The sequence below is a fragment of the Panulirus ornatus genome, chromosome 22 (genome assembly GCF_036320965.1).
Source record: "Panulirus ornatus isolate Po-2019 chromosome 22, ASM3632096v1, whole genome shotgun sequence".
In the NCBI taxonomy this organism is placed as follows: Eukaryota; Metazoa; Arthropoda; class Malacostraca; order Decapoda; family Palinuridae; genus Panulirus; species Panulirus ornatus.
Window position 1 is genome coordinate 7385303 of NC_092245.1, and position 66115 is coordinate 7451417.

Sequence of the window (66115 nt, forward strand, 5' to 3'; positions counted from 1 at the left end):
GCTGATGCATTAGGGGAAGCTGATTAGGAACTCTAGTTATTATGTTCTGGTAATAATGCTGTGGACATATGGAGAACTATGATAATCAGGAAAAATGTAAGATGAAAATTAGAAAAAACGATGTAACATATCAAGAGAACGTATGAAATGTGACCCATGTTCCCCAAACAACCTAAATTCACCATACCTTTTTATGTTCTTTAAAAAGTATGTGAAATATTGCTGTGTGTGCATTAATTCACTTCAGCTGTGTTCACGTACTCTGTGTTTGCTGTTCCCTGAGTACGCATGTAGCCTTCCTCTCATATAGGTCAACTGATATGGTGGAAAGAATTTTGAATGAATTTTTTGGTATAATTTGAATATGATATTCATAAGGTAAATCTCAGCCTTTTGATGGAGTAAAGTAATGTTTCATAGGTTTTGATGATTTCTAGTTGCTACTGCTTCACTTACTTTTGCCTTGCTTTTTCTTTGAGGACCTTTCCTGAACTCCTAATACCAGGAAATGTTAGCAGATACCACATAGAAATGAATGTGAAAATCAGAATCTTTCTCATGCAGTTTGATAAGATCATTTAAGAAAAGTAAAGAGCGAAGAAGCAAGCAATATAATGTGGCCTCAGCTTACCATGTAAGAAATAAAAAAGGTTCCCATGAGAGCAGTGTGCTAAGGTAGTGCACATTGCTAAGCTAAGCACCAAACTGTCGTGTGTTGACCTTTTTATGCCTATGTACTAAAGTTGAATGAATAACCAAAAATAGGCTATCAGTCAGTCTTAGTATCACTCATTGATAGCTGTGATAATCATGGTAATAATAATAAGGATGGACTGAGATGAGTAATCTTGACAAATTGATATATACATTTTATGATACCAGAATAAATGTAATAATGAAAGTATATGCACATGTTTAGAAGTTTTGAAGACATATGAAACAAGGGTAATTGCATATGAGGCACCAGTAGCGGGTGGAGTTTGTGCTGATGAGGAAAGAACCAAGTAGTGCTGAGCCAGACGTCGCAACTCCAGATATTAGTGCTTAGGGCTAGCTTAATGTGTGCTATGTCAGTATTCTTCCACTGGGAAGTTTATTATTTCTCTCTGGGTAAGTTATGGCCCATAGCTCCTGTTTTGTTGTTCTTACTTTTCGTATATGATATTCTTTTATTTCATAAGATAGAATATTTTGTTCACAGAATTTTCAAGGGGTATTTAGTGGTATTCACTAGTATTGGTGGTATTTGGAATTTAGTGAGACTGTTTCCATGGTGCCAAAAGTCATCCTCATATTTTACTGAATTACTGGTAAGATAAAGATCAATGCTTCAGATCATGCTCCCTTAGTCTGAATTATTTATGATAAGTTTTATGAATTTATTGAAATTTGTCTCAGTTTCTTAACCTCTTTTGCTGCATAATTGAATTTAAGCCTAATTTCTGGTGTCAGTAATCCACAAGAATTAATTTATTGATTTAAGAGTATTAGTGAAAGAGAAGAGAGAGGCATTTGGACGATTTTTGCAGGGAAAAAATGCAATTGAGTGGGAGATGTATAAAAGAAAGAGACAGGAGGTCAAGAGAAAGGTGCAAGAGGTGAAAAAAAGGGCAAATGAGAGTTGGGGTGAGAGAGTATCATTAAATTTTAGGGAGAATAAAAAGATGTTCTGGAAGGAGGTAAATAAAGTGCGTAAGACAAGGGAGCAAATGGGAACTTCAGTGAAGGGCGCAAATGGGGAGGTGATAACAAGTAGGGGTGATGTGAGAAGGAGATGGAGTGAGTATTTTGAAGGTTTGTTGAATGTGTTTGATGATAGAGTGGCAGATATAGGGTGTTTTGGTCGAGGTGGTGTGCAAAGTGAGAGGGTTAGGGAAAATGATTTGGTAAACAGAGAAGAGGTAGTAAAAGCTTTGTGGAAGATGAAAGCGGGCAAGGCAGCAGGTTTGGATGGTATTGCAGTGGAATTTATTAAAAAAGGGGGTGACTGTATTGTTGACTGGTTGGTAAGGTTATTTAATGTATGTATGACTCATGGTGAGGTGCCTGAGGATTGGCGGAATGCGTGCATAGTGCCATTGTACAAAGGCAAAGGGGATAAGAGTGAGTGCTCAAATTACAGAGGTATAAGTTTGTTGAGTATTCCTGGTAAATTATATGGGAGGGTATTGATTGAGAGGGTGAAGGCATGTACAGAGCATCAGATTGGGGAAGAGCAGTGTGGTTTCAGAAGTGGTAGAGGATGTGTGGATCAGGTGTTTGCTTTGAAGAATGTATGTGAGAAATACTTAGAAAAGCAAATGGATTTGTATGTAGCATTTATGGATCTGGAGAAGGCATATGATAGAGTTGATAGAGATGCTCTGTGGAAGGTATTAAGAATATATGGTGTGGGAGGAAAGTTGTTAGAAGCAGTGAAAAGTTTTTATCGAGGATGTAAGGCATGTGTACGTGTAGGAAGAGAGGAAAGTGATTGGTTCTCAGTGAATGTAGGTTTGCGGCAGGGGTGTGTGATGTCTCCATGGTTGTTTAATTTGTTTATGGATGGGGTTGTTAGGGAGGTAAATGCAAGAGTTTTGGAAAGAGGGGCAAGTATGAAGTCTGTTGGGGATGAGAGAGCTTGGGAAGTGAGTCAGTTGTTGTTTGCTGATGATACAGCGCTGGTGGCTGATTCATGTGAGAAACTGCAGAAGCTGGTGACTGAGTTTGGTAAAGTGTGTGGAAGAAGAAAGTTAAGAGTAAATGTGAATAAGAGCAAGGTTATTAGGTACAGTAGGGTTGAGGGTCAAGTCAATTGGGAGGTGAGTTTGAATGGAGAAAAACTGGAGGAAGTGAAGTGTTTTAGATATCTGGGAGTGGATCTGGCAGCGGATGGAACCATGGAAGCGGAAGTGGATCATAGGGTGGGGGAGGGGGCGAAAATTCTGGGGGCCTTGAAGAATGTGTGGAAGTCGAGAACATTATCTCGGAAAGCAAAAATGGGTATGTTTGAAGGAATAGTGGTTCCAACAATGTTGTATGGTTGCGAGGCGTGGGCTATGGATAGAGTTGTGCGCAGGAGGATGGATGTGCTGGAAATGAGATGTTTGAGGACAATGTGTGGTGTGAGGTGGTTTGATCGAGTGAGTAACGTAAGGGTAAGATAGATGTGTGGAAATAAAAAGAGCGTGGTTGAGAGAGCAGAAGAGGGTGTTTTGAAGTGGTTTGGGCACATGGAGAGAATGAGTGAGGAAAGATTGACCAAGAGGATATATGTGTCGGAGGTGGAGGGAACGAGGAGAAGAGGGAGACCAAATTGGAGGTGGAAAGATGGAGTGAAAAAGATTTTGTGTGATCGGGGCCTGAACATGCAGGAGGGTGAAAGGAGGGCAAGGAATAGAGTGAATTGGAGCGATGTGGTATACCGGGGTTGACGTGCTGTCAGTGGATTGAATCAAGGCATGTGAAGCGTCTGAGGTAAACCATGGAAAGCTGTGTAGGTATGTATATTTGCGTGTGTGGACGTATGTATATACATGTGTATGGGGGGGGGTTGGGCCATTTCTTTCGTCTGTTTCCTTGCGCTACCTCGCAAATGCGGGAGACAGCGACAAAGTATAAAAAAAAAAAAAAAAATTCTATTTTTATTTCATAGTGACTAGCATGGCATGGACAAAACTTGCCCCAATCAAGGCCATCTCAGGTCAGTGTAAAAAGTATAAGAAAAGGAAAGTTATTAGGGCTCTGCAGGTGTTGTAGTTCTGCCTCTTAAAGGAAGAAATGTTATAGGAAAAGGGAAGGACAAAAGAAAAAAAAGAGTATTAGACAGATTAGCTGTTCAAGGGAAGGAGGCATCATAACTGTCTGTCTGTGAGTGGCCAATCTCCACAATTGTGGAAAACGGTATCCAGATGCATGCTTTAGGCCCAGACTTTGTGAATGAGGACACATGCAGACATAGAGGATAATTAACAAGATGAAAGGCTTTTGAATCCACCCCAGTTAAGAGAGAAGTAAAGTATGAGCCACCCCAGATTTGTGAGCGGTGACAGACAAGTTATAGATATTAATGAATGAGACAAATATAGGTCATAGTTACATCTTAATACACTATTAAACTAAGATAAATCTTACATAGATGTGTTACAAACATTCAAACATCTGTCTGTGATCATTCATTATAAAGCTCATTAACTGATGCCAAGTACATGTTTAACGGCTGCATACAGAATGGGCTTACACATAACATAGATAATCACTGAACTTACCCCAAAGAGATAAGAGCCACACATCCTCTCTTTCCAGGCTAACCCCTTAGGTAGACAAATGGCGTGTTCGGGAGCTCCTTTTATTTATACATTTACAAAATGGATAAGTTGGGTGGATTGAAAAGAATAGGAAAGGAGGATGAGAATAATGGAGAGGAAGGATAGTAAGAAAGGAAAAGGGTTAAATGAACCAGGCTCCACTGTTCTCTGGGTGCAGGCCTAAGAAGGAATATTTACATGGGCTGTCCACAGAAGCCAGAGTTAATGGGAAGACACATAACGCTGACCCAACATCTTATCACTTCGTTTAAGTAGGAGAGAGAGAGAGAGAGAGAGAGAGAGAGAGAGAGAGAGAGAGAGAGAGAGAGAGATGAAGGGAGGGGAGGAACAGAGATGGGAAGATAATGGTCTTCCACCTAGAGGATCATAACACACTTCCCCTGTATGGATATAGAAACTTAGAGTTAAATCTTGGTAATGTATTAAACTAATATAAATTAGTTACAAATATTCAAATATCTAACACTGATCATTAACTTCAAAGCTATGTAACAAATACTGAGTACATACAAGTGTACAAGGTGACAAACAACACAGATGATCAATGATCTTATTCATAAGATCTTGCCAAGAATTGCGCAACCACCATTTCCTGGCTTACCCTGCTTGTAGACTAAAGGCATGGCTAACAGGTCCTTTGTTTATACTACCACAAAACAGATAGAGAGCCAGGGAGGATAGTAAAGATTAAGGAACAAGAATGAGAATTACAGAGAGGAAGGATAGAGGAGAGAAAGAAAGCTAAATGATCATGGCACCATTGTTCACTTGGTATGGACCTAAGAAGGAAAGTTTTACATGGTTCACCACAGAGGTCAAAGTAAATGGGAGGTCACACTATTTCTTCATTTAAGGAGGAGGAAGAGAGTTAGAGAGAGTGAGAGATGAAGGGAGGGAAGGAACAGAGAAATGCTAAGAGGGTCATAACAGGGGAAAAAGATTTAGAAGATAGGATGTTGGACTCCATCTTAGTGAAGATAACCTCTGCTTTGCATTCAGCACAACTTGAAGAATTCCACACCAGAAGAGCATTACTTACCCAGGGAAACTAAAATGTAAAGCTTTACAGGGTTAATCTTTTGAGTTCTTTCAGTGTCAAAGTTGAAGTTTTGAGAAGAGGGATAGACGATGGTTGTGCCAAATTAGAGTTAACAGCATAAGGTTGTGATCAGAGGACCTTCAAGGGGCAGAAACAGTTTATCAATACTTAGAAGGATTAGTGGTAAAAAAAGAGGTCAAGTGTTTTAGAAGAGTGGTTATGGCAATTGGGTGTTTAATTAATTTGTGTCAGATCATTAGGGAAAAGAAAAGACCTTGTGTCCATCAGGATCATCCATGTCAGTGCCTAAGCCATCCATGTGGTGTACATTGAAATCACCTTCATGGGTGAACTCAGCACTTGGATGTGAATAGAGCAGAGCTTTGTGGCAAGAGGTCAAATTGTGTAAGGGTTGTACATTATTTTTAATTTTTTTTTATTATACTTTGTCGCTGTCTCCCGCGTTTGCGAGGTAGCGCAAGGAAACAGACGAAAGAAATGGCCCAACCCCCCCCCATACACATGTATATACATACGTCCACACACGCAAATATACATACCTACACAGCTTTCCATGGTTTACCCCAGACGCTTCACATGCCTTGATTCAATCCACTGACAGCACGTCAACCCCGGTATACCACATTGCTCCAATTCACTCTATTCCTTGCCCTCCTTTCACCCTCCTGCATGTTCAGGCCCCGATCACACAAAATCTTTTTCACTCCATCTTTCCACCTCCAGTTTGGTCTCCCTCTTCTCCTCATTCCCTCCACCTCCGACACATATATCCTCTTGGTCAATCTTTCCTCACTCATTCTCTCCATGTGCCCAAACCATTTCAAAACACCCTCTTCTGCTCTCTCAACCACGCTCTTTTTATTTCCACACATCTCTCTTACCCTTACGTTACTTACTCGATCAAACCACCTCACACCATACATTGTCCTCAAACATCTCATTTCCAGCACATCCATCCTCCTGTGCACAACTCTATCCATAGCCCACGCCCCGCAACCATACAACATTGTTGGAACCACTATTCCTTCAAACATACCCATTTTTGCTTTCCGAGATAATGTTCTCGACTTCCACACATTCTTCAAGGCCCCCAGAATTTTTGCCCCCTCCCCCACCCTATGATCCACTTCCGCTTCCATGGTTCCATCCGCTGCCAGATCCACTCCCAGATATCTAAAACACTTCACTTCCTCCAGTTTTTCTCCATTCAAACTCACCTCCCAATTGACTTGACCCTCAACCCTACTGTACCTAATAACCTTGCTCTTATTCACATTTACTCTTAACTTTCTTCTTTCACACACTTTACCAAACTCAGTCACCAGCTTCTGCAGTTTCTCACATGAATCAGCCACCAGCGCTGTATCATCAGCGAACAACAACTGACTCACTTCCCAAGCTCTCTCATCCCCAACAGACTTCATACTTGCCCCTCTTTCCAAAACTCTTGCATTTACCTCCCTAACAACCCCATCCATAAACAAATTAAACAACCATGGAGACATCACACACCCCTGCCGCAAACCTACATTCACTGAGAACCAATCACTTTCCTCTCTTCCTACACGTACACATGCCTTACATCCTCGATAAAAACTTTTCACTGCTTCTAACACCTTTCCTCCCACACCATATATTCTTAATACCTTCCACAGAGCATCTCTATCAACTCTATCATATGCCTTCTCCAGATCCATAAATGCTACATACAAATCCATTTGCTTTTCTAAGTATTTCTCACATACATTCTTCAAAGCAAACACCTGATCCACACATCCTCTACCACTTCTGAAACCACACTGCTCTTCCCCAATCTGATGCTCTGTACATGCCTTCACCCTCTCAATCAATACCCTCCCATATAATTTACCAGGAATACTCAACAAACTTATACCTCTGTAATTTGAGCACTCACTCTTATCCCCATTGCCTTTGTACAGTGGCACTATGCACGCATTCCGCCAATCCTCAGGCACCTCACCATGAGTCATACATACATTAAATAACCTTACCAACCAGTCAACAATACAGTCACCCCCTTTTTTAATAAATTCCACTGCAATACCATCCAAACCTGCTGCCTTGCCGGCTTTCATCTTCCGCAAAGCTTTCACTACCTCTTCTCTGTTTACCAAATCATTTTCCCTAACCCTCTCACTTTGCACACCACCTCGACCAAAACATCCTATATCTGCCACTCTATCATCAAACACATTCAACAAACCTTCAAAATACTCACTCCATCTCCTTCTCACATCACCCCTACTTGTTATCACCTCCCCATTTGCGCCCTTCACTGAAGTTCCCATTTGCTCCCTTGTCTTACGCACTTTATTTACCTCCTTCCAGAACATCTTTTTATTCTCCCTAAAATTTAATGATACTCTCTCACCCCAACTCTCATTTGCCCTTTTTTTCACCTCTTGCACCTTTCTCTTGACCTCCTGTCTCTTTCTTTTATACATCTCCCACCCACATATTTGGAAAAAAAAACCAGCACATTAATAGAGATTAGAGAGATTTTGAGTCAGGTGGAATCAGAGTAAGAGGACTCAAGATTCATGAGATGAACAGTAGGTGTTCTTTTACTACAGTTGGCACAAACTCCACTCTTGGGGCAGAGATGATGCAAGTGATCTGACAGTGCGAAGGAGAAGCAACCTTGGGTAGCTGGTTTTCAGAGGGAAGAGAAAGATCAGGGGAGAAGGTGAACTATTGGTATTCAGCAGAAGGAAGTTTAGATTTAAGACCAAAAATGTTGCTGAAATGGATAGAAAAAGAGCTGACTCAAGGAGCTACATCTGTGGAAGTGGGGTTGATACTAGTTGCATGATGGCAGTCAAGTGGTCCCTGGGATCCACTTAACCCTTCTTAATTGGTGGTCCCAGTTCGAATCAGTGCTAGAGAATTAATAGGTGGTTGTACTGTCAGAGATATTGAAAAATGTATAATGCACCGAAACCACAGCTCCCTTTCCACATCCAGGCCCCACAAAACTTGGAAAGTTTTGTGGGGCCTGGATGTGGAAAGGGAGCTGTGGTTTCGGTGCATTATTACATGACAGCTAGAGACTGAGTGTGAACGAATGTGGCCTTTGTTGTCTTTTCCTAGCGCTACCTCGCGCACATGTGGGGGGAGGGGGTTGTCATTTCATGTGTGGCAGGGTGGCGACGGAAATGAATAAGGGTAGACAGAGTGAATTATGTACATGTGTATATATGTATATGTCTGTGTGTATATATATATGTATACATCGAGATATATAGGTATGTATATGTGTGTGTGTGGTCTTGTTTGTATATGCTTGTGTATGTGGGTGGGTTGGGCCATTTCTTTCGTCTGTTTCCTTGCGCTACCTTGCTAATGTGGGAGACAGCGACAAAGTACATTAGAAAATAATAAATATTATGTTAGAAAAGAAATAGAAAAATGAAACAATGATAAGTGTGAGTTATATGTTGTCAAGTGTTCTGTATGAGAAAAAGAGAAAAATCCAACTTTTAAACCTCTATTGGCTGTTTGTTGTGCATGTTTATATATTGCAGTAGGTTACAGTGATGTGCGTGATCTAGTATTTGCTGATAACCATGAAGAAATTGGAACAAGATAAGTTCCCAAGTGCGCTTTCATGTAATGATTATGTCATCAGGGTAGATACAAGAATAAGATAGAGGACTTAGAACAGTCAGCTTATATACAAGATAGAGGCAGAGCTAAGATGCCATTGGTACACAAGTGTTTCTGGTTGGTGTTGTTTGGATCTGGCACCATGCCTTTCATTGAATTTTATTATGTAGACAGGACAGGGAACTGTGTACAAATTTTGCCAATGACAGAGCTGTCCAGTTTGTATAGACCTTCTGTTAGTGAATGTCTCTACAAACTGGATAGTTTTGTCATAGACAAAATTTGTAAACAGATCCCTGTCATGTCCACATAATAAGGTTTTATGACAGGCACGGTGCCAGACCTGAACAATACCAATGGGAAACACTTATGTACCAACAGCGTCTTAGCTTTGCCTCTGTTTTATATATAAGCTGACTGTTATGTCTTCTATCTCATTCTTGTATCTTCCCTGACAATACAATCATTACACAAGAGTGCACTTGGGAACCAGTCGTGTTTCATTTTCCATATGATTATCAGCAAATGCGTATGGATGTGTTTGTTATTTATTATACTTTGTTGCTGTCTCCTGCGTTAGCGAGGTAGCACAAGGAAACAAATGAAAGAATGGCCCAACCCACCCACCTACACATGTATATACCTGTATTTGTATATCCATTAATTGATTCATTTTTATATTTGTGTTTGATATAAAAACTCAACTTAAAATATTATGAATGGATCATTCATTATTACTACCTTTATAGGAGATACAGTATGAAAAGAGATGCATGATGTGTTTTATCAAGCGCATTTGAATTTTATGTCATATCATTTTATCAGTATAAAATATATACAGTGTGTCAAGGTTATGGAATAATTGGTTTTATTTCTTAGGGGATTAATTGGTTTTATATCCTAGTGTGACGTTGGTGTGGAAGATTGTGAAGTAAGCCCTCCATCAACTGCCTTGGAAGAGTTATAAGAAAGCTGCACACAGTTATTGACAGTCGCATCATGGAGTGGTTGTGGATACCAGGTATGTTACAATAAGTATTTTCCTTTTGATAATGTTAGAGTATTGGAAAATAAACTCAATGCCTGTGTGGTAAGAGCTTACTGGAGGAGAGAAAAAAATTTTTGATAGGAAACATGTATCACCATTTGCAAGGATTTGCACTAATGGCTCCCATTTGTATTGAATACAGAAGAGCTGAATTTGAGTCTGTTCAAGATTTACCGTGCACTGTATTACCCAAAACTCCTATACTGGGCTAGGATTTGCATTTTTGTGGTTGAACATAACTAACGTGTTTGAAAAGAAGTAAAATCTGTTGTGTACTCTTGTTTTTTTTTTTTTTTTTTTTTTTTTTATACTTTGTCGCTGTCTCCCGCGTTTGCGAGGTAGCGCAAGGAAACAGACGAAAGAAATGGCCCAACCCCCCCCCCCATACACATGTACATACACACGTCCACACACGCAAATATACATACCTACACAGCTTTCCATGGTTTACCCCAGACGCTTCACATGCCTTGCTTCAATCCACTGACAGCACGTCAACCCCTGTATACCACATGACTCCAATTCACTCTATTTCTTGCCCTCCTTTCACCCTCCTGCATGTTCAGGCCCCGATCACACAAAATCTTTTTCACTCCATCTTTCCACCTCCAATTTGGTCTCCCTCTTCTCCTCGTTCCCTCCACCTCCGACACGTATATCCTCTTGGTCAATCTCTCCTCACTCATTCTCTCCATGTGCCCAAACCATTTCAAAACACCCTCTTCTGCTCTCTCAACCACGCTCTTTTTATTTCCACACATCTCTCTTACCCTTACGTTACTTACTCGATCAAACCACCTCACACCACACATTGTCCTCAAACATCTCATTTCCAGCACATCCATCCTCCTGCGCACATCTCTATCCATAGCCCACGCCTCGCAACCATACAGCATTGTTGGAACCACTATTCCCTCAAACATACCCATTTTTGCTTTCCGAGATAATGTTCTCGACTTCCACACATTTTTCAAGGCTCCCAAAATTTTCGCCCCCTCCCCCACCCTATGATCCACTTCCGCTTCCATGGTTCCATCCGCTGACAGATCCACTCCCAGATATCTAAAACACTTCACTTCCTCCAGTTTTTCTCCATTCAAACTCACCTCCCAATTGACTTGACCCTCACCCCTACTGTACCTAATAACCTTGCTCTTATTCACATTTACTCTCAACTTTCTTCTTCCACACACTTTACCAAACTCAGTCACCAGCTTCTGCAGTTTCTCACATGAATCAGCCACCAGCGCTGTATCATCAGCGAACAACAATTGACTCACTTCCCAAGCTCTCTCATCCCCAACAGACTTCATACTTGCCCCTCTTTCCAGGACTCTTGCATTTACCTCCCTTACAACCCCATCCATAAACAAATTAAAACAACCATGGAGACATCACACACCCCTGCCGCAAACCTACATTCACTGAGAACCAATCACTTTCCTCTCTTCCTACACGTACACATGCCTTACATCCTCGATAAAAACTTTTCACTGCTTCTAACAACTTGCCTCCCACACCATATATTCTTAATACCTTCCACAGAGCATCTCTATCAACTCTATCATATGCCTTCTCCAGATCCATAAATGCTACATACAAATCCATTTGCTTTTCTAAGTATTTCTCACATACATTCTTCAAAGCAAACACCTGATCCACACATCCTCTACCACTTCTGAAACCGCACTGCTCTTCCCCAATCTGATGCTCTGTACATGCCTTCACCCTCTCAATCAATACCCTCCCATATAATTTACCAGGAATACTCAACAAACTTATACCTCTGTAATTTGAGCACTCACTCTTATCCCCTTTGCCTTTGTACAATGGCACTATGCACGCATTCCGCCAATCCTCAGGCACCTCACCATGAGTCATACATACATTAAATAACCTTACCAACCAGTCAACAGTACAGTCACCCCCTTTCTTAATAAATTCCACTGCAATACCATCCAAACCTGCTGCCTTGCCGGCTTTCATCTTCCGCAAAGCTTTTACTACCTCTTCTCTGTTTACCAAATCATTTTCCCTAACCCTCTCACTTTGCACACCACCTCGACCAAAACACCCTATATCTGCCACTCTGTCATCAGACACATTCAACAAACCTTCAAAATACTCATTCCATCTCCTTCTCACATCACCGCTACTTGTTATCACCTCCCCATTTACGCCCTTCACTGAAGTTCCCATTTGCTCCCTTGTCTTACGCACCCTATTTACCTCCTTCCAGAACATCTTTTTATTCTCCCTAAAATTTACTGATAGTCTCTTGTATCACCAGAAATTGAAAAGAAGTAATGTTTGTTTTGTATTGTACTCTTGTATCACTAGAAATAGAAAATAATGAACATGGTAAATAATGAGATACTAAATAAGATTGTAAAAAATTCTCCTTGCTGCTATGGCAGTGAATCATTAGAAGTGCAGCCTATGAGCCATTACCATGTAGTGTTTTGCTGACAGCCCCCGAAGGTAAGCAACATTAATTCTTGAAAAATAGTTGAAAATTGACATAATGATTTATTTTTTTTTTTTTTTTTTTTATACTTTGTCGCTGTCTCCCGCGTTTGCGAGGTAGCGCAAGGAAACAGACGAAAGAAATGGCCCAACCCCCCCCCCCATACACATGTACATACACACATCCACACACGCAAATATACATACCTACACAGCTTTCCATGGTTTACCCCAGACGCTTCACATGCCTTGCTTCAATCCACTGACAGCACGTCAACCCCTGTATACCACATGACTCCAATTCACTCTATTTCTTGCCCTCCTTTCACCCTCCTGCATGTTCAGGCCCCGATCACAAAATCTTTTTCACTCCATCTTTCCACCTCCAATTTGGTCTCCCTCTTCTCCTCGTTCCCTCCACCTCCGACACATATATCCTCTTGGTCAATCTCTCCTCACTCATTCTCTCCATGTGCCCAAACCATTTCAAAACACCCTCTTCTGCTCTCTCAACCACGCTCTTTTTACTTCCACACATCTCTCTTACCCTTACGTTACTTACTCGATCAAACCACCTCACACCACACATTGTCCTCAAACATCTCATTTCCAGCACATCCATCCTCCTGCGCACATCTCTATCCATAGCCCACGCCTCGCAACCATACAACATTGTTGGAACCACTATTCCCTCAAACATACCCATTTTTGCTTTCCGAGATAATGTTCTCGACTTCCACACATTTTTCAAGGCTCCCAAAATTTTCGCCCCCTCCCCCACCCTATGATCCACTTCCGCTTCCATGGTTCCATCCGCTGACAGATCCACTCCCAGATATCTAAAACACTTCACTTCCTCCAGTTTTTCTCCATTCAAACTCACCTCCCAATTGACGTGACCCTCACCCCTACTGTACCTAATAACCTTGCTCTTATTCACATTTACTCTCAACTTTCTTCTTCCACACACTTTACCAAACTCAGTCACCAGCTTCTGCAGTTTCTCACATGAATCAGCCACCAGCGCTGTATCATCAGCGAACAACAACTGACTCACTTCCCAAGCTCTCTCATCCCCAACAGACTTCATACTTGCCCCTCTTTCCAGGACTCTTGCATTTACCTCCCTTACAACCCCATCCATAAACAAATTAAACAACCATGGAGACATCACACACCCCTGCCGCAAACCTACATTCACTGAGAACCAATCACTTTCCTCTCTTCCTACACGTACACATGCCTTACATCCTCGATAAAAACTTTTCACTGCTTCTAACAACTTGCCTCCCACACCATATATTCTTAATACCTTCCACAGAGCATCTCTATCAACTCTATCATATGCCTTCTCCAGATCCATAAATGCTACATACAAATCCATTTTCTTTTCTAAGTATTTCTCACATACATTCTTCAAAGCAAACACCTGATCCACACATCCTCTACCACTTCTGAAACCGCACTGCTCTTCCCCAATCTGATGCTCTGTACATGCCTTCACCCTCTCAATCAAGAGAAGAGGTAGTAAAAGCTTTGCGGAAGATGAAAGCCGGCAAGGCAGCAGGTTTGGATGGTATTGCAGTGGAATTTATTAAGAAAGGGGGTGACTGTATTGTTGACTGGTTGGTAAGGTTATTTAATGTATGTATGACTCATGGTGAGGTGCCTGAGGATTGGCGGAATGCGTGCGTAGTGCCATTGTACAAAGGCAAAGGGGATAAGAGTGAGTGCTCAAATTACAGAGGTATAAGTTTGTTGAGTATTCCTGGTAAATTATAATGATTTATAAAAATTGTAAAAGATATGATAGAAATAAAATATGTATGAAGTAATAACAGTTGAATCTAAAGTAGTGAAAAACGTAAAACATTGAAGTAGACCCCAAGTTATGAAGTTTTGTTTGAGGAATTTTTTTTTTTTTTTTTTTTTTTTTTTTTTTTTTTTTTTTTTTGTCGCCGTCTCCCGCGTTTGCGAGGTAGCACAAGGAAACAGACGAAAGAAATGGCCCAACCCACCCCCACACACATGTATATACATACGTCCACACACGCAAATACACATACCTACACAGCTTTCCATGGTTTACCCCAGACGCTTCACATGCCTTGATTCAATCCACTGACAGCACGTCAACCCCGGTATACCACATCGCTCCAGTTCACTCTATTCCTTGCCCTCCTTTCACCCTCCTGCATGTTCAGGCCCCGATCACACAAAATCTTTTTCACGCCATCTTTCCACCTCCAATTTGGTCTCCCTCTTCTCCTCGTTCCCTCCACCTTCGACACATATATTCTCTTGGTCAATCTTTCCTCACTCATTCTCTCCATGTGCCCGAACCATTTCAAAACACCCTCTTCTGCTCTCTCAACCACGCTCTTTTTATTTCCACACATCTCTCTTACCCTTACGTTACTTACTCAATCAAACCACCTCACACCACACATTGACCTCAAACATCTCATTTCCAGCACATCTATCCTCCTGCGCACAACGCTATCCATAGCCCACGCCTCGCAACCATACAACATTGTTGGAACCACCATTCCTTCAAACATACCCATTTTTGCTTTCTGAGATAATGTTCTTGACTTCCACACATTCTTCAAGGCTCCCAGAATTTTCGCCCCCTCCCCCACCCTATGATCCACTTCCGCTTCCATGGTTCCATCCGCTGCCAGATCCACTCCCAGATATCTAAAACACTTCACTTCCTCCAGTTTTTCTCCATTCAAACTCACCTCCCAATTGACTTGACCCTCAACCCTACTGTACCTAATAACCTTGCTCTTATTCACATTTACTCTTAACTTTCTTCTTTCACACACTTTACCAAACTCAGTCACCAGCTTCTGCAGTTTCTCACATGAATCAGCCACCAGCGCTGTATCATCAGTGAACAACAACTGACTCACTTCCCAAGCTCTCTCATCCCCAACAGACTTCATACTTGCCCCTCTTTCCAAAACTCTTGCATTCACCTCCCAAACCACCCCATCCATTAACAAATTAAACAACCATGGAGACATCACACACCCCTGCCGCAAACCTACATTCACTGAGAACCAATCACTTTCCTCTCTTCCTACACGTACACATGCCTTACATCCTCGATTAAAACTTTTCACTGCTTCTAACAACTTGCCTCCCACACCATATATTCTTAATGCCTTCCACAGAGCATCTCTATCAACTCTATCATATGCCTTCTCCAGATCCATAAATGCTCCATACAAATCCATTTGCTTTTCTAAGTATTTCTCACATACATTCTTCAAAGCAAACACCTGATCCACACATCCTCTACCACTTCTGAAACTACACTGCTCTTCCCCAATCTGATGCTCTGTACATGCAGTGGAATTTATTAAAAAAGGGGGTGACTGTATTGTTGACTGGTTGGTAAGGTTATTTAATGTATGTATGACTCATGGTGAGGTGCCTGAGGATTGGCGGAATGCATGCATAGTGCCATTGTACAAAGGCAAAGGGGATAAGAGTGAGTGCTCAGATTACAGAGGTATAAGTTTGTTGAGTATTCCTGGTAAATTATATGGGAGGATATTGATTGAGAGGGTGAAGGCATGTACAGAGCATCAGATTGAGGAATTTTCAAAGTTATGAAAAAAATGCACAGCACTGTAATTTATGAATGAAAACCATGATGTTATAAAAAAAAGCATTTGTCAAAAAAAAAAAACAGTGGCAGTATCATAACCAATGAGGTTTGAAGGTGCTGTTACTGTGAATGAGCTCAATTTGGGGAAAATTTTTAAGTTTCAGTACCTCAAGGGGATACTTTACTTTTCTAGAATAGTTAAGTCTCACACTGCCTCCTTGTAATAACCTCGTTAATACACTCCTTAGGGGTAGAACTTGGAAGGGGGCATTGCTCAACTCCATCAGAGCAGTCAGTTTGAATACATACACCTGAGGTGTGCTGGGAATATTTAGTTTTTTGACAATTTTCGAGCCTTGCTACCTTAGGAAACACTGCACTGGAGTTGCACCTCTGCCATTGGCCTGTCAAGGGTGAGGCACAAAAGGCCAAGAAGCAGTATTGGAGTCTACCAGCTATGCCAAGGAGTAAAAAGAGACAAGCAATTGAAAGTGATGGTTCTGCATGTGATGGAGATGACTGTTGAGAGTAAAAGGTGGGATTTTATAGATAAGTTTGAAAGTTGTATTTTGAATGCACTGGGGATTTGGGAAACCCATATTCTTGGGCAGGGAGTGTGGGGTAATATGGAAATGATTAATGCAAGTTATGGGAGGGCATGGAGGTAAGAGTCTAATGGATGGGAATGAATGAAAATGATTGGGAAGAGGGAAATTTGGATGTGCAGTTCTGCTATCAGCGAGAGTGTTGGAGGGTGTTATAGAGAAATGATGGAATGGATCAAGAATAGTGTGGGTTAAGAAAAAGATTGGAATTGTGAAATATGGATGTGTGTGTATGTGCACCTCTGAATATGAAGACTGTTCAAGGTTAGGATGAAATAAAGTGTTTCTGGAGAAATTTGAATGACTATGTAAACAGCTTTAAGAATGAGAGAAATATGGTTGTTACATGCTTGGGTAGGGAGGATGGAAGTGCAAGGGCCCACCCATAGCAATAATGAGGCTGAAGGTAGGAAATGCACCTAGAGTGGATGAGATTATGGCTGAAATGCTGAAGTATGGAGGAGAAAGTGTGGTAGAGTGGATGCGTCTGATATGTAATTTAGCATGGAAACAGAAGGCTGTGCCTGAGGATAAAGTGAAAGGTAATTTTGTTCATCGATTCAAAGGAAAAGGTGTGAAGGAAGTATGTAGCAATTGTAGGGGAATAAGTCTGTTAAGTTTATTAGGAAAAGTGTATGCAAGAATGTTGATTGATAGACTGATGGAAGTGACTGAATGCAGAATAATTGAGAAGCAAAAGGGTTTTTAGGAATGATAGGGTATGTGTGGATCAGATTTTTGAAGTGAAAATGAGCATGGAAAAATATCTATCAAAAGGTAAGGAGTTAAATGCAGCTTTTATGGATCTGGAGAAAGCATATGACAGAGTCAAGTGGAGTTCTAAACAGGATAGGTAAAGGATATATGGGGTTGAGGTACAGATATTGGATGATGTGAAACCCTTCTATAGTGGAGCGAATGCATGTGAAAGAGTGGATGGAGAGCTGGTTGAAAGTTTTGGCAAACGGTATATATATATATATATATATATATATATATATATATATATATATATATATATATATATATATATATATATTTTTTTTTTTGCTTTGTCGCTGTCTCCCGCGTTTGCGAGGTAGCGCAAGGAAACAGACGAAAGAAATGGCCCAACCCACCCCCATACACATGCCTTGATTCAATCCACTGACAGCACGTCAATCCCGGTATACCACATCGCTCCAATTCACTCTATTCTTTGCCCTCCTTTCACCCTCCTGCATGTTCAGGCCCCGATTACACAAAATCGTTTTCACTCCATCTTTCCACCTCCAATTTGGTCTCCCTCTTCTCCTCGTTCCCTCCACCTCCGACACATATATCCTCTTGGTCAATCTTTCCTCACTCATTCTCTCCATGTGACCAAACCATTTCAAAGCACCCTCTTCTGCTCTCTCAACCACGCTCTTTTTATTTCCACACATCTCTCTTACCCTTACGTTACTTACTCGATCAAACCACCTCACACCACACATTGTCCTCAAACATCTCATTTCCAGCACATCCATCCTCCTGCGCACAACTCTATCCATAGCCCACGCCTCACAACCATACAACATTGTTGGAACCACTATTCCTTCAAACATACCCATTTTTGCTTTCCGAGATAATGTTCTCGACTTCCACACATTCTTCAAGGCCCCCAGGATTTTCGCCCCCTCCCCCACCCTATGATCCACTTCTGCTTCCATGGTTCCATCCGCTGCCAGATCCACTCCCAGATATCTAAAACACTTCACTTCCTCCAGTTTTTCTCCATTCAAACTTACCTCCCAATTGACTTGACCCTCAACCCTACTGTACCTAATAACCTTGCTCTTATTCACATTTACTCTTAACTTTCTTCTTCCACACACTTTTCCAAACTCAGTCACCAGCTTCTGCAGTTTCTCACATGAATCAGCCACCAGCGCTGTATCATCAGCGAACAACAACTGACTCACTTCCCAAGCTCTCTCATCCCCAACAGACTTCATACTTGCCCCTCTTTCCAAAACTCTTGCATTTACCTCCCTAACAACCCCATCCATAAACAAATTAAACAACCATGGAGACATCACACACCCCTGCCGCAAACCTACATTCACTGAGAACCAATCACTTTCCTCTCTTCCTACACGTACACATGCCTTACATCCTCGATAAAAACTTTTCACTGCTTCTAACAACTTGCCTCCCACACCATATATTCTTAATACCTTCCACAGAGCATCTCTATCAACTCTATCATATGCCTTCTCCAGATCCATAAATGCTACATACAATTCCATTTGCTTTTCTAAGTATTTCTCACATACATTCTTCAAAGCAAACACCTGATCCACACATCCTCTACCACTTCTGAAAACACACTGCTCTTCCCCAATCTGATGCTCTGTACATGCCTTCACCCTCTCAATCAATACCCTCCCATATAATTTACCAGGAATACTCAACAAACTTTTACCTCTGTAGTTTGAGCACTCACTCTTATCCCCTTTGCCTTTGTACAATGGCACTATGCACGCATTCCGCCAATCCTCAGGCACCTCACCATGAGTCATACATACATTAAATAACCTTACCAACCAGTCAACAATACAGTCACCCCCTTTTTTAATAAATTCCACTGCAATACCATCCAAACCTGCTGCCTTGCCGGCTTTCATCTTCCGCAAAGCTTTCACTACCTCTTCTCTGTTTACCAAATCATTTTCCCTAACCCTCTCACTTTGCACACCACCTCGACCAAAACACTCTATATCTGCCACTCTATCATCAAACACATTCAACAAACCTTCAAAATACTCACTCCATCTCCTTCTCACATCACCACTACTTGTTATCACCTCCCCATTTGCGCCCTTCACTGAAGTTCCCATTTGCTCCCTTGTCTTACGCACTTTATTTACCTCCTTTATATGCATGCATAGTCCCATTGTACAAAGGCAAAGGGGATAAGAGTAAGTGCTCACATTACAGAGGTATAAGTTTGTTGAGTATTCTTGGGAAATTATATGGGAGGGTATTGATTGAGAGGGTGAAGGCATGTACAGAGCATCAGATTGGGGAAGAGCAGTGTGTTTTCAGAAGTGGTAGAGGATGTGTGGATCAGGTGTTTGCTTTGAAGAATGTATGTGAGAAATACTTAGAAAAGCAAATGGAATTGTATGTAGCATTTATGGATCTGGAGAAGGCATATGATAGAGTTGATAGAGATGCTCTGTGGAAGGTATTAAGAATATATGGTGTGGGAGGCAAGTTGTTAGAAGCAGTGAAAAGTTTTTATCGAGGATGTAAGGCATGTGTACGTTTAGGAAGAGAGGAAAGTGATTGGTTCTCAGTGAATGTAGGTTTGTGGCAGGGGTGTGTGATGTCTCCATGGTTGTTTAATTTGTTTATGGATGGGGTTGTTAGGGAGGTGAATGTAAGAGTTTTGGAAAGAGGGGCAAGTATGAAGTCTGTTGGGGATGAGAGAGCTTGGGAAATGAGTCAGTTGTTGTTCCCTGATGATACAGCACTGGTGGCTGATTCATGTGAGAAACTGCAGAAGCTGGTGACTGAGTTTTGTAAAGTGTGTGAAAGAAGAAAGTTAAGAGTAAATGTGAGTAAGAGCAAGGTTATTAGGTACAGTATGGTTGAGGGTCAAGTCAATTGGGAGGTAAGTTTGAATGGAGAGAAACTGGAGGAAGTAAAGTGTTTTAGATATCTGGGAGTGGATCTGGCAGTGGATGGAACCATGGAAGCGGAAGTGAATCATAGGGTGGGGGAGGAGGCGAAAATCGTGGGAGCCTTGAAGAATGTGTTGAAGTCGAGAACATTATCTCGGAAAGCAAAAATGGGTATGTTTGAAGGAATAGTGGTTCCAACAATGTTGTATGGTTGCGAGGCATGGGCTATGGATAGGGTTGTGCGCAGGAGGGTGGATGTGCTGGAAATGAGATGTTTGAGGACAATGTGTGGTGTGAGATGGTTTGATCGAGTAAGTAACGTAAGGGTAAGAGAGATGTGTGGAAATAAATAGAGCATGGTTGAGAGAGCAGAAGAGGGTGTTTTGAAATGGTTTGGGCACATGGAGAGAATGAGTGAGGTAAGATTGACCAAGAGGATATATGTGTCGGAGGTGGAGGGAACGAGGAGAAGTGGGAGACCAAATTGGAGGTGGAAAGATGGAGTGAAAAAGATTTTGTGTGATCGGGGCCTGAACATGCAGGAGGGTGAAAGGAGGTCAAGGAATAGAGTGAATTAGATCGATGTGGTATACCGGGGTTGATGTGCTGTCAGTGGATTGAATCAGGGCATGTGAAGTGTCTGGGGTAAACCATGGAAAGTTGTGTGGGGCCTGGATGTGGAAAGGGAGCTGTGGTTTCGGGCATTATTGCATGACAGCTAGAGACTGAGTGTGAACGAATGGGGCCTTTGTTGTCTTTTCCGCCAATCCTCAGGCACCTCACCATGAATCATACATACATTAGATAACCTTATCAACCAGTCAACAATACAGTCACCCCCTTTTTTTAATAAATTCCACTGCAATACCATCCAAACCTGCTGCCTTGCCGGCTTTCATCTTCCGTAAAGATTTTACTACCTCTTCTCTATTTACCAAATCATTTTCCCTAACCCTCTCACTTTGCACACCACCTCGACCAAAACATCCTATATCTGCCACTCTATCATCAAACACATTCAACAAACTTTCAAAATACTCACTCCATCTTCTCACATCACCACTACTTGTTATCACCTCCCCATTAGCCCCCTTCACTGAATGTCCCATTTGCTCCCTTGTCTTACGCACTTTATTTACCTCCTTCCAAAACATCTTTTTATACTCCCTGAAATTTAATGATACTCTCTCACCCCAACTCTCATTTGCCCTCTTTTTCACCTCTTGCACCTTTCTCTTGACTTCCTGCCTCTTTCTTTTATACCTCTCCCACTCATTTGCATTTTTCCCTGCAAAAATCATCCAAATGCCTCTCTCTTCTCTTTCACTAATAATCTTACTTCTTCATCCCACCACTCACTACCTTTTCTAATCAACCCACCTCCCACGTTTCTCATGCCACAAGCATCTTTTGCGCAAGCCATCACTGCTTCCCTAAATACATCCCATTCCTCCCCCACTCCCCTTACCTCCTTTGTTCTCACCTTTTTCCATTCTGTACTCAGTCTCTCCTGATACTTCCTCACACAAGTCTCCTTCCCAAGCTCACTTACTCTCACCACTCTCTTCACCCCAACAATCTCTCTTCTTTTCTGAAAATCCCCACAAATCTTCACCTTCGCCTCCACAAGATAATGATCAGACATCCCTCCAGTTGCACCTCTCAGCACATTAACATCCAAAAGTCTCTCGTTCGTGCGTCTATCAATTAACACATAATCCAGTAACGCTCTCTGGCCATCTCTCCTACTTACATACATATACTTATGTATATCTCGCTTTTTAAACCATGTATTACCAATCACCAGTCCTTTTTCAGCACATAAATCTACAAGCTCTTCACCATTTCCATTTACAACACTGAACACTCCATGTATACGATTATTCCCTCAACTGCCACATTACTCACCTTTGCATTCAAATCACCCATCACCATAACCCGGTCTCGTGCATCAAAACCACTAACACACTCATTCAGCTGCTCCCAAAACACTTGCCTCTCATGATCTTTCTTCTCATGCCCAGGTGCATATGCACCAATAATCACCCATCTCTCTCCATCAACTTTCAGTTTTACCCATATCAATCTAGAATTTACGTTCTTACACTCTATCACATACTCCCACATCTCCTGATTCAGGAGTAGTGCTATTCCTTCCCTTGCTCTTGTCCTCTCACTAACCCCTGACTTTACTCCCAAGACATTCCAAAACCACTCTTCCCCTTTACCCTCGAGCTTTGTTTCACTCAGAGCCAAAACATCCAGGTTTCTTTCCTCAAACATACTACCTATCTCTCCTTTTTTCTCATCTTGGTTACATCCACACACATTTAGACACCCCAATCTGAGCCTTTGAGGAGGATGAGCACTCCTCGCATGACTCCTTCTCCTGTTTCCCCTTTTAGAAAGTTAAAATACAAGGAGGGGAGGGTTTCCGGCCCCCCACTCCCATCCCTTTTAGTCGCCTTCTACGACACGCAGGGAATACGTGGGAAGTATTCTTTCTCACCTATCCCCAGGGATAATATATATGGGGAGGTGATAACAAGTAGTGGTAATGTGAGAAGGAGATGGAGTGAGTATTTTGAAAGTTTGTTGAATGTGTTTGGTGATAGACTGGCAGATATAGGGTGTTTTGGTCGAGGTGATGTTAAAAGTGAGAGGGTTAGGGAAAATGATTTGGTAAACAGAGAAGAGGTAGTAAAAGCTTTGCGGAAGATGAAAACCGGTAAGGCAGCAGGTTTGGATGTTATTGCAGTGGAATTTATTAAAAAAGGGGTGACTGTATTGTTGACTGGTTGGTAAGGTTATTTAATGTATGTATGACTCATGGTGAGGTGCCTGAGGATTGGCGGAATGCGTGCATAGTGCCATTGTACAAAGGCAAAGGGGGATAAGAGTGAGTGCTCAAATTACAGAGGTATAAGTTTGTTGAGTATTCCTGGTAAATTATATGGGAGGGTATTGATTGAGAGGGTGAAGGCATGTACAGAACATCAGATTGGGGAAGAGCAGTGTGGTTTCAGAAGTGGTAGAGGATGTGTGGATCAGGTGTTTGCTTTGAAGAATGTATGTGAGAAATACTTAGAAAAGCAAATGGATTTGTATGTAGCATTTATGGATCTGGAGAAGGCATATGATAGAGTTGATAGAGATGCTCTGTGGAAGGTATTAAGAATAAATGGTGTGGGAGGCAAGTTGTTAGAAGCAGTGAAAAGTTTTTATCGAGGATGTAAGGCATGTGTACGTGTAGGAAGAGAGGAAAGTGATTGGTTCTCAGTGAATGTAGGTTTGCGGCAGGGGTGTGTGATGTCTCTATGGTTGTTTAATTTGTTTATGGATGGGGTTGTTAGGGAGGTGAATGCAAGAGTTTTGGAAAGAGGGGCAAGTATGAAGTCTGTTGTGGATGAGAGAGCTTGGGAAGTGAGTCAGTTGTTGTTCACTGATGATACAGCGCTGGTGGCTGATTCATGTGAGAAACTGCAGAAGCTGGTGACTGAGTTTGGTAAAGTGTGTGAAAGAAGAAAGTTAAGAGTAAATGTGAATAAGAGCAAGGTTATTAGGTACAGTAGGGTTGAGGGTCAAGTCAATTGGGAGGTAAGTTTGAATATAGAAAAACTGGAGGAAGTAAAGTGTTTTAGATATCTGTGAGTGGATCTGGCAGTGGCTGGAACCATGGAAGCAGAAGTGGATCATAGGGTGGGGGAGGGGGCGAAAATTCTGGGAGCCTTGAAGAATGTGTGGAAGTCGAGAACATTATCTCGTAAAGCAAAAATGGGTATGTTTGAAGGAATAATGGTTCCAACAGTGTTGTATGGTTGCGAGGCGTGGGCTATGGATAGAGTTGTGCACAGGAGGATGGATGTGCTGGAAATGAGATGTTTGAGGACAATGTATGGTGTGAGGTGGTTTGATCGAGTAAGTAACGTAAGGGTAAGAGAGATGTGTGGAAATAAAAAGAGCGTGGTTGAGAGAGCAGAAGAGGGTGTTTTGAAATGGTTTGGGCACATGGAAAGAATGAGTGAGGAAAGATTGACCAAGAGGATATATCTGTCGGAGGTGGAGGGAACGAGGAGAAGTGGGAGACCAAATTGGAGGTGGAAAGATGGGGTGAAAAAGATTTTGTGTGATTGGTACCTGAACATGCAGGAGGATGAAAGGAGGGCAAGGAATAGAGTGAATTGGATCGATGTGGTATACCGGGGTTGACGTGCTGTCAGTGGATTGAATCAGGGCATGTGAAGCGTCTGGGGTAAACCATGGAAAGCTGTGTAGGTATGTATATACATGTGTATATATATATATATATATATATATATATATATATATATATATATATATATATATTCTTTCTTTCTTTCATACTATACGCCCTTTCCTGCGTCAGTGAGGTAGCGTTAAGAACAGAGGACTGGGCCTCTGAGGAAACATCCTCATCGAGCCCCCTTCTCTGTTCCTTCCTTTGGGAAAAAAAAAGGGGGGGGGATAAATGTAAGTGTTCAAATTTCAGAGGTATAAGTTTGTTGAGTATTTCTTGGAAATTATATGGGAGGGTATTGATTGAGAGTGTCAAGGCATGTACAGAGCATCAGGCTAGGAAAGAGCAGTGTGGTTTCAGAAGTGGTGGAGGATGTGTGGATCAGGTGTTTGCTTTGAAGAATGTATGTGAGAAGTACTTGGAAAAACAGATGAATTTGTATGTAGTATTTGTTTTTCTGGAGAAGGCATATAATAGAGTTGATAGAGATTTCTATGTGGAAGATATTGAGAGTATATGGTGTGGGAGGTAAGCTGCTAGAAGCATTGAAAAGTTTTTATCGAGGATGTAAGGCATGTGTACGAGTGGGAAGAGAGGAAAGTGATAAGTTTCCAGTGAATGTTGGTTTGTGGCAGGGGTGGTTGATGTCTCCATGGTTTTTTAATTTGTTTATGGCTGGGGTTTTTAGGGAAGTGAATGCAAGAGTTTTGGAGAGAAGGGCAAGTATATAGTCTGTTGTGGATGAAAGGGCTTGGGAATTGATTCAGCTGTAGTTCGCTGATGGTAAAGCACTGGTGGCTGATTCGGATGAGAAACTGCAGAAGTTGGTTACTTGAGTTTGGTAAAGTGCATATAAGAAGAAAGCTGAGAGTAAGTGTGAATGAGGACAAGGTTATTAGGTTCAGTAGGGTTGAGGGACAAGTCATTTGGGAGGTAAGTTGAATGGAGTAAAACTGAAAAAAGTGAAGTTTTTTTTTTTATATCTGGGAATGGATTGAGCAGCGGATGGAACCATGGAAGTGAAAGTGAGTCACAGGGTGGGGGAGGGGGCGAAGGTTCTGGAAGAGTTGAAGAATGTGTGGGAGGCGAGAAGATTATCACAGAAAGCAAAACTGGGTATGTTTGAAGGAATAGTGGTTCCAACAATTTTATGTTGTTGCGAGGCTTGGGCTATAGATAGGGTTGTGTGGAGGAGGTTGGATGTGTTGGAAATGAGATGTTTGAGGACAGTATATGGTGTGAGGTGGTTTGATCGAGTAAGTAATGAAAGGGTTAGAGAGTGTTTGGTAAAAACGAATGTGGTTGAGAGAGCAGTAGAGGGTGTATTGAAATGGTTTGGTCACATGGAGAGAATGAGTAAGGAAAGATTGACAAAGAGGATATATGTGTCAGAGGTGAAGGGAACAAGGTGAAGTGGGAGATCAAATTGGAGGTGGAAGGATGGAGTGAAAAAGATTTTGAGCGATCAGGGCCTGAGCATAGAGGAGGGTAAAAGGTGTGCTAGGAAGAGAGTGAATTGGAACGATGTGGTATACCTGGGTCAATGTGCTGTCACTGGATTGAACCAGGGCATGTGAAGTGTCTGGGGTAAACCGTGGAAAGTTTTGTGGGGCCTGGATGTGGATTGGGAATTGTCGTTTTGGTGTATTACACATGACTGATGGAGACTGAATGTGAATTTGGCCTTTGTTGTCTTTTCCTAGTGCTACCTTGCATGTGGGTTGGGGGAGGGGGGTGCCATTTCATGTTTGGCAGGTTGGCGACAGGAATTGACGAAGGCAGCAAGTATTAATATGTACATGTGTATATATGTATATGTATGTATACATTGAAATGTATAGGTATGTATATGTGCACCTATGGGCGCTTGTGTATATACATGTGTATGTGGGACGGTTGGGCCCTTTTTTCGTCTGTTTCCTTGCGCTACCTCACAGAGTGCTACCTTGCTAGAGCACTACCTCGCTAGAGCGCTACCTTGCTAGAGCAGGAGACAGCGACAAAGTATAATAAAAAACAATGTAATGTATAGTTTATTTGTATTTATATGTGTATATACCTTAGCTTAAGCCAGTTAACTTTTTTAGTGACCTACGTTTAGTTTAGGATGAGTAGCTGTGTTGACTGTGATCTGATTGCTGCAGTCAGGATTTCAAACGGTGTGTTCAACCCTAGGAGGTCTATAAATGTCTTATGGTCAAGAATGCTAAGCTTTATATCACGTGTGGATGGGATATGAATTAGAATATATTTTACTGGTGGATGGGATGATAATCTGAAATGTTTTTTGATTTACGTCATTCTAAGATGTACAGTGACTATTGAAACTTCACATATCTTGAAGTCTTGTATTATTGCAGGAAAAGAATATTATAACTGGTACATGAAAATGCTGATATTTTCAAGTCTCATGCACCTCTGAAGGCTTGTGAAGGCTTATGTGGTGTTTTCTGAACCTGTATCCAAATTCCGTCACGTAGAAATTGTGAAATGTTGCTCTATGTCCTATAGCAGAATGGGAATGAGATGTGTGTGCTGTATGGGTCCAGCAGTGGTCTATTTTGTCCTTTACAGACTGTGGCCATCATTGATGAGTTGTTCATTGTTAACCTTGTTGTTCCTGCCACATATGATAATGCTTTTACTTAAAGTAAAGCCAGTTACTTAAGATTAAGCTCTATTGTGTCCCCTTGGATTCTTATCCTCACACAATGTATTTTCAAAGTCTTGGACATTAATAAATGTGATTTTGTCATTTTCGCTTATTGGAGTGCTCTGGCTTGTTAGATGTCTCCTTTTTATTTTTTTTTTTTTTACCTGCCCTCCTTTATTTGATGATTTGTTTTACCTATTCCTTAATATAGATTCCTGGTCTCGATATATGTGTTCATGGAATGGGTAATTGTTATTAAAATTTCGTTTGTGCCCATTTACCTTTTGAGTGTCTGTTTTGTGAAGGCATCTCAGAAATAGGGAATCACCCTAAGCTGACTTGGTGAGATAAAGCTCGGGAAAATGGAGATGGACACAGCACAGTATGTATAAAGTGGTCCTTTTATTGGCTACCTTTGTTGGTAGTTTATGGATAAATGAGCTTGGCCAATGTGATTTCTCTTTCTCTGAATTTGTGTGCTAATTTATTTGGGAGGACTAACCATTTTATTAAAGTTTGATATTCAAGCTTTAAGATTTGTCAGAAAATGTGAGTCCAGATAAGTTACATGATATTCAAGCTTTAAGATTTGTCAGAAAATGTGAGTCCAGATAAGTTACATAGTTCTACAGCTTCTCATTATTTAAGCAGAGAAATATTATGTATCTATTTACATTCATTTATATTGTACTTTGTTGTGGATATGAGTAAAATGCTACTATTTCCTTTTTTCAGCGGTGGCCTTTTTAGGTTTGTTTATATTGGTATTATGCTGCCTCTTCTTCTCCGACTATACATGTTGCCCGTGTCAGCGCAAGAGGTATGTATTTGATAACCACTCTGTTTGTTTAATGTTATAAGTCTCAATGTGGAAAAAGAATTAATTAATAGCCATTTCTGTTCAGGCTTAACTGTGTCACCATTGATTTAAGAATAGATACATTAATTTGTTTCTTTATGATAGATTATTGTACTCCCTGCTGGGTTAGAAGGAGAGGTTATGAAGCAGAAGAGGCATGACTTAGGGCAAGTAGAAGCATAAGCTTGAATTGTGCTTGAAAGTATTGGAAATATTTGATATTGCTTTACCATTATGATAGAGTGTTGATAAGAGTTGTAAAAGAGTGACTGTATATGCAGTCCTGAAGGATGTTGAATACTTAAATTTATAAGAAAAATTCAACAAATGAAAAACTAACTAATCTGTCCCTCTTCCCTGGTAAACCTAATAACTTTGCTCTATTCTCATTCACTTTCAACTTCCTCCTTTCACACACTCCCAAACTCAGCCACCAAATTCTGCAGTTTCTCCCTCGAATCAGTCATCAGTGCTGTGTCATCATCAAACAACTGACACACTTCTCAGGCCCTTTCACCCTCTACAGACAGCATGCCTGCCTCTGTCTCCAAGACCCTTACATTTACCTCCCTTACAACCCCATCCATAAACAATATAAACAGCCATGGTGACATCATACACCCATAGTGGAGGCCCACCTTCCCCTGAAACCACTCACCCTTTTCTCTTCCTGCTCTCACACTTGTCTTACACACTTGGTAAAACTTTTGACTGCTTCTGGTAGCTCTCCTCCCACATCTTAAATTTATTAGACCTCCCATGAAGCTTTCTGTCTTCCCTATCATATGCTTTCTCCAAATCCATAAATGCTATATACAAATCCTTTTGTTTAAGCATTTCTCATGCACATTCTTTAAAGTACATGCCTGATCCGTACATTCTCCACCACTCCTGAAACCACATTGTTCCTCCCTGGTCTGATTCTCTCTACATGCATGTGCCTTCTTAATCACCATTTTATCATACAATTGACTTGATACACTTAACAAACTTATACCTCTGTAGTTTGAACACTCATCTTTGTCCCATTACGTTCATACAGTGGCCCTATATTTACATTTTACCAGTCCTCAGGCACCTCACCATGATTCATATGTAGGTTGAAAATTCTAACTAACCAGTCAACAACATGTTCACTCATATTTTTGATAAATTCAACTGCCTTACCATCCACTCCAGCTGGCTTGTCACATTTCATCGTAAGTAAGGCTCTCACCACCTATTTTATCTTCACCAGCCTACTTTCCATGCCTCTTTCACTGTGCATACTTCCATGACCCAGACACCCTACAGCTGCCACCCTGTGATCAGACACATTCAACCATCCTTCACTCTGTAACTCCTTTTCATTTCATCACTACTTGTCACTACTTCCCCATTTGCCCCTGATTTTCAGTTTTTTTTTTTTTCTTCTTCCACTATTAACCTCCTTCCAAAACATCTGCTTATCATCTCAGAAATTTACTGATGATTGCTCACCCTCTTTTTCAACTCTTGCACTTTCCTCTTGACTACCTGCTGCTTTCATTTGCACTCTTCTTCTGCAAGGACTGCCAATACACCTGTCTTTTCTCTTTCACTAACAACTTTACTACATTATCCTACCACTCACTACCTTATCTCACCTGCCTGCCTCTCACCTTCTGCATGCCACACAGTTCTCTTGCTCATGCCAGCACAACTTATGTAAATATCTCCCTCATTTTTTACTCACTCCCCTTGCTTTGTTTACTCTCATCTTTTGTCATTCTACACCCAATCTCTCCTGGTTTTCTTCACACAAATATTTTCCAGGCTCACCTACTTTCACCTTTTACTTCTCTCATATAATCTCTTTTCCAAAAACCTATATAAATCTTCAACTTTGTCTCTTCCAGATAATGATCAAACACCGCCACCAGCTGCCTCTCTTATGAACGTTCATATCCAAGGGTCTCTCTTTTGCATGCCTTTCAATTAGTATTTAATCCAGTAATGCCCATTTACCTTATTACCTACTTACCCACATAGTTATGTGTATGTCCCTCATTTTAAACCAATTATTCCCAATCAATAGTCCTTTTTCAGCACACAGCTCCACAAACTGTTCTTCATTCCTGTTCACCTCACTCAGCACCCTGTGCCCCAATTATATCGTTAACTGCCACATTGTTTGATGTTGCAATTAAAATACCCATCACTAATATCGTATCTCTCGCATATTGATATATTTTTTCATACGTATTTTACCATTTCCAGTGTTAGTGTAGTAGCATCAAGAACAGGGGACTGTATATTTTCATATTTGATCCCCATTTCCTGCATTAGCAAGGTAGCATCAAGAACTGATGAAATATGGTTGCTTCCACTCACATCCTTTCTCTAGCTTTCATGTCTAATGCACTGAAACCAGGCCCTCTAGACCTTACCATAGCTCAGTTCAGTGACAGTACGTCGACCCCTGTATACCAAATCATGTCAATTTACTCATCCTGGACGTGCCTTTCACCCACTTGCATGTTGCGGCACTAATTTCCCTTGAATATTTCTTTCACTCCATCCTTCCATCTTCAGTTTGGTCTTCCTATTCTCCATATTCCCCCCTCTTCTGACACATGTATCCTTGCTGTCAAACTGTCCTCATCCATTCTCTTAATTTGTCCAAACCATTTCAGCACACCCTTTTCAGTTCTCTCACCCACTTTCATTTTATTATCAAACCTCTCTGTTACCTTTTCATCTTATTCAGACCACTTTACAGTACTTATTGTTCTCAAACAATTAATTTCCAACACAGCCACCCTCCTCTGCACAGCCTTATCTGTAGCCCATATCTCACATCCATGTAATATTGATGGGACTACTGTACCTTCAAACATACCAGGTAGATGTTTTTTTCTTTCTGCCTCACCTACACATAGACTACTGGCATTTTGTCCACAAACATACAATCTCTCTGTGTCATACATAAACACTTGACAACTCTTAACTCACACAGCTCATTCTTCATAACTCTAGACTTTTCTTCAGTGAGCACTGTACACTAGCCCTGTCTTTGGACAAAATGGTTGGAACCATAGATAGAGGCAGTAGGTTGGAACATTTAGGCAGGAGCATGAGGTAGAAACAGGTAGAATTAGTTAGTAGAAACTTAGGCTGGAGCATTAGGTAGACATATTTAGAAAGAACATTAGGTAGAAGCCTCTGCAAACACTGTGCTAGTGTTGCCCTCTGCCAGTGACCTGTTAAGGGTGAGGCATTAAGGCCAAGAAGCAGCAATAGAGTTCACTAGTTATGGAAACTACATTGCCATGGCCACCCCCATGAGGGAGTTCCAGATGGGAACAGGCATGAAAGATATAGATGGATAGATAGAAGACACATTATAAAGATACATATGAGTAAGGGGGGTTTCCCATTCCCTCAAGCACAGCACGGACGGAATTTCCTAATGTTATTTTCCATTTGATATATGCATATCCCTAAAAGAACGACTTATTCTACAGAAGACCAGGACCTATCATCGTGACTCAAAAGGATGTACCTGCAGTCAGCATACATACTCCTGTAAGTGCTTCTCAAAATACATCACGAAAATACCCCAAAACATCATCTGTTGGACAATATATCCCAGTATATCCAGAGCACAGTTCCCAGCATCTATCATACAGCCATCAGCATTCATGGCAAAGTCCTCAGCATGCATCACATACTCCACAGTATCCATGGCCGAGGCCCCACCTCCATTTGAAACATGGAGTCATTCCACTGAGACAAGTAATTAGTGAAGAGCATGGCATGCCTACTTTGAATCTTCATCAGATGACAGGCAACAAGTGAATTCATCTTCCAGAATTTAGGGCAGCACTGTAAGGTCAGAATTATAACTGGTCGTGGTTTACATAGTCTAGATGGAGTATCCAGAATCAAGCCTGTAATTGCAGATTCGTTAAAAGGTTCTAACTACAAATTTAAAGAGACTGATGAGGGAGGATGTCTTTTAGTAACTATCTCCTAGAATGTCAAGCAACATATATCAGAGTTTTCTTAAATTTTTGGTCATGGTTACCATTCATTAGAGAGAAAATAGTTTATTTTCTTTATAGAATGGAAAGCATATAGTGTTGCAGAAAATGTTGTCAATTACACATTAGCATGTCCACTATTTTTCAGGCAGACTGAATAATGATTTTGTTGAAGTTTGATCATAAGAAATTGTCTCACAGTTGCACATTACATAGTGTCTTATGATAATTTTTTGTAAGGCACTTCAGATATTTTATCTTTCATATTGATTTGCAAGTGTTATTGGCCGTGTTTGAAATAACTTTGGGTACTACCAGTGTGAACTGACTTTTGGTCTAAACATGAAATTATGATTCATTCATCACTGTAGGTAAGCATGTTATTATATTCCATCTTTTGTTACTGGAATGTATGGTATAGGCAATCATTATTATTGTTGAAATATGTATTTTGCATATTGACACTGTGAATTCTTTTTACTTGTGAAGTAACATAAGATTGCTGGATGAAATCTGTTGAAAACTTTAATCATGTCATCCCACAGATTTCAGATATGTTTTTCATTATACTGTAGTGTATGATGATCATAAGTTATAACAGGAATGTGTCAGTAAGGATTTATAGAATTTTCTGCATGCTTGCTATGAAGCTTTGAATGATACATAATGTACTTGTTCTTCACCTTAAAGAAATGATTTATAGGGAATTTTAAGAATTGTGTTATTACTTTTGAGGAATGGTAGCGATCAGGACAAAGATTGTGGACTGTAAAGTTTACCTCTCATCATTAGATTGATCCCAGTTTTGTACAGCCTGGTCTTGTGTCAATCCTTCAATAAGTTGATGAAGAGGAGACCTTGTTCAAAGTACGATACATGCAGTTGCAATATTAGTATGAAACTCATAGTGATGAAATGTTAAATACATAAGAGTCTGAGAGTCACATATGAAATATATGATAACTGAAAGAATTGAAAGTATTGGTGAGAGTTTAGACATAAATATTTTTTTAAAGGAGTGCAAGAATATCATTTTGTGTCAGTAGTTTTAAGTTTATAGATATTTGCTTCATGCTAAAATATGCCTAAGAACTAGTGCTTTGCAAATTCCAATCAATCAGTTTTGGAGAAAATCTGGTATGTATAGCCTCTCAGATTACTCATACATATCCTCAGCTCACTCCCAGAGCATTGCAGTGAAATGTGTACTTCCAAACCTGTTGAAGTTTTTCCTTGCTTTTTTGCTTTGTGCAGTTTGATTGAGTGGCTGAAATCAACTTCTCTAGAGGATGTGTGGATCAGGTGTTTGCTTTGAAGAATTGTATGTGAGAAATACTTAGAAAAGCAAAGGAATTTGTTTGTAGCATTTATGGATCTGGAGAAGGCATATGATAGAGTTGATAGAGATGCTCTGTGGAAGGTACTAAGAGTGTATGGTGTGAGAGGCAAGTTGTTAGAAGCAGTGAAAAGTTTTTATCGAGGATGTAAGGCATGTGTACGTGTAGGAAGAGAGGAAAGTGATTGGTTCTCAGTGAATGTAGGTTTGCGGCAGGGGTGTGTGATGTCTCCATGGTTGTTTAATTTGTTTATGGATGGGGTTGTTAGGGAGGTAAATGCAAGAGTCCTGGAAAGAGGGGCAAGTATGAAGTCTGTTGGGGATGAGAGAGCTTGGGAAGTGAGTCAGTTGTTGTTCGCTGATGATACAGCGCTGGTGGCTGATTCATGTGAGAAACTGCAGAAGCTGGTGACTGAGTTTGGTAAAGTGTGTGGAAGAAGAAAGTTAAGAGTAAATGTGAATAAGAGCAAGGTTATTAGGTACAGTAGGGGTGAGGGTCAAGTCAATTGGGAGGTGAGTTTGAATGGAGAAAAACTGGAGGAAGTGAAGTGTTTTAGATATCTGGGAGTGGATCTGTCAGCGGATGGAACCATGGAAGCGGAAGTGGATCATAGGGTGGGGGAGGGGGCGAAAATCTTGGGAGCCTTGAAAAATGTGTGGAAGTCGAGAACATTATCTCGGAAAGCAAAAATGGGTATGTTTGAAGGAATAGTGGTTCCAACAATGTTGTATGGTTGCGAGGCGTGGGCTATGGATAGAGATGTGCGCAGGAGGATGGATGTGCTGGAAATGAGATGTTTGAGGACAATGTGTGGTGTGAGGTGGTTTGAGCGAGTGAGTAACGTAAGGGTAAGAGAGATGTGTGGAAATAAAAAGAGCGTGGTTGAGAGAGCAGAAGAGGGTGTTTTGAAATGGTTTGGGCACATGGAGAGAATGAGTGAGGAAAGATTGACCAAGAGGATATATGTGTCGGAGGTGGAGGGAACGAGGAGAAGAGGGAGACCAAATTGGAGGTGGAAAGATGGAGTGAAAAAGATTTTGTGTGATCGGGGCCTGAACATGCAGGAGGGTGAAAGGAGGGCAAGGAATAGAGTGAATTGGAGCGATGTGGTATACAGGGGTTGACGTGCTGTCAGTGGATTGAATCAAGGCATGTGAAGCGTCTGGGGTAAACCATGGAAAGCTGTGTAGGTATGTATATTTGCGTGTGTGGACGTATGTACATGTGTATGGGGGGGGGTTGGGCCATTTCTTTCGTCTGTTTCCTTGCGCTACCTCGCAAACGCGGGAGACAGCGACAAAGTATAAAAAAAAAAAAAAAAAAAAAAAAATATATATATATATATATTTATATATATTCATATCAAGTCATTTTCATTGAAAATATCCTTATCCTTAATGCCTCCTCATTGTGCCTATTGTCATCTCTTCTGTGTTCTGCCTTAACCCACTGCACCTTCATACTTTTGACCAGAACATATATTTTTTTGTGGTTTTTCACTCTAAATATCCTTTTCATATCAATTTTTACCTGATATATTCTCCTGATTTCAACTGTGTATTCATTATGTTGTAGCTGTCCTGACTTCTGTTTACTTCATGTAAGCTCTGTACATGCTCTGCAGGCCTCATATTTTTTTTCTGTTTTCATTTAGTTAGAGTATTCAGTGCACCCTAATTTTTCTCCCATGCAGGATTCTGCACTCATCTTCTTCCCTACTACTATTTTTGCTGACTTCTACTTTGACATACCTGAATTCATCTATAGCTTTGGGTTTAACAGCATTTTGACTGATGTTTCACTCTTAAATAGAAAAGTGAAAACGACAGTGTAAATGAAGTAAATTATACCATTAGTGGGTCTAGGAGAAAATGAAAGAATATTTAAAGGAGAATCACAAACTGTTTTGGAAAGAAGTAAAAGATGTAGAAGATATGTATAAAGAGAGAGAGTGTGTTAGACAAGTTTGGGAGAAGGCTACTGATGAGGAATGCAGTTTGTAGGAATTGGAGAGTGTACTTTAAAGAACTGAGTGGAAAAAATGACAGTTACTTTATGTCTCTTGATACAGTTAGATTAGAAATGAGGAGAGAGAAATATACATCAGGGAGAGGATGCCATTGCAAAGGACAGAGTGAGTAAAGCGTTAATGTTCTTAAAGAATGGTAAAGCTGGGATCTAGTTGCAATGATTAGCAAGATGATGAAGAGTGGAGCAATGCTGATGATGTGGATCTTTAGGGATATACAAGGGACGATGAGAGAGATGGTGAAGACTGGAGGTGACATCTGTGTTGTAGACTAGTGAGGATATGTGTGGGTTGATGAGATAGTGAAGAGTGGATTTGACATTGATGTTTTGAATTGCCAATGATATAGACTGGGTAAAGAGTAAGATGGTAAAGGTAGGAGTTGACACCAGTGTTTTAGGTCAAGAGAGTGTGAGGGAGTGTTGAAAAGTATTCTTGTGCTTGATGATTGGACAAAGGTAAAAGTAGTCATTTGCCTGATGACTGGACAAAGGTAAAAGTATCCATATGCCTAGTGATTAGACAGAGGTAGTATTTGTTACACCTCATAAATGTATGGGAAGTAAATTTAAATGTAAGAATTAATTAAGAATTTTGCATAGCATAATTGGGAACATGTGTGTTTGGAATATGACTCATCTTGATAAAGGGTTTAATAAACTATTTCCAAGTGCAGGAAAAGGTGGGTGTTGGAAGGGAGGAGGGTGTGTAAGCCAGATTGTTGTATAGACAGGTAGTTGAGAAAGCTGTAGAAATGAAGAAAGTGTATGCAGTATTTATGGATTAAGAAAAGGCATATACTAAAGAACAAAGGAAAGTTCTCAAAGAGGTTGTGATTCTGTATAGTGATAATCTGAATTTTGAATGGAGCTTTTTTTTATAATGCTCATAGTGCATTTTTGAAAATAAGAGGTGGTTTTAGCAAGCAGTTTGAAATTATGTAAGTGTGTCAGGGATGAGTTATGTCTCTCTAACAATATATATTTATATTTGTGTACCAGTGTGTCTTCACCATTTCATGGTGGGGGATCTGATACATGTAGTGTCTGAATTGTCATTTACATTCTCAACATTCCTCATGTGTCAAGTAAAAGTAGGACTTTCACACTCATAAAAGTGCCTCTTCTTTTATCTCTTTACACTTTAAATCTCCATTCATATTACCTCCTTACACAAAATGTCTCAGTAGCATCCAATATCTAATCATTCCTCTAGCATTTTCATATGAAATATCCTTGGTCTCGGTCGGTTGACTCACTGATCTCTCCATCTCTTATGCAGTCTCACCTTTTACCTTCCTTAATGATACTATATGTACCCTTTTGCAGTATATCCTTTTACCTTCCACTGTACTACTATATATACTCTTGACCAGCATGTCACCTACTATATTTTCTTTATGACCATACCATCCTTAAAGAATTCCATCCTTGAGTGGTTCTAAGAATTCTTTATACCACATGACTTTCACAAGTTTTCATGACAGAACCCTCTCATGTCTTTAGTTTTCATTTTGTTTCTTTTGATTCCAGCTATGCTGCACAAGTTATCCATCACTACTGTTCATATTTTTTACCTGTTTGATCAAATTTTATACACTAGACATCAGTTATATCTATCTTATATCTCTGATGCCTGTTACTTACTCGAGGGGGTGGCCACTGCAAAGTCTCCATAAATGGTGAAACTCCAGTGCTGCTTCTTAGCCTTTAGTGCCTCACCTTTAACAGGCCACTAGCATAGTTTTGCCAAAGGCTCCTACCTGTTGTTCTTGCTGACAACTTTTATCTAATGTGTACTTCAAATGTTCCTGCCTAATGTTCCAGCCCATTACTTTTATGTAATGCTCCCACCTATTATTTCTACCCATTATTTCTACCTATTGAATTACCTAGTGCTCTTGCTTAATGTTCCTACTTATTTTTTCTATCTCTTGTTCCTACCATTTTGCTAAATGGCAGGGTAAGTGAAGTGCACTCACCACAAGAAAATCAAGAGTTATGAAGAGTGAGATGTATGAGTTAAGTGTTGTCAAGTGTTTTGTGTGATGAGGAGGGATTATATGTGGACAGAATGCCAGCAGTCCGAATGTGTTTGAGGCAGAAAGAAGTGACAGCTACCTGGGTTTGAGGAGTGCAACCTGACAACCTCTAAAGTGCTGGCTCACTATGCAGCCATCACTAACCTTTCTGACACCCATGTGGGTTTTGCTGACTGTTCCTAGTCATTAGCTGCCTGCTAAGTACTACCTACCACACATGAGTTTTGGGACAAGTAATCTTTTGTTCAAACTTGCATATTCTGTGCATTCATTTTTCCCAAGCTTTAACATTTTCAGTGGATAAAATAAATGTGATTTTGTCCATCATTTCTTTACTCCTGATTTGTAGCACAGTCTTGATAGTGCAGGGTCCACATATAAGCTTGAGTGGATTTGAGAAATGGAAACAATTTCTCCTGTTGTCACCTCTTTAATGTGGAAAATGGCAGATATGAAAAAATTATAAAATAATGATAAAGGCAAAGGAGACAGAGGTGTGTTTGATCTGCAGAGGTATAAGTCTGTTGAATGTACCTGGTAAATTTGCCTTGTGAGCAGTGATTGAGAGTATGAAGGCATGTACAGAACATCAGATTGGGGAGGACAAGGAACATTGTGTTTCAGGTGTGGTAAAGGCTGCATGAATCAGGTGCTTTCTTTAAGAATGTGTGAAAGATATTTAGAGAAATAGAAGGATTTTTATGTGGCATTTATCAATCTGGAGAAAGCAGGTGATATGGTCATTGGAGGTTCCTTGGGGAAAGTCTTATGATATGGGTAGCAGGAAAGCTTCTATAAGCAGATAAGTTTTTATCAAGAGTGTAAGGTATGTGTATGAGTTAGTAGAGGGGAGAGTGAGTGGTTCCAGGTGAAAGTTGGTCTGCAGTAGGGGTATATGATGTCACCAAGGCTATTTTATTTGTTTATGGAGTGTATGATGAGGAAGGTAAATGTGAGAGTCTTGGAGAGGGGCAAGTATGCAGTTTGTAAGGGATGAGTTGGCCTGGGAAGTAAGTCAGTTTTTGTTTGCTTGTGACACAGCTCTGGTGGCAGAATCGAGTAAGAAACAGCAGAAGTTAGTGTCTGAGTTTGGGAGAATGTTTGAAGGGAGGAAGTTAGAAGTAAATGTAAATAAAAGGAAGGTTATTAGGTTTTGCAGTGCAGAGGGACAGGTTTGGGTGTGAGTTTGAATGAAGAAAATTTGGAGGATGTGAAGTGTTTTAGGTACCTGGGAGTGGACATGGCATCAAAGGGAAAGGCAAAAGTGGGTCATAGAGTTGGTGAAGGGATGAAAGTTCTTAGAGCATTGAGGAATGTGTGGAAAGAAAGGTTGTGATCAGTTAGAGCAAAAATGGGCATGTTTGAAGGTATTGTAGTCCCAAGAATGGTGTATGGATGCAAAGTATGTGCTTTAGATGAGGATGTGCAGTTGTGGATAGATGTGTTGAAAATGAAATGTTTGAAAACAGTATGTGATGTGAAGTGGTTTGATCAAGTAAATTGTAAAAGGGTAAGGGAGAGGTATGCTGATAAGAATATGGTTAAAATAGCTGGAAAGGGTTGGCTGAAATGATTTGGACATACTGAGAGAATGAGTTGAGGAGAGGATAAAAAAGGAGATAGATGCCTCAGAAGTGGAGTTACAAGCAGAAGGGGAAGACCAAATTGGAGATGGAAGGATGGAGTGAAAAAGATTTTGTGTGCTGAGGACTTGAACATACAGGAGAATGAAAGGCATGAACTGGCTAGAGTGAAGTGGAGTATTTTGGTGCACAGAGATTTGAATGTGATGGCTTGAACTAGTGCATATGAAGCAGCAAGGGAAACCATGGAATAGTCTCTGGGTCCTGGTTGTGGATAGAAGCTCTGGTTTCAGTGCATAACACATGAAACCTAGAGAATGGATTTAACTTAGTGAGGCTTTTCTTTGTATGTTCCTGATGCTGCCTTGCTTATGCAGGAAACAGTGATCAAATATGAAAATGATAATGATAACAATACCCTCTCATATAATTTTCCAGGAATACTCAACAAACTGTAGTTTAAACACACCTTTATTCTCTTTGCCTTTGTACACTGGCACTATGCATGCATTCCTCCAATCCTCAGGCACTTCACCATGATCAGTACATACAATAGATATCTTTACCAACCAATCAACAGTTCAGTCATCCCCTTTTCTAATACATTCTTCTGCAATACCATCCAAACCCGCCACCTTGCTGGATTTCATTTTCCGTGAAGCTTTCACTACCTTTTTTCTCTTAACCAAACCAAGTCTCCATCACCCTCTCACTTTGCACACCACCCCGACCAAAACCTTTCAGAGCATCCCAGCTTTTCTCCCTTTTATAACTTTACCTTTAACTTAAGCTTTCCCATTGCTATCCTACCATCCTTACATTTGCTCCCAAGTATTTAAACTCATCCCCAACTACCATTGGTCACCATACTTACTTATGTTAGATGAGAATGAGCTGGGCTGAGAACAGTGTACTTCTCCATCATGATGGATTGGAGGAAGTTGCCACATTTGTCTTTTGCAGATAATAATGTATAGTTAGTTGTATCAGAGGAGAATTTAAGTAGAAAGTTGGTCCACTTCAATGATATACATTGTTTAGTTAAAGGATGCTGATGTGAAAGAGTAAAATTAAAACTACTTTTTTGTAAGGATTGGGATATCATAGGATGGTATTAGTCTGCAAGGTGAAGAGCTGGAAGCTTTGAATGAGATTAGATACTTGGGAGTAAATATCAGTTGGGCTGGTAGTGGGAAAGCTTAAGGTGAGAATACAGGCTCTTAAGGGGGAAAAATTGGATGAGAACAAAGAAATTTTAAGCGTATGTTTGTGTAAAGAAGCTTTTGTGAATCAGAATGTACCCAATTTGTGACCCAAGATTGTGAAACTCTTGTTTCATCTAAATCTTGATAAGTAAGAATGATATTGATGGAGATGGAGAACACTTATAGTACAGTTGGAGTTAGGATGATAGATAGTGAAAGATGAAGATGTGAAAAGGATACGTAGTATGAGGTACATGAATGAAGATTAGTAAGAATGGTATAATTATGGGAATGTATGATTTGGAAAATTAAATAAGGCTTGGGATATATTAGATGACAGTGTCAGAGGAATGTTAAGAATGGATGCCATGGAAGCATTTTGTGCATATAGATGGAGAGGTTGCTTTCACTTGACTTATCAGCTTACTGTGTACATGGAGATGTTGCTTTCACTTGACAGATCAACTTACTGTGTACAGAGAACATGTAGGAAATACTTACATAAGTGTGAAGGTCCAAGTTTCACAATGGTACACTGGGCATCATTTGAGGATGTATCTAATTGATTTCAGAGGCTGTATATACCTGATCCAACCCATGAAACTGAGAATTGATTTGATTATGACAGACTGATAGCTAGATAGAGAGTAGTTATAAGAAGTGTGTGGTTACTTCAGAAAGTCATTATGATATTTAGCTGAAAACTTATTTGTAGCATCTTGTGGCAATTAGGTGCTGCCAGACTTTGCCTGCAAGTGGTTATACTACAAGTTAGAAGTCACCTCTGGAGAAGCTTTACCTCTTTCAGTGAATGGAAAGGAGTAAAGCCTCATTTGAGACTTTTTTTCTCCAGTGGAAACCATTATTTTCCTTCTGTATGGAGTTTAGCCCCAAAGGTACAGGATCTCTATAAAAGGGATCCTGGATCTATTGAATTGTGGTGAATAGTTACTGTAGTTACTCCATAAAACTTTTCCTAAAAAATTTTCTGAGTTATTTTAAATCTATTCTTATTGGCTACAAATGGAACACTAAAAGTTTTTCTTGCTAATGGGAATAGGTGTTGGCACTTGCCAAAATTGCTTTCTTTCATAATGGTCACAGACCTTTTATTTATTTGTATGTGAAAAACTGAAAGTTCTATTTATAGCTACTTATTCCCCCAACTTCCCAAAAGGTTTCAGTTCCTTTTTTATATATTAATCTCTAATATCACATAAGCTAGTAAACTTTAGCCTCTTATAAAGTATTTTGAATCTCAATTGTTTAAGCAACGTCTTGTTTGGTACACACCTCAGCTATAGAGCTAATTGCTTAAACAGGAGATGCATTCTTAGTGTTTGAATATTTTAGATGAAAGAAAAGCTGTAGAAGCTACACTGTAGTGCATTGAAACTTTTGTAGATACAGTGACTTTGTATCACCTTCCATAAAATCTTTTTTCATACATAAGGCACCAATTAGGTGAGTAGCTTTTCATGCCTTACAGGTAGAATAATTTCTGCATCTCGAGACATTTTCTTCTACCATTTAGCCTATTATACCAGTCATTTTACTGGGCTTCATTTTATTCATGTTGGGAGGAAACCAGTCATAAGAATTACTGGTTAGGAAGATAATCCAGCAGTGACATACTGTTTTGAATTTTTAGTCATGATAGCAGATGTCCAGTTATCTTTTTGTTCTAAATGTAGTTTTTGTAGTTTTTGTCTGCATGGTTCTGGTTAAGCTTCTTCCGAGTGACTAGGATTAGTGTTAAGAAAATAAAGCTCTTAGGTCAAGAGATGATTATCTATTTTGAAAAAGAGAGAGGGTGATATGATTTTTTTTTTGTGTGTGTGTGCTGAATTCAGAAAATGCTTATTTTCTTGTTGCTGATTTTTTGTGTCATAGTAAAAGCCATTTCTTTATATATACTGCTAGTCAAATGAATGAGAATTATATTTGTATTAAAAGTGTTTATTTTGTATGAAATGTATAAGTATGATTTTATTTATGCTTTATGTACTTTGTATATGAATTTAACCCTTTTGCTGTAACAGACACTTTCTGAACCACTCTCTAGGTATTTCCTTCGCTGGCTCTTGGTTTGAGAAGACATGTTGGAACATTTTGCCTCTGGCTTTTGAGCAGTTTCCAAACAATGCCAAAATTCTTAAGATTTTTTTAAAAAGTACCTTTAAACAGCATTTGCACATCCTTTTGGCACATTTGCCACACTATGAAGCCCTGTACATATATGAACAATAGCAAGACTCATTGAATCATATTCTACAACCAAATTGCTTTCATAGCTATAGTATATATGTTGGAAAAAGTGTTTGTTTCAGTGTTCACAGGGCTTTGTTTCACCATTTTTGTGATCTGCCTTGTACTGGCTGGTAATTTTAAGCTGATTGCTCAAAACATTTCTCCCCAGGACAGGCAAAATTTGAAAAATGTGAATTATATTTAGAAAATAGTGTGAGCTATTTAACAGCTACAGCTATTTAAGCTTAACATGTCATATATATTTAAACCTAGGAACAACACCAGGCATTTGCATCTTGGCATGCCAACACTACTTAAACCTAGCGACTCTGCAGTGAGGGTGCCACTCGACATTCTGCTTCCATGGTGATCTTTGGGTACTTTGAAAGGCTTGGGTACATTTCAGCAGGCTAATGAGAGTTGCTGATGACATATGTTGTCTGTATATGCCTCTAGAAAGCATGGACTTGTTCAGACATGGGCAGGAAATTTAGACATCCTCTGCTTTTTCCTGAAGTGTATGTGGGACTTCTCTCCATGTGATCATGGATGACTGATAGGCTTAAGGATTTTTCTGTGGGTTTAGAGTCACTGGTGATATTTGTCATCTATGTATGCATGTAGAAAGTAGTTGGCATACACAAATGTGAAAAGGATATTTTAAAATGTGTAAGCAGTCAGTAGTATAATGAGCCCTCCACAGTGTTGCCATCATCTGTCAGCAAGTTTGGTGAGGACATGAGTTGTAATATTCACTTAGTTTTTAGTAACTTCATTTTTTTAGGATGAAATTGCTTGGTTTAATATGTTAGTTCAGATACAGTATCTCATTTATCTGAACCATGCCCAGTCTAGATTTAAGGAATTTTATCTTAGTCACCAGATCTGAGAGCATACATTTATAATTTATATAACAGTGATAGAATATTGTCATTACAATTCTTTGAACCAAATACACATCTGGAAAGACAGACTGTGTGAGATTTTAACCTAATATTAGCTTATAGGAATTAACCGTCAAAATACCTCAACCTTGCTCTAGGCCTGCCATACATTGTCATCCAAAAACATTGATATAACTAGGCAACTTGGCCATCAAGAAAGAACAATTCTTGTAATGTGTTCTTAGAATTGGAACTTTGTCTTGTGTACTGTAGGGATAGGTTTCGAGCCAGACAAGTTTAGTGCTCAGCAGTAGTCAAGCTGCTCTCTTTGAACTGCCATGATTCATACCCTAATATTTTGATGCCCAATGTGTGATATGTATATTTTTCATATTTGTTCACCGTTTCCTACTCTAGTAAGTTAGTGCCAAAGACAGATGAAGAAAAGCCTTATTTGCTCCATTCCATTCTCTAGCTGTCATGTGCATGCACCAGAACCACAGCCTCTTATATGCTATCAAGCCACACAGACCTTACCGTGATTTCTCCCTGGCTGCTTCACATGCCATGGTTTAGTCTGCTGACAGCATGTCATTTCCACTGTACCACATTGCTACAGTTGATTCTATCCCATACATTCCTTTCACATTTATTTTTATCTATTTATACTTTGTCGCTGTCTCCCACATTAGTGAGGTAGCGCAAGGAAACAGACAAAAGAATGTTCCAACCCACCCACATACACATGTATACACATACACGTCCACACACGCACATATACATACCTATACATTTTAACGTATACATATATATACATACTCAGACATATACATATAAACACATGTACATAATTCATGCTTGCTGCCTTTATTCATTCCTGTCGCCACCCCGCCACCGTGAAATAGCATCACCCCTCCCTCCCGTGAGGTAGCGCTAGGATAGGACAAAGGGCCACATTTGTTCACACTTAGTCTCTAGCTGTCATGTGTAATGCACCGAAACCACAGTTCCCTTTCCACATCCAGGCCCCACAAAACTTTCCATGATTTACCCCAGACAATTCACATGCCCTGATTCAATCCATTGATAGCATGTCGACAGTGATGGTGGCTGATTCATGTGAGAAACTGCAGAAGCTGGTGACTGAGTTTGGTAAAGTGTGTGAAAGAAGAAAGTTAAGAGTAAATGTGAATAAGAGCAAGGTTATTAGGTACAGTAGGGTTGAGGGTCAAGTCAGTTGGGAGGTAAGTTTGAATGGAGAAAAACTGGAGGAAGTAAAGTGTTTTAGATATCTGGGAGTGGATCTGGCAGCGGATACATACAGCTTACCATACCATACATACAGCTTTCCATAAAGCTTACCAGTTACACTCAACAGACTTATACCTCCATAGTTTGAACACTCGCCTTTATTCCCCTTGCCTTTATACATTGGCACTGTAAATGCATTCTTCTAATTCTCAGGCACCTCATCATGATCCATACATCTGTTGAAAATACTTACCAAGTAATCAACAAAACTCACCCCCTTTCTTAGAATATTCAGCTACAATACCCACCACTCCAGCCACCTTGCCACATTTCATCTTATATAAGGCTTTCATCACCTCTTCTCTCTTTACCAAATCACTTTTCTAGACTGTCCAACTTTGCATACCACCCTGACTTAAACACCCTACGTCTGCCACCCTATCATAAAATACATTTCACTGTCCTTCAAAATACCCACTCCATCTCCTCTTCTTATCATCCCTACCTTTAACCACTTCCTCATTTGCCCTCTTCATTGACATTCCCAAGCATCTTTTGTTTTTCATGTATCATTAACCTTCTTCCACCACATTTTCCTAAAATTTATTAATACTAACCTCAACTCTCATTTGCCCTCTTTGTCAACCCCTCCACCTTCCTCTGGACCTCCTGCTGCTTTCTCTTGCACATCCCCTAATCATTTGCACTCTTACTATGTAAGTACCACCCAAATGCCTCTCTTTTCCCTTTTACTAGCAACTTTATCCCATCACTTACTACCCTTTTTGATCAATTTGCCTCCCATGTTTCACATGCCACTTGCATCTCTCACATGGTAGCACTGCTTCCCTAAATAGCGCTTTTAATTATATTTTGCTTTTGTGAAAATTTTTCTTTAATAATCTCAATTTTTTTAAATGATTTTTAATGCCATATGGTATGTCATATGGTCATTCCTCCCTAAATAGGACTTGCTATCTATTGTAAATGCATTCCAGGGACTAGCTTGGCTAATGTGGAGAAAACATTTTTAAAGAATTGTGGAAATTCCTTGTTTATTGTGTAAATTAACCACTTATATTAGTTATACTTGTGCACTTTTCATCGTCCTTTATTTTTACTGACAGGATTGCCAGGTTTTCTTGATGACAGGATCTACTTACCTCACTTTTTTTCTGTGTTTAGCCACCATGCTTTCATGTGCATTTTTTCCCACAATTTGATTGTTCCGTTGTATGTCCAGTAGCTGGACAATAGGGATTTGTTGGTCGCTGACTGAAGAAAACTCTACCTGCATAAGGTTGCACCATATTTGGAGAGTTGCTTCTGGTGAACTTTTGTTTGTATGGTCATTGAACAAAAGGAATACAATCTTGTCAAAGAACTCATCCCAGAGGAACCCAGCCTTTCCCTTTTTCTAATGTATTGCAGCCTTGGTCTGCAGGAGCTCTGTAATGAGTCTTGGGGCTATGTTTTTAAAAAAAAGAAAAATTCCTGTTTTCTACTTTTCTGTGTCTTTTGTGCATGTAATTTTACTTTATCATATGTTTACAAGATTACTCAAATCTTTATTTCTTTCTTTAATTCTTGAAATGCAAGTATTATGGATAACTTCATATATTTGATAGCTAAATGTAAACTGTTCCACAATGTTGCTGGGTCTTTAGCACTATATGATTTGAAACTGACATAAACCAAACATTCTTGGTAAGATTCTACTCAGGATGTGTTTAAGATATGCAAACTATGTATGTTTTTTGTCATTTTCTTCATAGCTGAATAATGTTTTTATAACCCATACATATACTTTCCCTTGCTTGATAACCTTGATAACCAGTGACTGGAGTTTGTATATAAAGCCTCAAAACTGATAAAATTTATATTTAGTAATAAGTGAACAAAATAGGTAAATGTTTAAAGTAATTACTTTTATATATATATGTACTTTTTATGTGATTTTGAATTTAACCAGCTAATATAAATCATTAGGTAAAGGAAGGGGATAGTTAATTATATCAGAACAAAGTAAATACTGTACATAATTTTTTTTTGTAAATAATAGTGAAAATATTAGACTTTTTAAGTTGATTCAAGGTGCCTAATATGCCAAAGTGCAAAATCATAAAGTGAAACTGGGTTCATTGATATTTTGCCTAGTGAATGTAGTCAACCTTTTCTGTTATTCTAAAACTACAGTTTTGTAGATGACCAAAACTTTCTGAGATAACAACTAGTCTTATAAAAAACTTATAACTTACCATGAGTGATTGTACTCATATTGAGAAAGCATTTTAAATTTTGTTAGGATATGGGCTGATTGCTGTCACATAGATTAACTTAGGAATAGGACATCCCTAACTTTGTTAGTTAACAACCTATCAGCATTGTCTAAGCTAAGTGAGTTTAGTGTATGGTTGCCATCTCATCTCAGTTTGAAATCGATGATGAATGATCATCACAGCTTGATGTGGTTTGAGCCATTTGTCCGTGAAGAATCCTTAGCTGGTATTACAGAGAGGTAGTCCACAGCTAAGATTCCCTAACCAAACAACACTTGTAAGTCAGTCATTGCATAGATGCGGTTGAAGGTCATAAATGCAGTTACAAATTATGTAGTTTTGTAAAATCAGGTATTTCTGTTTTATGTGATTGTTTCATTTGGTTATAGTGTCATCTGTTTGTTCTTCCCTCTGGTTATTATCAGACTTTATAAAGGTAAATTTTTATCGACAAGGTTGGGTAATGTTATGATTTTGCATCTGACATGCTATGAGTACAAAATATTCAGTACTCAAAATACCTCTTAGATTTTGTGATTTTTTTATCTCATTTCTTTTGGAGAAACTGGCAACCTCTTAAAAGTGTGCCATAGAATTGTAAACTTTTAGACTCTCCTACAGTTACTTTAACTTATCTGTTTCGTCTGTATAACTCTACTAAAGACAAAAAAGAAAAATTGAAGCAGTGACTACATACACTTTCCGATATGGTAGAAGTTATGTAAGTGGAAGAAAAAGTCAACAGCAAGTGCACCTCACTTCCTTGCCCTGGTAAAAATAGTCCATTTTACATATTGATTCGATATTATCGATATCATGGAACAGGACCAATATCTTAGATGATAATCCTGTTTGACCTCATGAAATTAATGTCAGCGTTCCAAGATATTTTGTCGGACATTCTAAAATGGAGATAAGGGTCATTTATGTAATTTTGAATGAAAACAGATTGTGTGTTGTAGTTTATTCACAGTTTACCAGTAAGTGTGATTATTGTAGTTAAACTGTAGATTTTAGTGATGTGAGCAAAGTGGATTTAACTTTTCAGAGTTACGTGTTCTGAGAGGCAGAGGTGGAATCAGTCTTTTGCTATATAATTCAGGTGAGGTTTTGGCACATATCATTGGTAGGTTCATTTATTTTGGCCATCTGAATTGCAATAGTGTTATATGTGATGAAGTTCAGCAGCAGACTAGATTCCTGCAATTCCCTGAATTTATCACTAGCGTGTACATCAAGTACGGAATGAAGTATTACTTAATGACTATATCAACTCAAGGGATTACACTTTAAGACCTTTTCTCTGTGATCAAGGGGCATCATCTGTAGCAATATAGATGGGTGACTTATTCCCTATAAGTTGATCACATTGATGGGAAAAAACCTTGGTTGAACATGACCATGGAGATGAATATTAAAGGCCTTAGTTGCAGTAGATTAATTTCATGAATTTGAATGCCTTGAATGAAGTAGTAGTGTCTGGAAGTTCCTTTGTTTGAAGCCCATAGTTTTTTGTATGTATGAATGCAGCAATAAGTGCTTTCATGATGTACTCTTAGGTAGTCCTAACATTGTTAGTTAAAAGATGAATGTATACTCAAGTAATGTTAGTTTTAGAAAAATATTTAGTTTAGATGTTGATGGATGATGTTCTGTTGTTATTTTTCATAACTATAATATATGCCATATTTCTCATGGGTACAGGTAAGTATTAATTTGAAAGAGGTAATATATTGGCATCTCATAAATTATCTGAGTTCATCATTGAAATATTTGGATATTGTTGACAGACAGAGGTATTAAGTACGTGGAATGTTAGAACTTATATATCCATACTATCATAGTCATATGATTTCTTTTGTTTCCTAAGATATGTACCTGTGAAGTCTGTGTCAGTATTTTATATGTTCCTTGGTCATTCAATTCTGTAGATACATATTAGGATTTTATGTGCTACACTGTTTAACCTGGTGAGACTAACCATTTAGCATCTCAGAATCATAAAGTTTTATCATGCTCTTGTTCAGTGCCATGTCAGTGATTAAACTCATAGAGAGCATCTTTCATGGAATGTTATTTTGTACATAAAAAGAATATTTGACTATATTTTCTTAATTTTCTATTTTTTTTGTGTGTGTTGAGAGACTTGTGTAAGTCTTGATATTAGTATTTTTGTAATTGCCACATTGGCCATCTAGAGTAACTGCATTTTTTTTAATGTAATGATTCTGGGTTTCTTTTAAAACAGTACTGGTACTGTGCAGTAGTAGACTGGAATTAATCTTAAGTGATTTACATAATTATGATTTAAAGCTATTGCAGAACATGTTTGAAATATTTTTTATTCTGTTTTTAGTAAGCAAATAATGCAGTTTCAGAACATATTTTGGATGTTTGAAAATGTATGTACTGGAATGAAGATCCAGGCATGTTTCCTTAATCCTTTTTGGTTTATGCTGTGTGTATATATATATATATATATATGTTTGAAGGAATAGTGGTTCCAACAATGTTGTATGGTTGCGAGGCGTGGGCTATGGATAGAGTAGTGCGCAGGAGGATGGATGTGCTGGAAATGAGATGTTTGAGGACAATGTGTGGTGTGAGGTGGTTTGATCGAGTGAGTAACGTAAGGGTAAGAGAGATGTGTGGAAATAAAAAGAGCGTGGTTGAGAGAGCAGAAGAGGGTGTTTTGAAGTGGTTTGGGCACATGGAGAGAATGAGTGAGGAAAGATTGACCAAGAGGATATATATGTCGGAGGTGGAGGGAACGAGGAGAAGAGGGAGACCAAATTGGAGGTGGAAAGATGGAGTGAAAAAGATTTTGTGTGATCGGGGCCTGAACATGCAGGAGGGTGAAAGGAGGGCAAGGAATAGAGTGAATTGGAGCGATGTGGTATACCGGGGTTGACGTGCTGTCAGTGGATTGAATCAAGGCATGTGAAGCGTCTGGGGTAAACCATGGAAAGCTGTGTAGGTGTGTATATTTGCGTGTGTGGACGTATGTATATACATGTGTATGGGGGTGGGTTGGGCCATTTCTTTCGTCTGTTTCCTTGCGCTACCTCGCAAACGCGGGAGACAGCGACAAAGTATAATAAAAAAAAAAAATAAATGTATCGAGACAGACTTCCCCAGAACTTTTAAAGGGGAAGTAAATGTTTATAGTTGTGTTAATGGAGTGATAGTTTTCATGCATGGTGTTTTTGACAAGAAAATAGTGAAGTTGGAGAAAAATGTAGCTTAGACATTGAAGCTTATTGATACAGTGGTGAAATTGATGAGAACTGCTATTGACGTTTGTGTGAATAAATTGTACATTTCCTTTTCCATAGCCAGAGGTTGAACCATTATGTGACATTCATTTTTTTCATTCATTTCAAGCTAAAAGTTTGTTTTCTAAATTGTTTCTTACATTTTTCATATGTATATATATGTATGTGTGTGTGTGTGTGCGTATGTGTGTGTATGTGTGTGTGTGTGTGTATATGTATATATATATGTATATTATCTCTGGAGATAGGGGTGAAAGAATACTTCCCACGTATTCCTCGCGTGTCGTAGAAAGCGACTAGAGGGGACGGGAGCGGGGGGCCAGAAATCCTCCCCTCCTTGTATTAACTTTCTAAAATGGGAAACAGAAGAAGGAGTCACGCGGGGAGTGATCATCCTCCTCGAAGGCTCAGAGTGGGGTGCCTAAATGTGTGTGGATGTAACCAAGATGTGAAAAAAGGAGAGATAGGTAGTATGTTTGAGGAAAGGAACCTGGATGTTTTGGCTCTGAGTGAAACGAAGCTCAAGGGTAAAGGGGAAGAGTGGTTTGGAAATGTCTGGGGAGTGAAGTCAGGGGTTAGTGAGAGGACAAGAGCAAGGGAAGGAGTAGCAATACTCCTGAAACAGGAGTTGTGGGAGTATGTGATAGAATGTAAGAAAGTAAATTCTCGATTAATATGGGTAAAATTGAAAGTTGATGGAGAGAGGTGGGTGATTATTGGTGCATATGCACCTGGGCATGAGAAGAAAGATCATGAGAGGCAAGTGTTTTGGGAGCAGCTGAATGAGTGTGTTAGCGGTTTTGATGCACGAGACCGGGTTATAGTGATGGGTGATTTGAATGCAAAGGTGAGTAATGTGGCAGTTGAGGGAATAATTGGTATGCATGGGGTGTTCAGTGTTGTAAATGGAAATGGTGAAGAGCTTGTAGATTTATGTGCTGAAAAAGGACTGATGATTGGGAATACCTGGTTTAAAAAGCGAGATATACATAAGTATACTTATGTAAGTAGGAGAGATGGCCAGAGAGCGTTATTGGATTACGTGTTAATTGACAGGCGTGCGAAAGAGAGACTTTTGGATGTTAATGTGCTGAGAGGTGCAACTGGAGGGATGTCTGATCATTATCTTGTGGAGGCTAAGGTGAAGATTAGTATGGGTTTTCAGAAAAGAGGAGTGAATGTTGGGGTGAAGAAGGTGGTGAGAGTAAGTGAGCTTGGGAAGGAGACCTGTGTGGGGAAGTACCAGGAGAGACTGTGTACAGAATGGAAAAAGGTGAGAACAATGGAAGTAAGGGGAGTGGGGGAGGAATGGGATGTATTTAGGGAACCAGTGATGGATTGCGCAAAAGATGCTTGTGGCATGAGAAGAGTGGGAGGTGGGCTGTTTAGAAAGGGTAGTGAGTGGTGGGATGAAGAAGTAAGAGTATTAGTGAAAGAGAAGAGAGAGGCATTTGGACGATTTTTGCAGGGAAAAAATGCAATTGAGTGGGAGAAGTATAAAAGAAAGAGACAGGAGGTCAAGAGAAAGGTGCAAGAGGTGAAAAAAAGGGCAAATGAGAGTTGGGGTGAGAGACTATCAGTAAATTTTAGGGAGAATAAAAAGATGTTCTGGAAGGAGGTAAATAGGGTGCGTAAGACAAGGGAGCAAATGGGAACTTCAGTGAAGGGCGTAAATGGGGAGGTGATAACAAGTAGCGGTGATGTGAGAAGGAGATGGAATGAGTATTTTGAAGGTTTGTTGAATGTGTCTGATGACAGAGTGGCAGATATAGGGTGTTTTGGTCGAGGTGGTGTGCAAAGTGAGAGGGTTAGGGAAAATGATTTGGTAAACAGAGAAGAGGTAGTAAAAGCTTTGCGGAAGATGAAAGCCGGCAAGGCAGCAGGTTTGGATGGTATTGCAGTGGAATTTATTAAAAAAGGGGGTGACTGTATTGTTGACTGGTTGGTAAGGTTATTTAATGTATGTATGACTCATGGTGAGGTGCCTGAGGATTGGCGGAATGCGTGCATAGTGCCATTGTACAAAGGCAAAGGGGATAAGAGTGAGTGCTCAAATTACAGAGGTATAAGTTTGTTGAGTATTCCTGGTAAATTATATGGGAGGGTATTGATTGAGAGGGTGAAGGCATGTACAGAGCATCAGATTGGGGAAGAGCAGTGCGGTTTCAGAAGTGGTAGAGGATGTGTGGATCAGGTGTTTGCTTTGAAGAATGTATGTGAGAAATACTTAGAAAAGCAAATGGATTTGTATGTAGCATTTATGGATCTGGAGAAGGCATATGATAGAGTTGATAGAGATGCTCTGTGGAAGGTATTAAGAATATATGGTGTGGGAGGAAAGTTGTTAGAAGCAGTGAAAAGTTTTTATCGAGGATGTAAGGCATGTGTACGTGTAGGAAGAGAGGAAAGTGATTGGTTCTCAGTGAATGTAGGTTTGCGGCAGGGGTGTGTGATGTCTCCATGGTTGTTTAATTTGTTTATGGATGGGGTTGTTAGGGAGGTAAATGCAAGAGTCTTGGAAAGAGGGGCAAGTATGAAGTCTGTTGGGGATGAGAGAGCTTGGGAAGTGAGTCAGTTGTTGTTCGCTGATGATACAGCGCTGGTGGCTGATTCATGTGAGAAACTGCAGAAGCTGGTGACTGAGTTTGGTAAAGTGTGTGGAAGAAGAAAGTTAAGAGTAAATGTGAATAAGAGCAAGGTTATTAGGTACACTAGGGGTGAGGGTCAAGTCAATTGGGAGGTGAGTTTGAATGGAGAAAAACTGGAGGAAGTGAAGTGTTTTAGATATCTGGGAGTGGATCTGTCAGCGGATGGAACCATGGAAGCGGAAGTGGATCATAGGGTGGGGGAGGGGGCGAAAATTTTGGGAGCCTTGAAAAATGTGTGGAAGTCGAGAACATTATCTCGGAAAGCAAAAATGGGTATGTTTGAAGGAATAGTGGTTCCAACAATGTTGTATGGTTGCGAGGCGTGGGCTATGGATAGAGATGTGCGCAGGAGGATGGATGTGCTGGAAATGAGATGTTTGAGGAAAATGTGTGGTGTGAGGTGGTTTGATCGAGTAAGTAACGTAAGGGTAAGAGAGATGTGTGGAAATAAAAAGAGCGTGGTTGAGAGAGCAGAAGAGGGTGTTTTGAAATGGTTTGGGCACATGGAGAGAATGAGTGAGGAAAGATTGACCAAGAGGATATATGTGTCGGAGGTGGAGGGAACGAGGAGAAGAGGGAGACCAAATTGGAGGTGGAAAGATGGAGTGAAAAAGATTTTGTGTGATCGGGGCCTGAACATGCAGGAGGGTGAAAGGAGGGCAAGGAATAGAGTGAATTGGAGCGATGTGGTATACAGGGGTTGACGTGCTGTCAGTGGATTGAATCAAGGCATGTGAAGCGTCTGGGGTAAACCATGGAAAGCTGTGTAGGTATGTATATTTGCGTGTGTGGACGTGTGTATGTACATGTGTATGGGGGGGGGGTTGGGCCATTTCTTTCGTCTGTTTCCTTGCGCTACCTCGCAAACGCGGGAGACAGCGACAAAGTAAAAAAAAAAAAAAAAAAATATATATATATATATATATATATATATATATATATATATATATATATATATATATATATATATATATATATATATGTATATATATATACCTTCACACTGTAAACATTTTGCAGATGTCAGGGTAACTGATGTTGCTGATGCTGTAAAAGAGGTGGCCATGGTGAGCATGTGTACCAGTCAACTGTGCTGTGGTTCATTTGACCTCAAGTACATTGGAAGCATTGTATAGTTCCCTGCTTTACTTATGGTATGGGATTGTTTCCGTTATTATGGTGTTGTGGACCTTCAAAATGTTGCAAAAGAATGAAACCTCAAGCTATTGTGAGGCCATCCTCCAGATTCATTCAAAAAGCGCATAGCTGAATTCTTCATGCAGGATGTAACTCCCCAAGACTGCCAAACTAGTCACTGATTGGTTTAAGGACTGTGCAGTGAAGTTTTTCAGTGACTGGCCCAGGAAGTCACCAGATTTAAATCTAATAGAAAACTAAAGAGGACATCCCTGGGGATAGGGGAGAAAGCATACTTCCCACGTATTCCCTGCGTGTCATAGAAGGCGACTAAAAGGGAAGGGAGCGGGGGCTGGAAATCCTCCCCTCTTGTTTTTTTTTTAATTTTCCAAAAGAAGGAACAGAGAAGGGGGCCAGGTGAGGATATTCCCTCAGAGGCCCAGTCCTCTGTTCTTAACGCTACCTTGCTAATGCGAGAAATGGCAAATAGTTTGAAAAAGAAAACTAAAGGGCACTTATAAAAAAGAAATTATGTAAAAGGGATACTCCATCACTGCCTAAGCTGAGTGTGGCTGTTTGTGAAATTTGGGCAAAGATAGACCCAAAATGGCTTCAGAACCTTCCTGATTCAGCTCCTGGTCATTTCAAGGAGTGTATGAAGAGGAAAGGAAAACCAGTACTTGGTGGTGAATCAACAGTTTTCAGTTTTATTTCATGTTTATCCTTGCTGGCTGTGCTGCAGCCTACTTCATTGGCAGGCACTGTAATTTATTTCAAAAGACTCCTTCTAAGGAATATATACATATAAGGGAGAAAGAATACTTCCCACGTATTCCCTGCGTGTCGTAGAAGGCGACTAAAAGTGAAGGGAGGGGGGGGCTGCAAATCCTCCCCTCTTGTTTTTTTTGTTTTTCTAATTTTCCAAAAGAAGGGACAGAGAAGGGGGCCAGGTGAGGATATTCCCTCAAAGGTCCAGTCCTCTGTTCTTAACGCAACCTCGCTAATGCGGGAGATGGTGAATAGTATGAAAGAAAAAGAAATATATATATATGTATATATATATATATATATATAAGTGAATAAGAGCAAGGTTATTAGGTACAGTAGGGTTGAGGGTCAAGTCAATTGGGAGGTGAGTTTGAATGGAGAAAAACTGGAGGAAGTGAAGTGTTTTAGATATCTGGGAGTGGATCTGGCAGCGGATGGAACCATGGAAGCGGAAGTGGATCATAGGGTGGGGGAGGGGGCGAAAATTCTGGGGGCCTTGAAGAATGTGTGGAAGTCGAGAACATTATCTCGGAAAGCAAAAATGGGTATGTTTGAAGGAATAGTGGTTCCAACAATGTTGTATGGTTGCGAGGCGTGGGCTATGGATAGAGTTGTGCGCAGGAGGATGGATGTGCTGGAAATGAGATGTTTGAGGACAATGTGTGGTGTGAGGTGGTTTGATCGAGTGAGTAACGTAAGGGTAAGAGAGATGTGTGGAAATAAAAAGAGCGTGGTTGAGAGAGCAGAAGAGGGTGTTTTGAAGTGGTTTGGGCACATGGAGAGAATGAGTGAGGAAAGATTGACCAAGAGGGTATATGTGTCGGAGGTGGAGGGAACGAGGAGAAGAGGGAGACCAAATTGGAGGTGGAAAGATGGAGTGAAAAAGATTTTGTGTGATCGGGGCCTGAACATGCAGGAGGGTGAAAGGAGGGCAAGGAATAGAGTGAATTGGAGTGATGTGGTATACCGGGGTTGACGTGCTGTCAGTGGATTGAATCAGGGCATGTGAAGCGTCTGGGGTAAACCATGGAAAGCTGTGTAGGTATGTATATTTGCGTGTGTGGACGTATGTATATACATGTGTATGGGGGGGGGGTTGGGCCATTTCTTTCGTCTGTTTCCTTGCGCTACCTCGCAAACGCGGGAGACAGCGACAAAGTATAATAAAAAAAAAAAATAATATATATATATATATATATATATATATATATATATATATATATATATATATATATTTTTTTTTTTTTCATACTATTCGCTATTTCCCGCGATAGCGAGGTAACGTTAAGAACAGAGGACTGGGCCTTTGAGGGAATATCCTCACCTGGCCCTCTTCTCTATTCCTTCTTTTGGGGAAAAAAAAAAAAAACGAGAGGGGAGGATTTCCAGCCCCCCGCTCCCTTCCCTTTTAGTCGCCTTCTACGACACGCAGGGAATACGTGGGAAGTATTCTTTCTCCCCTATTTTTTCCTTTTTTTTTGCCACTGTCTCGCGCGTTTGCGAGGTAGCACAAGGAAACAGACGAAAGAAATGGCCCAACCCACTCCCATACACATGTATATGCATACGTCCACACACGCAAATATACATACCTACACAGCTTTCCATGGTATACCCCAGACGCTTCACATGCCCTGATTCAATCCACTGACATCACGTCAACCCCGGTATACCACATCGATCCAATTCACTCTATTCCTTGCCCTCCTTTCACCCTCCTGCATGTTCAGGCCCCGATCACACAAAATCTTTTTCACTCCATCTTTCCACCTCCAATTTAGTCTCCCACTTCTCCTCGTTCCCTCCACCTCCGACACATATATCCTCTTGGTCAATCTTTCCTCACTCATTCTCTCCATGTGCCCAAACCATTTCAAAACACCCTCTTCTGCTCTCTCAACCACGCTCTTTTTATTTCCACACATCTCTCTTACCCTTACATTACTTACTCGATCAAACCACCTCACACCACACATTGTCCTCAAACATCTCATTTCCAGCACATCCATCCTCCTGCGCACAACTCTATCCATAGCCCACGCCTCGCAACCATACAACATTGTTGGAACCACTATTCCTTCAAACATACCCATTTTTGCTTTCCGAGATAATGTTTTCGATTTCCACACATTCTTCAAGGCTCCCAGGATTTTCGCCCCCTCCCCCACCCTATGATCCACTTCCGCTTCCTTGGTTCCATCCGCTGCCAGATCCACTCCCAGATATCTAAAACACTTCACTTCCTCCAGTTTTTCTCCATTCAAACTCACCTCCCAATTGACTTGACCCTCAACCCTACTGTACCTAATTACCTTGCTCTTATTCACATTTACTCTTAACTTTCTTCTTTCACACACTTTACCAAACTCAGTCACCAGCTTCTGTTTCTCACATGAATCAGCCACCAGCGCTGTATCATCAGCGAACAACAACTGACTCACTTCCCAAGCTCTCTCATCCCCAACAGACTTCATTCTTGCCCCTCTTTCCAAAACTCTTGCATTCACCTTATTAACAACCCCATCCATAAACAAATTAAACAACCATGGAGACATCACACACCCCTGCCGCAAACCTACATTCACTGAGAACCAATCACTTTCCTCTCTTCCTACACGAGGATATATATATATATATATATATATATATATATATATATATATATATATATATATATATATATATATATATATAGCATTTATGGATCTGGAGAAGGCATATGATAGAGTTGATAGAGATGCTCTGTGGAAGGTATTAAGAATATATGGTGTGGGAGGAAAGTTGTTAGAAGCAGTGAAAAGTTTTTATCGAGGATGTAAGGCATGTGTACGTGTAGGAAGAGAGGAAAGTGATTGGTTCTCAGTGAATGTAGGTTTGCGGCAGGGGTGTGTGATGTCTCCATGGTTGTTTAATTTGTTTATGGATGGGGTTGTTAGGGAGGTAAATGCAAGAGTTTTGGAAAGAGGGGCAAGTATGAAGTCTGTTGGGGATGAGAGAGCTTGGGAAGTGAGTCAGTTGTTGTTCGCTGATGATACAGCGCTGGTGGCTGATTCATGTGAGAAACTGCAGAAGCTGGTGACTGAGTTTGGTGAAGTGTGTGGAAGAAGAAAGTTAAGAGTAAATGTGAATAAGAGCAAGGTTATTAGGTACAGTAGGGTTGAGGGTCAAGTCAATTGGGAAGTGAGTTTGAATGGAGAAAAACTGGAGGAAGTGAAGTGTTTTAGATATCTGGGAGTGGATCTGGCAGCGGATGGAACCATGGAAGCGGAAGTGGATCATGGGGTGGGGGAGGGGGCGAAAATTCTGGGGGCCTTGAAGAATGTGTGGAAGTCGAGAACATTATCTCGGAAAGCAAAAATGGGTATGTTTGAAGGAATAGTGGTTCCAACAATGTTGTATGGTTGCGAGGCATGGGCTATGGATAGAGTTGTGCGCAGGAGGATGGATGTGCTGGAAATGAGATGTTTGAGGACAATGTGTGGTGTGAGGTGGTTTGATCGAGTAAGTAACGTAAGGGTAAGAGAGATGTGTGGAAATAAAAAGAGCGTGGTTGAGAGAGCAGAAGAGGGTGTTTTGAAGTGGTTTGGGCACATGGAGAGAATGAGTGAGGAAAGATTGACCAAGAGGATATATGTGTCGGAGGTGGAGGGAACGAGGAGAAGAGGGAGACCAAATTGGAGGTGGAAAGATGGAGTGAAAAGGATTTTGTGTGATCGGGGCCTGAACATGCAGGTGGGTGAAAGGAGGGCAAGGAATAGAGTGAATTGGAGCGATGTGGTATACAGGGGTTGACGTGCTGTCAGTGGATTGAATCAAGGCATGTGAAGCGTCCGGGATAAACCATGGAAAGCTCTGTAGGTATGTATATTTGCGTGTGTGGACGTGTGTATGTACATGTGTATGGGGGGGGTTGGGCCATTTCTTTCGTCTGTTTCCTTGCGCTACCTCGCAAACGCGGGAGACAGCGACGAGGTATAAAAAAAAAAAATATATATATATATATATATATATATATATATATATATATATATATATATATATATATATATATATGTGTGTATGTGTGTGTGTGTAGGTGAGATTTGAAACAAATTAATGTTCAGACTCCAACTATAAATGATAACTCCACAAGTGAAAGGTCACCTATGATGAGGCTGTGTCATTCATTGCACAAATAACCACTAAGCACTTAAACCCTTTAAAGTCATAATTACAATGCCCACAAAAAAGTTTCTAGTCCTTGTATATTTCCAAAGGTGATGCACGACTAAAGCTTATAGTGGGTACAAGCATATTGTGCTTTCAGGGTGAAATCATTGTACATCTGGTTGCTGTTTCTAATGATATGAGCACTAGCAAACTGTCTTGGTATGCCTCTGGCTGTCTTGAGGGAAGGATGCTCTTTCTTTACTCTTCCAGGTTTCCATTTCATGTTGGGAATTTGGCTTCTGGATGCTTCAATTCTCCCACTAGTGCTTCAAAATGCCTGGCTCTTCCATTTCTATGAAGGTAGAAGCCTGAATTTCCACCTGGAAACAGGAAAATGTGGGTATACTTGAGATTTTTAGGCACTCCAGGCACTCCAAAGGCATGATCAGGTGGCTGCTTCCTGCAACATTTCATCAGTAACCCACCTCATTCAAGAGATCAAGACCCTATGAACCCAAAACATGGAAGCAGTTCTATACCCAGACATCTGCAGGTGGTAATCAAAGCCAAAGGAGAGACGACAAAGTATTAAAATGTAAGTGTGACATCTCCTTAGGAAATATATGAGAAGGTGGATAAAGTTTTTGTGAACACTGTAGTTGTGGTCATACACTGAACTGTTATTCCTGTTTTCTTGATGGTATTTTTGTTTCCTGATAGACATGCTCACCAACCAGCATATATACCTCCAACATCATAACTCTCTTTCATTGTGCCCAGTGACACTTATGTAATTCAGTTTTAAACTATAGTTACTAGTAGGGAGTAGCTCTGTAAACCTTAGATGTATGATTGAAAAGCTATGGACAGTAGTATTGTAACTTTGGTGCTAATACAGTATATGTAATCTGGTTGTGTGTGTGTTTGCAGAAAAAGTATCAAAACTATTTTTTTTCCTATGAATGATGAGTTAAGCACTTGTAGTTTTGGAAAAGCATGCTATTTACTAAACAGGCCAGTTCTAAGTAAGGGTGCTTTGCAATAGGGGCACAGCTCTAGTTACCTAAGATGTTGCATGTGCCTAGAAAATGTGCATACGCACCTCCTAGGTCACTTTTGAGTTGCTGAGGCCTCAAGGTAGCTTCAATGACTCATGCTTTGTTTGGGTTGCCACCTATGGCCAGCATAGCATACATAGAATGGAACTTGTGGTGGGAAAGCACTTGCTTTGATTGATGACACCTTTCTAGGCTTGCTTCAATCAAGGACCATGGCACTGAAAGGTTTAAGCTCAGTCTTCAGTTATTCATAAATTTTCTTCATTAGATAATATTATAAATGTTTTTATACTTATACTTAATCGCTGTCTCCTGTGTCAGGGAGGTAGTGCAAGAAACAGACGAGGAATGGCCCATCCCACCCATGTACACGTGTATATACAATAACGCCCACACACGCATATATTCATACTTATACATTTCAACGTATACATAACATATACATACTCAGAAATATACATAATACACATGTACATATTCCTATTTGCTGCCTTCATCCATTCCCGTCGCCACCCCACCACACATGAAAATAGCATCTGCCCCACACAAAGCAGTGCTAGGAAAAGACAAAAAAGGCCACAAATGTTCACACTCAGTCTGTAGCTTTCATGTTTAATGCACCAAAACCACAGCTTCCTTTTCACATCCAGGCCCCACAAAACTTTCCAAGGTTTACCCCAGACAGTTCACATGCCCTGGTTCAATCCATTGATAGCATATTGGCCCCAGTATACCACATCGTTCCAATTTACTCTATTCCTTGCATGCCCTTCACCCTCCTCAATGTTCAGGCCCCAATCACTCAAAATCTTTTTCACTCCATCCTTGCACCTCCAATTTGGTCTCCCACTTCACCTTCTTCCCTCCACCTCTGACACATATATCCTCTTTGTCAATCTTTCCTCACTCATTCTCTCCATATGTCCAAACTATTTCAAAACACCCTCTTCTGCTCTCTCAACCACACTCTTTTTATTACCACTTATCCCTCTTACCCTTTCATTATTTACTCGATCAAACCACCTCACACCACATATTGTCATCAAACATTTCATTTCCAACACATCCACCCTCCTCCGCACAACCTTATCTACAGCTCGGTTTTGCTCTCCGAGATAACGTTCTCGCCTACCGCACATTCTTCAGTGCTCCCAGAACCTTTGCCCCCTCCCCCACCCTGCGACTCACTTCTGCTTCCATGGTTCCATCTGCAGCTAAATCCACTCTCAGATATCTAAAACACTTCACTTCCTCCAGCTTTTCTCCATTCAAACTTACCTCCCAATTTACTTGTCCCTCAACCCTACTGAACCTAATAACCTTGCTCTTATTCACATTTACTCTCAGCTTTCTTCTTTCACACACTTTACCAGACTCAGTCACCAACTTCTGCAGTTTTTCACCCAAATCAGCTACCAGCGCTGTATCATCAGTGAACAGCAACTGACACTTCCCAAGCCCTCTCATCCACAACAAGACTTCATACTTGCTCCACTCTCCAGAACTCTTGCATTCACCTCCCTAACTACCTCATCCATAAACAAATTAAACAACCATGAGACCATGCACCCCTGCCACAAATCGACACTCACTGGGAACCAATCACTTTCCTCTCTTCCTACTCGTACACATATCTTAAATCCTTGGTAAGAACTTTTCACTGCTTCTAACATCTTACCTCCCACACCATATACTCTTAAAACTTACCTCAAAGCCTCTCTATCAAGCTTATCATATGCCTTCTCCAGATCCATAAATGGCTACACACAAATCCATCTGTTTTTCCAAGTATTTCTCACATGCATTCTTCAAAGCAAACACCTGATCCACACATCCTCTACCACTTCTGAAACCACACTGCTCTTCCCCAATCTGATGCTCTGTACATGCCTTTACTCTGTCAATTGATATCCTTGCATATGATTTCCCAGGAATACTCAACAAACTTATGCCTCTCTATATATATTATAAATATATGGAAGTATATCAATGAAAAACATCACATATAATTTTCTTTGAGGATTATAGAAGTTTTTGGACAACTCACTTTAAGGGAAGTCGCTCTCTACTCTCAGAAAGTTACTTATATGAGTGCTGATGCCTTTGAAGACATAACTTTAAGACTTTTATTAAGCTAATTGCCATAAGTTAGGTCTCTTCAATACAATTTATTTACATCATTACACTCTATCTCATATTTTTGCCACCATAAGAATAATTCCCACCTCTAAATGATACTGGGTATGTCCCTGCTTATCTGCTGGTGGCAGCTGCTGTACTGTGTTTATAATCAAGATAAGGTATCATCCATTATATATAACTATGATTAAAGTACTAGTTACTCTGTATTTCTTACTCTTATCTATCTCTGATAAGAGTATATAGCTACTGACCTATGTGAATGTAAATGAAGGGCTAAGTAAATATATATTTCTAACTTTGAATAAGGAACAGTTTTGTTGGTAACAAAGATAAAGAACCAACTTTTGTAATGTATAGAACTGTGATTAAAGGAACTAAGAAATTTTGTACGTATTATCAAATTTACTGTGAAATAAAATGTAATGAATTTACTGTATTTTTTAGTGTCCTTATGGCATGTATGAAAAAATCTTTATTTCACAAAATACCTTTTACCTGAATGTAATGATGTGAACATATGAACCACTGGTCGTAAATATAACAACCTTTTAGATATGCTGACATAGATAAGATCAGCTCTATTGCATTTGCCGCTCTTAGATAATTTCTTTGAAAAGCTGTCAAGTTTTTGTATGTCTGATTAACAGAGAGTGATGTTGACTGAAATGATCTCCATATCACAATGTATGTGACATTTCTGGTCATATAGCAGGATGGTTTTACTCCCAAGGGGGAATAACAAGTTAGTTTAGAAGGCGGTTGACAATATATGTATGGAAGGTTTATGTGCGAAGTTTACAAGACAAGTCTGGAAACATGTTTGTGACAAAGATGGAATCGCTATTTTAAGGAACTTATTGAAGGTGATGGGAAGGGAGATGTGGCTGTTGTTACAGTAGGATCAGAAGTAAGGAGAAGGCAGGATATTATATGGGGAATGAAGACACTACAGATCTCCAGGCTGAATGCCCATGGTCCAAAAACATTCAAATTGAATGTCTATGCAGTTACGATTTCTGAAGGTTGCTGCTCCATTTTCCATGTGCTGCTGTGGCCCAAGCCATTGCATTGTCATTCTTATACTATTTGGAGTTGAGGCTGTAGAGCTCTGTGCTTTTCTTATATATTTCTATGGCTTGAGTTATTTTGTTTTTAAAGTGGCATCAAGCAAGCATCCAAGTGAAAATGCCAAGTGTAGTGATGCCGAGGAAGTATATTGTGTATCTATCTATCTATATCTCTGATGCCCATTCCATCAGGGAACTCCCATCAAGGGGTGGCCACAGCAAAAGAGTCTCCACTTATCCTTGTCCTTACATGCTTCCCCCATTTAACCATTCCACACATTCTTCCTCTGCTTCTCTCCCTCCACCCTATTTGCCCATGTCACAGGTAGTCTTCCACTCACACCAACCCCTTTAATTGTACTATCATACATGCTCCCTGTAAACTCCCAGTATTGCATCCTTTCCACATGCCCAAACCATCTCAAAGTATTACGTTTCACCCATTATACTACAACATAATTCAATCCCTTTGCAATCCTTACCATACCACATCTTTCATACCCTCTTTCATTTCTTTCTTCATTCCATTTAGTCACATCACATGCTCTTCTCAAATAGCTTTTTCACAGCCTAGATTCTTGACCTCTGTTACTGTTACCCTTGATTATTCTATTCAGGAACTCAATGACTCTTCTACCCTGTACTACTCTCTCCCTCATCTCTCCTTTCGTATCACCACACTTACCTACGACAGCTCCCAGATACTTATATTCCCTCACTTCTTCCAGTCTTTTTCTCCCATATTCACAGCACAATTTAGTACACTTTCTTCTTTCTCTCTATATGGCTTTACAAAACCTATACTTTCAATCAGTTTCCTTTCAAAAACCATCACTTCACTTTTACTTGCATAAACCTTCAATTTCCTATGCTTATACACATCATAAAACACACTTACGACCTTCTCCAACTCCTCCTCACTCTCTGCAAACAACACAGAATCATTCACAAACAGGTTGGCCACTAGCAACACTATCTCACCGCCACACTCCATCGTTGCACCCGTTTTCCCTAGTTTCTCTTTCATGTCATTTCATGTGTGGCGGGGTGGTGACAGGAATGAATAAAGGCAGCAAGTATGAATTATATACACAAACATATATGTATATGTTTGTGTATATATATATATATATATATATATGTATATATGCGAGAAATACATAGAAAAACAAATGGATTTGTATGTAGCATTTATGGATCTGGAGAAGGCATATGATAGAGTTGATAGAGATGCTCTGTGGAAGGTATTAAGAATATACGGTGTGGGAGGCAAGTTGTTAGAAGCAGTGAAAAGTTTTTATCGAGGATGTAAGGCATGTGTACGTGTAGGAAGAGAGGAAAGTGATTGGTTCTCAGTGAATGTAGGTTTGCGGCAGGGGTGTGTGATGTCTCCATGGCTGTTTAATTTGTTTATGGATGGGGTTGTTAGGGAGGTGAATGCAAGAGTTTTGGAAAGAGGGGCAAGTATGCAGTCTGTTGTGGATGAGAGAGCTTGGGAAGTGAGTCAGTTGTTGTCCGCTGATGATACAGCGTTGGTGGCTGATTCATGTAAGAAACTGCAGAAGCTGGTGACTGAGTTTGGTAAAGTGTGTGAAAGAAGAAAGTTAAGAGTAAATGTGAATAAGAGCAAGGTTATTAGGTACAGTAGGGTTGAGGGTCAAGTCAATTGGGAGGTAAGTATGAATGGAGAAAAGCTGGAGGAAGTGAAGTGTTTTAGATATCTGGGAGTGGATCTGGCAGCGGATGGAACCAAGGAAGCGGAAGTGAATCATAGGGTGGGGGAGGGGGCGAAAATTCTGGGAGCCTTGAAGAATGTTTGGAAGTCAAGAACATTATCTCAGAAAGCAAAAATGGGTATGTTTGAAGTAATAGTGGTTCCAACAATGTTGTATGGTTGCGAGGTGTGGGCTATGGATAGAGTTGTGCACAGGAGGGTGGATGTGCTGGAAATGAGATGTTTGAGGACAATATGTGGTGTGAGGTGGTTTGATCGAGTAAGTAACGTAAGGGTAAGAGAGATGTGTGGAAATAAAAAGAGTGTGGTTGAGAGAGCAGAAGAGTGTGTTTTGAAATGGTTAGGGCACATGGAGAGAATGAGTGAGGAAAGATTGACCAAGAGGATATATGTGTCAGAGGTGGAGGGAACGAGGAGGAGTGGGAGACCAAATTGGAGGTGGAAAGATGGAGTGAAAAAGATTTTGAGTGATCAGGGCCTGAACATGCAGGAGGGTGAAAGGCGTGCAAGGAATAGAGTGAATTGGAACAATGTGGTATACCGGGGTCGACGTGCTGTCAATGGATTGAACCAGGGCATGTGAAGCGTCTGGGGTAAACCATGCAAAGTGTGTGGGGCGTGGATGTGGAAAGGGAGCTGTGGTTTCGGTGCATTATTACATGACAGCTAGAGACTGAGTGTGAACGAATGGGGCCTTTGGTGTTTTTCCTAGCGTTACCTCGCACACATGAGGGGGGAGGGGGTTGTTATTCCATGTGTGGCGAGGTGGCGATGGGAACAAATAAAGGCAGACTATGAATTATGTACATGTGTATATATGTATATGTCTGTGTGTGTATATATATGTGTACATTGAGATGTATAGGTATGTATATTGTGCGTGTGTGGACATGTATGTATATACATGTGTATGTGGGCAGGTTGGGCCATTCTTTCCTCTGCTTCCTTGCGCTACCTCGCAAACGCGGGAGACAGCGACAAAGTATAATAATAATAATAATGATAAATATATATATATATATATATATATATATATATATATATTTTTTTTTTTTTTTTTTTTTTTTTTTTGCTTTGTCACTGTCTCCCACGTTTGCGAGGTAGCGCAAGGAAACAGA

At 40.2% G+C, this 66115-nt stretch overlaps 1 pseudogene; it reads left to right on the forward strand.

The window, feature by feature from the left end:
* The first annotated feature begins 9802 nt into the window (after positions 1-9802).
* On the forward strand, positions 9803-47695 carry LOC139756519 (uncharacterized; annotated as a pseudogene).
* The last annotated feature ends 18420 nt before the right edge of the window (positions 47696-66115 follow it).